Genomic DNA, 72,089 nt, shown 5'->3' with positions numbered 1-72,089 from the left:
GAGTGGAGCCTTTTTGGGAAGGCCAGAATATTGAAGAGCAAGCCAATGCTCTTATAATAACACTAGATTTGATAACCGTCAAAAGATTGACCCATATTCAGAAACCTATAATCCTGGTTGGAGAAACCATCCGAACCTTTCGTGGTCTAAGGGCCAAAGTCAAGGTCAGTTTAGTAATTCTAATGCTCCCCCAGGTTTTGGCTATACTAAGAATCCTTCAGGACTAGCTCAGTTTCAGAATCAGTCAGATAAGAAAATCCTAAGTTTAGAGGAATCTCTCGCCTTGTTAACTCAGCAAACTGCAAAATTTCAGTTATCCGTAGAACAGAGTCTACAAGCTAGTAACAGGATAGGACAAGAAAATAGTCAGGCTATTTCCGAGTTAAAAACCCAGGTTGGTCTGATAAGTGATTCTTTGAGAGAAAAAGGTAAGTTTCCTAGTCAAACACAACCCAACCCTAGAGGAGTTCATGAATTAGGTGCAAAACCATCGAATCAATTGAATGTGTTAGAACCCTTAGAGTGGTAGAGTTGTAGACAATAAGGTAACCATGCCCGATAGTGAACATACTGTAGTTCACCCCTCAGATCTCACCTCTCAGGACCAGTAGCTGAGAGACTGATAAAGTTTCTGATGATGTGAATTCGGTTCCTGAAAGGTCTGATTTTATGCCTAGAGCCCCATTTCCCAGCTATTAGTACCAACAAAAAGGAATCGAACTTTAATGACATAGTGGAGGTTTTTAAGCAAGTTACCATAAACCTTCCTTATTAGATGCAATTAGGAAATTCCTGCTTATGCCAAGTTCCTTAAGGATATGTGTACGCGAAAGCGAAAACTTAGCGTCCATAAGAAAGCCTTTTTAGCTAGTCACGTAAGTTCAATCATTCAGAACACCACAACTCCAAAGTACAAAGACCCAGGTTCTCCTACCATTGCTTGCACAATAGGTAACTTCCGGGTAGAAAAAGCTTTACTTGACTTAGGAGCCAGTGTGAACTTACTGCCATTCCATGTATACTTACAGCTAGGACTTGGTGAAATGAAACCTACTCAGATGACACTGCAGTTAGCTGATAGGTCTGTTAAAATCCCTCGAGGTGTTATCGAGGATGTTCTTATTGAGGTCGACAAGTTTATTTATCCAGTGGATTTCGTGGTCCTAGATACCCAACCTGTCCCTGACCCAGAGAACCAGATACCTGTGATTTTAGGTCGCCCATTTTTAGCTACGTCTAATGCGATCATTAACTGTCGAAATGGTGTGATGAGTTTATCTTTTGGTAATATGACTATGGAGATGAACATTTTTAATGTCAGTAAGCAACCTCATGAGATAGATGACACATGTGTTGAAGAGGTGAACATGATAGAAGCCTTAGTTCAGGAGTCATTACCAAACATTTTGTCTGAAGACCCATTAGAAAGTTGTCTATCCCATTTTGGTTTAGATTTTGACGACGATAGCACTATTGAACAGGTGAATGCTCTATTAGATTCTACCCCGTGTTAGACACTGATAGATGGAAAGCTAGGTTCGAACCGTTACCAGTTTCTGAGACTACCCTAATTCCTTCTTTAGAAAGCCCCCAAAGTTGGACCTTAAACTAAACCACTACCCGATACTCTAAAGTATGTGTTTTTAGGCCCATCTGAGACTTTACCTGTGATTGTAGCTTCCGATTTGGATAGTGATCAGGAAAGTAGGCTAGTAAATGTACTTCAAGACAATAAGGAAGCTTTAGGGTGGACTATAGCAGACATTAAGGGTATAAGTCCTACGTGTGTATGCATCAGATTCATTTAGAGGAAGACTCCAAACCTTCTAGGGAGATGCAACGTCGACTGAACCCTAACATGAAAGAGGTAGTTCGAAAAGAGGTGCTTAAGTTGTTAGATGCGGGTATTATTTACCCAATTTCAGACAGTAAGTGGGTCAGCCCTGTTCAGGTTGTCCCCAAGAAATCAGGTATCACTGTAGTCCAGAATGATAATAATGAATTAATCCCAACCCGAGTGACCACGGGATGGCGTGTTGTATTGACTATAGGAAATTGAACAAGGTCACAAGGAAGGATCACTTTCCCCTTCCTTTTATCGACCAAATGCTAGAGATTAGCTGGACATAGTCACTATTGCTTCTTAGATGGCTACTCCGGTTATAATCAGATCGTTATTGCCCCAGAAGACCAAGAGAAAACCACTTTTACCTGTCCCTTTGGTACCTTTGCGTATAGACGCATGCCTTTCGGGCTATGTAATGCCCCTGCAACTTTTCAGCGTTGTATGATGAGCATATTTTCTGATATGGTAGAACGGTTCTTAGAGGTCTTTATGGATGATTTTTCAGTGTTTGGTTCATCTTTCGATGAGTGCTTGCATCATTTGACATTAGTGTTGACTAGGTGTAAGGAAAAAAATTAGTGCTTAATTGGGAAAAATGCCATTTCATGGTTAAATCAGTAATTGTGTTAGGGCACATCGTCTCTTCAAAGGGTATAGAGGTAGACAAAGCCAAAGTTGACCTTATTAAGACTTTACAGGTCCCAAAAACCGTAAAAGATATTAGGTCATTCCTAGGGCATGCAGGTTTTTACCGTCGATTCATTAAGGATTTTAGCTTGATTTCTAGACCTCTTTGCAATTTGCTTGCAAAGATGTTAAGTTTGTCTTTGATGATGCTTGTTTAGAGGCTTTTGAGAAGCTTAAAACTTTACTCACTACTGCCCCATAGTCCAGGCACCTAACTGGAACCTACCCTTTGAGATTATGTGTGATTTTCAGATTATGCTATAGGCGTCGTTTTAGGACAACGAGAAAACAAATTACTTCATGTGATTTATTATGCTAGCAAAACTCTGAATGATGCCCAAATGAACTACACAACTACCGAGAAGGAACTTTTAGCCATCGTGTTTGCCTTGGATAAGTTTAGGTCCTATATTAGGTTCTAAGATCATAATCTATACAGATCATGCTGCTTTGAAATACCTTTTATCTAAGAAGGATACCAAACCTAGATTGATTAGATGGATCCTATTACAGAATTTTCCCCAGACATTAGAGACAAAAAGGGTGCAGAAAATGTAGTAGCAGACCACTTGTCTAGGCTAGTTGTTAGTTCCCCTAGTGATTCCCTTCCTATAAGGGATAGCTTTCCTGATGAACAATTGTTCTCTGTTTCCCAATCACCTTGGTATGCAAATATAGTGAATTATCTTGTTACTGGTCGAACCCCTCAACATTGGGGTAAGCAAGATCGTTCTAGGTTTTTAGCCGAGGTTAAGCATTTCTTTTGGGACGATCCTTATCTGTTTAAGTATTGTCCGGACCAGATTATTAGGAGATGTGTATCTGAGAGTGACCAGTCTAGTATTATCTCCTTTTGTCATGAACATGCATGTGGGGGTCATTTTAGTGCTAAGAAGACTGCTGCTAAGATTTTGCAGTGTGGATTTTACTGGCCTTCGTTGTTTAAAGATTCCCATAGTCATTGTGTTTCTTGTGAGCGTTGCCAGAAGTTAGGAACCATTTCCCGTAGAAATATGATGCCTTTGAACCCTATTTTAGTGATTGAGGTCTTTGATGTGTGGGGCATTGATTTTATGGGTCCATTTCCTATTTCGTTTGGTTATCTTTACATACTTGTCGTGTAGACTATGTGTCTAAGTGGGTTGAGGCGGTTCCGTGTAAAACGAATGACCACAGGGTCGTAGTCCAGTTTTTGAAAGAGAATATACTTACACGTTTTGGTACGCCGCGAGCTATAATTAGTGATGGAGGTTCACACTTTTGTAATAGACCGTTTGCTCTTTTAATGAAACAATACGGTATTACCCATAAAGTAGCAACCCCATATCACCCTCAGACTAGTGGTCAGGTAGAGGTTTCCAATAGGGAAATTAAACGTATTCTAGAGAAAAAGTTAATCCAATAGGAAAGACTGGTCGTCGAGGCTTACTGATGCCTTATGGGCTTACCGTACTGCGTTTAAGACACCCATTGGAATGTCACCTTATCGTTTAGTGTTTGGCAAGGCATGTCACCTGCCTGTTGAGTTAGAGCATCGAGCCTATTGGGCTATTAAGAACTTAAACTTTTCACTTGACAAGGCAGGAGCTCAAAGAAAGCTCCAGCTCAATGAGTTGGACGAGATTCGTAGAGATGCATACGATAGTGCTAAGGAGTATAAGAACAAAATGAAACTTGTGCATGATAAGAATATTTTACGAAAGTCATTTTCTCTAGGTCAAAAAGTTCTTTTGTATGACACTCGTTTGCATCTATTCCCCGGGAAGTTGCGCTATCGATGGACCGGTCCTTTTGTGGTCCGTACTGTTTTTCCTCATGGCGTTGTTGAGATTGAGACACCAGATGGTAGTAGTTCTTCAAAGGTTAATGGCCAGAGATTGAAGCCCTTTTTAGAACCTTTTCCTACAGGTGATGTTGAGGAGGTCCCTCTGGAGGACCCTGTTTACCTTGATTGACCATTGAGGCGGTTTGTAAGTTGTATATTATTTTTAGGTTTTTGGTTACACTTCACCCAGGTACTATCCTTCCGACTTCTCTCTTTACTATTTCCTCATGTTATTTATACTTTTGATAATGTTCTTTCACTAGAAACATTGAGGACAATGTTAGATTTAAGTTTGGGGGTGGGGTAGAAACTTTTTGTTGCCTTTTTGTTACAATAAATAAACTCCGGAGCCTAGAAATTTATGCCTATTAAGGATGGCACTAACCAATCTAAGTGGATGGAAGCATTTTGGTTGTAGGAGTTGAGGAACCAATCTGACTAGATGACAACATCTAAAGAGTCTATTCATAAAAGCACAGAGCTCAGGTGTTAGAAATAACATGATAGTTTCACCATATCTCGTTGAGTCCTTTTCACTTCTGTTTTTATTTTGTTTTGTTTTTAAACTATGTTTCTCTAAGTGATTAGGTGGGGATCACGATTCAAGTTGTTACCAATGCTAGGGTGAATCAGAGTGATTGAGATACAAAAAAAAAAACAAAAAAAAACAGAGACCAGACCATCAGACCAACCGGAAGAAATTCAATAAAGTCGACCAATGGTACCCTTGTATATGCCAGTGTGTTGATATTAGTCATACTAGTATCTCAGTCCATTAGGATAGGTTCATTTTAGCGGAGGCCTTCAGACAGATATGAGAAACACCGTTCACCTAGTAAACATCAAAACCATCTATGTTTTTTTATATCCATCTTCTTGATCTATCCATGTGATTAGTTTTGACTCCGGATATTGATGTCCATAGTGCGACTATCTGAGAAGAGCTTTGTCCCTTATATATGAATTTTAGTATGCTTGAGTGCAAACTTGTGTACAATAATTGGAATTTCGCATCAGGGTACTTCCTCCTGTAGTCAATAAGTATGCCAACCAAGGAGATTCTTTAGTGCCTTCCAAGGTTTTGCGTAGATAGTTAGGATCTGGAGTAAAAGTTTTGTGGGTATACCTATGGTAAGCCCTCCCGAGACTATAACTCGGCCACTAGGGACACCTAGGGGTTTAAAGGCTTATTGCATACGCTAAATGCAATCGACGATGCCTGTGACAGTGAGTTAGGATTTTATTTTCTGGATTTGATTTGCTCGAGGATTAACAAATAATAAGTTTGGGGGTATTTGATAGACGCATTTGTGTGTTTATTTTGTTCTCAATTATGTATATTGTTAGTGCTCGATTTTGTATTTATTTTGGCTTTTTATGTCTTTGTTGGTGTTTTTGAAAAAAAAAATTTTGCGGCGAAATTTGCTCGAAAAGTGTTTTTTGTGTTCATGGGAGGACATTTGCTATTCAGACCCTCACTTTGGATAAGGGGTAACCTAATTACTAAGGAGCATCCCATTTCCAGGCAGCTACTAATCGCACCCCTACTCTGGATAGCAGGCGACCATCTTCTTCATTCGAAAAAACAAGAATTGGCGGGAAACAAAACCAGTTACGGGAGATTTTAGGGTTCAATCTCTGGGCAACTTCCGAAGAGATTCAATCGGAGAAATTCGTTGGTACGTATTTGAATGGAGTAAACAGGCATGGTATGTTTGTTTAAATCAAGAAACTTGGGCTGTTAACTCGGTGTTAGTCGAAACAGGGAGGCAAATATCATGGGTTTCTATTTTACGGAAACAGGGAGAGTTTTACTCTGACTTTCTCATGGATTTCGATTGGTTTGGGATGGATAATTCAAAACTGGGTTCGTATGTGTTTGAGGCTCGATAAAAAGAAATTTACACGGACTTTAAACATGGGAGGATTAATATTACGGGAATTTTTGGTTGTACTTGTGGAAGGTACGTAGTGAGAGTGAAAGGATATGCACTCTAGAAGATTTACTGCTATCTTTAGAAGAAGTTTCAACAAAACAGAAGACATAGAGAAGCTTGGAAGGGAAAGAAATCCCGAGAATTGAGGTGGAGGGAAGATAAGAAGAGCCGAAGATTTCTTGAAGTGGAATCGACCTGTGGGCTATAAAAGGAGTTGGGATAGCTCGTAGAAGACTTACGTTCACTTTGGGGAAGTTTAGAACAGAACAGAGCACAAAAACACAAGGTTGCAGAGATACAGGCGAGAGGAAGAAGAAGAACTCAGAACAACAGTAAGAGACAGTCGCAGAATCCGTGGCCTTTTCTTTCAAATTCAATCAGTTTGTCACAATTTATGTAACAATTATTCAGAGTTCGCAACAGTTTTGTGTTAGGGTACTTTGTAACAGTGGTTCGTAACAATTATATCCGTTACAAACACGTTGTTTTATACCTTCTCTTCTTTTTAATCAATTTTTGAGCAACAAACATGTATTTTGAGCAAGTGATTAATATGAGGAGCTAAACCCCATTTCTGAGGCGATAGAGGAAGCTGTTTTTCCAACAAAAAGTGGTATATTCTTATTTATTTATTTATCGCAATTATTTTTATGATTGTTTTGCCTTGAGTGAAAATTGTTTGAATGATTCTTGTTAAGCAATTGTTATTTCTTTTGATAGACCATGCTTGGACCTAGGTTTTTGATGTTCTATGCTTCGGATTTACACTTGTTATTTTGAGAATCTACTTGTTGCAATAGTTTAGAATCAAATTGAACGAAAAAATTTCATGAATATAAATATTGGATTAAATCACTTTGAACTTCGAAAATAGTGGAATCTTAGCCTCAATGTTCTTTTAATATTGATATCAACTTTGATTGAGTTTGCTATAATTTTTAGTGAGTTTTCTATTTTAATATTAGAATTTAAGTCTAATTAATATCCTTCGCAAGTCTGAGAATCAAACCACTTTTACCACTATCTATAAAACACATCAGGTGCATATGCATACTCCTCATGTGAAATATAAGATGACTCCTCTGCAGTCTCAGCTCTTTTGGTAAGATTCCAAAAAGCTATAAAAGAAGTCAACTCACAAGAAACCATAATATAAAGTAAAGTTTTCCCAATAACTCACCTTGCAAAAGCTTTGCGAGAATATCAAGTACTTACTTTAGGCCTGTTGTTGACTTCAATTGCCGCTCTTCAGACTAAGGTACCTAAGAAAAATCAAATAAGCTACGTAAAAAGAACTAAAAGAAAATATATATAAAAAAAAAGCTATTTACAAAAAAAAATAAAAATAATAACTATGTACAAAATACCAATTACAATATTCCTCAACCGCTCCCCGGCAGCGGCGCCAAAAATTGATAGGATTCTGGAAGAACCCTATATGTGATAACCGCAATCGCACGGTGTCTAACTAGTAGACAAAGGCAAGTACGAGTCGTTCCCACGAGGAGCGGTGGAAATACTGTAATCAGTATCTCTGATGAACTAACAAGAATGAATTTTTGGGATTTTTAAAACAATAATAACAGAAGAATAAACTAAAGTAACAAAATGAAATCAATGGAAGAGTCGGTAACCAGGGTTCTATGGTATCCACCACTATTTCTAATTGAGTACTGAAAAGCATTCGAATTCCAAATATGCATTTAAATCTTCGTTCTATCGCAACACCTATTATTGTTATAATTATAGATAATAAACTCGCATCTCCTAAGTATAACCCATCAGAGTTTCCTAAGCATGGAATATCAAATTATAATGACAAGAAGATTATTGAAAACATAATTATCGGTTCACAATCACTATTTGTGTCTTCTAAGCATAACCCATCAAATGATTTAACCTAAGCATGGATTATCAAATACTGTAACAAATAAAATTGGAACACGAAATACATTTATGCATTTAGGCTTTTACTTCGTACAAAGCCGGTGGAGAAATAACAAATATTATTTATAAAGTCAATAAATCATAAAAATTGGATTTCGACAATTCTATTCAAAATAGCCTAATACCAAACAAATCCAAATTATTTCATAATGATCTTTGCTTGAAGTGGTTTCTACCATAAAACCCTAGTTACAAATTACTAGCAAAATATAGGCATAGATTTCTTAAAAATCTATAACAGTATTGAACAAAGAGAGAGTTAGAAGATTAAACCGAAATAAAGACGGAATCTTCTTCGTCCTTGATTTTTTTCAACTCTCAAGCTTTCACAGTACCGTCGTCCACCGACAGAAAATCCATCAATGGAACCCCAGCCAAAGAACTCCGAAACTGCCTCCTCAGTCTCTTTGTGTTTCCTAGCACGTCTATGTCGTGAATTAACATCGGATAAACCCTCTGAATGGCTAGGCACTTTATCTCGGACCTATTTTCTCCCTTTTGGGAAACTATCCTCGATTGCTTCATTCGAGGTACTGGGTATGTCCATGTGGGTCTCATCCTCTAGCCGCTCCAGAGGATTTTCCTCCTCGGGCGTTTCTTTCGGTATTACGGGTGATTCCCTCTTGGAATTTACATGGTTTGTTAACCTATTATTCTTTTTCTCTTGCCTCTGATTTCTCCGTTCCAACTTTCTCATTCGTTCATCTTATGCCTTTTTGAACTTTCATGATGGCCTCTAGAGATGCGTTGTTATTATCATGACTGGAGGAGTCCTCCTTCCGTTTCGTCATGTTAATTACTGGGTTCCGTAGTCAGCCATTTTGGGTTAGATAAACCTCGTCATGGTCCTCGGACGAGGTACCCTTCTTTTTAGAGTCAGAATTATCTGTGGGTCTTTCGCGATATTGATTATCGGTTTGTCTTTCTCCTGGACAGATTTTGGTTGGCTAAACCTCTCTTGGATCCATTGCATCTAGTTCTTCGGACGACGTGTCGTCATTACCTCCATTGTTGGTGTGAGCGGATCTTCGCGTCACCATAGTATTCCCTGCGAGAAATACAATAATGCTTAATGTGTCTTTCTTTCTGAAAAGTGGGACCCTAGAACTGTTGGTCTTGTGCAGTTACTACGTCAGTGGTCAAACTATTTGTACGGTTTTAAGTTCAGAAAGACTCAAAAGTTGGTTTTTTAAGTATTTGAAGATAACGACAAAAATATTCTCCAACTGCAAGGTTGTGAAATCGTAACGTGAATCGTTTTTTCAATTTTAAGAATCAAAAATCGTATATTGAATTGTGAATCGAAGATTCTTAGTCATTTTTATATCAGGATAAAATATAAAAAATATAAATATGTGTACAAAAAATCTGATGAATATATATGATAAATTCGTATAATTATGATATAAGTTGATTTAAATCGCAAAAACCACCGTGGTATAGTGGTGTAACTACCAACTAGTAGGACAGGAATCGAGAGTTCGAGTCTCCGCAACTAAACTTATTTTTAAATTTAATTATAATCGCCCAGTCAATGGTCAACTTGGTCAAAATCGTATCATTGGAAGAATCTGCACGATTATGAAAATATTCGATTCAATAGTGCGGTTTGAATCGTTATGAAACAAAATGAACTGAATCGCACGAGTTGAATCGCAGATCGTGCGGTTTTAAAAACCATGCCCAACTGGATAAAGTATTAGTGTTGGGATGATGGTTTTTCTTTTCTGTTTTTTCGAGTAAACTACCTTCTCCAGCACGTCGTACCTTTAATAGGTAGAATCAGTTTTGGCTCTAAGAATTTTTTTCCATTTTTGGAAATGTTTCTTAACGCCTATAGATTATAATCTTGTTCTCAATATGTTTGGTTGTTGGAGAGTGATAATATACTCTGAAAAGACGAGGGTACCCAAATACACCACAATCTTTTATTTATCAACCTATAAGTCCTCTACCGAATGTGATCGTCTATGGACAGAGTCGAGACAATACGAAAATTCAGTTCACACTTCGTGTGATCATCTATGGATACAAGATCGAGACAATATAACAACAAGATAACTTGTGCCATTGACTATGCATACAAGATCGAGACAATACAACAACAAAGTGTGTACTTGATAATAGGTTCGGTAATAACCAAACTCTATAGGATCACTATCAAGTATTATGGAGTTAACGTACAAGTGTAATTTATTTTTAATTATAATTTCGAAATAAAAAAGTAAAATGACGCAGCAAGATTTTGTTAACGAGGAAACCGCAAATGCAGAAAAACCCGGGACCTAGTCTAGTTTTGAATACTCTCAGAATTAAGCCGCTATACAAAATCTAATACCAACCTTGTATAGTTGAGACCAAGCAGACTACCCCTATCTACTTAAGTCCCTCAGTATCCATGCGCATTCGACTTCTAGAGTCATGCACGTGAATAGCAAGTCCTTTGGATTGTATTCCAAACAACAAAGGAAGAATCTGTTTGGTAACCACTCTAATCAATCTTGCTACAAGATATAGATGGGTCGTTGGCAAAGGCTCTTATATAATTAATCTAATAACGCCTTTGTCTGGTTAGATCAATCTAACTATAACTACCAAAATAGTCAAATCTAGATTTTCACTCAATCAATATAGCTCTCAAGGAGAAATATAGAGAATGCCGATCTCACGCAACTAATGAGTCAGATCTATCAAAGATAAATCCATTCTAGTTGGATCCCATCCGATCAAGGTTTGTGCATTAAATCCATAAGATACGAAAACTAATACGAATTCTTCTTCGTCTTCAAATCTTCTATTTTCTTCAAATACCTGCACATCACCAGTTGAATCTCTTGTGATCAATCACACATAGAACGGAATCTGTTAAAAATGGATTATCACAAGATTTCTTTATATCTAACAACAGTTCCAAATATCCCGTCGATACTTTGATCTAGTCTAAGTGAATCTTATATCAGAAGATAAGATTTTCAAGAATAAACAAACTAGGTGCAATCAAAGTTCGACAACCGTTAGTCAATCAAATCAAATCGAAAACTAATAATATTGTAATTATCTAGTTTCCCACCAACGGTACTCGTGGAGCTTTTTGATCCCACAGAAGTCTTTAAATGAGCAGTCGTAAGAGATTTCACCTAATTAGGATACTTTCCTCTCTGAATAGACAGCTCCACCAGAAACAAGAAGAAATGAAGTTTGCCTGGCTCTTAGGATAGTTTGCTAGAAATGCAAACTTAGGTATTTATAAACCAAGGATGTCTGGACACCAAGGAATTTCCAAAACCGAAAATATTCTCAAGTTATGCAATGAATTCCCAAATTCGGTTTTCCTAATTCCAATAAATGCTGGTCCAATATTTTTGAACTCTCCCAATAGAAAATCTTGAATTAGTAAATTCACATTACTAATTTTTATTTTTTAGATCTATGCATTAATTGTTGGTAATTAAAGCATATAAAACCAAAAACCTTAATTAAAAGATTCTTAATTTATTTCGGCACAGGATCACCTTGAATACCAGGGAATATATTTGAACAATAAATGATAAGAGTTAATGCCCGTGTTCAAAGTATGCTGACATCTTTTCACTGCAAATCCTTATTTCATATTTACATGAATTTGCTGCTTGGAATCGGTTCTACCACACTTCCAAACAAGTTTAGAATTGGTTCTCCAGTATTCCAAGACTACTATGTGATTGGTCATACTAAATCACAATGGTTAGTTGTGATCGGTCCTACCAAGTCACATACATGGGTTCGTATCGTTTATACCAATCACTAGGATCGGTTCTACCTAAACATGGTATCTACTTGTGATCGGATCGGTTACACCAATTACAAGGATCGGTCATACAACACTTATGATCGGTCACACCAATTAACATAATCGGTCACACCAATTACAAGGATCGATCATACCATCTCATAGTGATTACTTAGGATCGGTTACACCAATTACTAAGACCGGTCATACCAAATCATAAGTCTAGGTATTGTGATTGGTTATACCAAGATACATAACCTGAGTTAAGATCGGTACTTCTACCAACTCACACATATTGGTCATCAAAGAATATACAATGAATAGCCGGATCAATAAACCTATTGATTTCCCTTTCGATTCACGAAACAAGTTCATGACCTACTTCCTTTAAACAAATGTAAAACATTGTTTCCTAGGATGAAATCTTCACCATACACCTATGCACATAATCATAAAACTATATACAAGATTATGTCGATGTCATATCTACGAAATTCAAAAGATAAGTGTTATACTTCGTAGTCTAATTCCTTAATATTATTATCATACTATTATGATCATGTCACATCACTAGAGCATTATATACAATCTGTACAGTATGCAGCTCCGCAGTTATGTTTTCAATATAGAACGACTTGAAAGATATGTTAGGAATGAAACAGTTCAAGTCAATATTACTAACCTCAACTGGAAGGATGATGTCGTCATTATAGTTTGTTACTTCTTCACATTCTTCAGGTCTTCAGAGTAACACTTGTATGTCTCAACATTCCTAGACTTTCTAGTCTAACCTAAACGAAGTTAACTCTAGTGTTTAATCAAGCAACTCTATATGAGTTTTGATACTAAAATATGACAACCAAACTTGACATACCAACTATTGGTGAGTTCAACCGAACTACACTCTAACATACTCGTCAACCTTTCTTCCCTATTTAGATCTGAATTTCTAAAAGGGTTTTTGGGGTTGTTTTGAGTTTTAAGGGGTGAAGATATCTCGAAAGGAATTTAACCTTGATGTTTTTCTCAAGTATCATAGTATATTGTTGTTTCTACGAAGTATACTAGCTCAATCTCTTCCCAACTCGATCATGGAAGATGTTTTTTGAACTTTTACAAGAAGTCGGTGACATCTCTGACGTTTTAACCATCAACTCTCGTGAGTATCTTTAGGAAGGTGATATAAACAACTTAAAAATGAAATTAAAATCATAAAAGAATCAACTTTTCTCATGATCTAAAACTTTTAAGGATCTTCGAGGGCTTTTCATCTATGAAATCGTGGAGATCTTGTTGTATCCGAGATCAACTCGTTGATCTCATAGAAAACGATACAAAGGAGAAACTTTTCTTAGGATTTTGTAAATCTTTCGAGGGAGGTAGAATAAATCTTCATACCTCCCTGTTTCTAGAGCCAAAATATAGTTGTGTATTTTGTGTATACTACACGCATATAGATAAAATGACTAATAAATCATATCATAAGATGCAAAATAATAACAAGATGTAAATAATTAAGAAGTAAACAAGAACACAACTATATAACGTAGTTCGACCATTAAAACTTACATCCACGGTGAGAAAGTATCATCTTTATTAATTTTTCTAAAAGTCTTAACCTTTTCTCAGAATTATAAGTATTTCTTTTTAGTTTTTCTCTTACTAAGCTCGAAACTCCAACTCTCAGTGGAAATATCTTAAAGAATTTGTCCATCTCCTACTACATGGGCTGGTATTTATCGGCAAATAGGCTTCCTAAGGAATGATATAATATTTCTCGTATGTTGTTGGTATAGTACACGTTCTCATCGCTCGGAGTTCCCTATGTTACTCCACTTCGAGACGTATCGTGCTGCCCCTTTCTCGGAAGCATCTTTGATCTCCATCCACCCGAGTCTCTAACATGATGTACCTCCTTCTACAACTGTATTGCATTTTTTCTGCTTCCTCATTAAATGCAGTGCTCCTCTCTTGAACTTGATCATCAGAAGACTTGACTGACTTTACACATGTCCTTCATGAGGCGAAGCGGTAGATATCTTGGTTCTGGTGTAATCACCTTTTAGGCCCTTCTTTGATATATCCCGTTTTCCTTTTTATCTTGCAACCGCCTCATGCGATTCTTACACGTGGCTATCGGTTATTTTACCCTCACATGCGGTATTCACAAAGGAAAATAAAGAAAGGGTTCAACATTGTTAAAAAAAAAAAAAAAAAAAAAAAAAAAAAAAAAAAAAAAAAAACGACTTCATATATTAGGGATTCAGATCGACTAATCAACTTTGAGAAATCGGGTACATTATAAATCCCAAATATCCACACGTTTGTCATCGATGGTGTCACTTCAATCCTAAGGGTTATGAGGATGTCAATCAATGACATGTACTTAAGATCACCTGTTTCACTCATGTTTTGAAAAATAAACTCTCTTCAATATGTTCTTGATATATTTGAGTCTAAGCTGCAGAGTTGTAAGGCCAAGCACTATGGTGCAGAGCATCCCTTCCCTATCCCTCAAATAAAGGGAATGGATATGGGTCAGAAGGCAGCCTCACTATGGTGCCCTTTTATCCCTTCCCTACATGATACCGAAACTCATATTCCGTATGAATAGTATTATACGGCTACTGAGTTTCCGTATAAGTCAACTCGCTGACTTGACCAATACGGCTAATGAGTATCCGTATTATAGGTTTAAGTTCACAAAACTCACTCGACTTTCCCACTTATTCTTCTCTATTTTTTTCTTCTCTAAAACCCTATCAACCCCCTTGCGATTTCTAGAGTCTTGGGTGCGATTCAGGAGCTAAAATTCAATGGGTTTGATCCTTACTACATGGTGAACTATTTTCCTTTTTCAAATTCGAATTTCATCAAAAAAATATTTCAAGGTGAGTGTTTCTAATTTTAGGGTTTAAATTTAATTTAATTTTGATTTTGATTAAATTATAGATATTAGGTTGATTATGATGTCTCCTTAGGTATGTTGTGTGAAATTTTTAGACATTGTTGATTGAACTTATCATATTTTGTTGATTGAATCAAAGTGTTTGTTTTTTATGATTGATTTTTGATTTAGATATTGTATTATTATTGATCATTTAGGGTTGACGGATAATTAGCATAGAAATGGTATTGGGATGGATAATTTTGGATTTACTGATGATTTTGTTGTAATGTGATAGATAATGTAGCTAAGACTTTTTGTTGCTTTAGACAATACGTTGTAGAATTTTTCTTAGAAACATTGAAACATTTTTTGTGATGATTTTGTGTATATGTGTGTTGTAGATGTACTCGGAAAAATTTCAACGTGTTATAGATGATACAATTACGGTTTCTTCAAAGGATAATAGTGAGCATAAAGTGAAACTCCCAGCCATGACAGATGATATGAGTAAACCAATGAAACATCGAAGTAGTATAAGTAGTCTTTACGAAATGTATACCGAAATTTGCAAGTTTCCACATGCTAGACAAATTGTAGTTGACTGTGTGTTTGGTTCAATTTTTAAAATACATTATCCAAAACTACAAGACAACTTCCTAAATAGTGTATATTTTAAAGGTGGTGGCATACCACCAATACATTTCACTTCCCTAGTTTTGAAATAGGGTTTACCCCATTAGACTTCACACAACTTACCGGAATTCCTATTGGCCAAGGAAATCCCACATCATTGGAAAATATGAGTCCTGACCAATTGCATCAGATTGCACCCGAAACCATAGATTGTTTGCTCCCATATATTGGCGCAAAACCTACAACAAGAAGAAGGAGAGGACAAGAATTAAGAGTCATAATAGGAATACAAGAAGTTAGACAAGAACACTTAGTCGGCTAGAGAAAAAAAGTTGTGAGTAGATGCAAGGGGATCAATATTAGTTTGATTAAAATGTTTCTTGACCACAGAGTCGGCCAAGACAACGATGTTGTATTTGAGGAACAAATTGCAAGATGGTTTTTGATGCGGTGTTTTGGGAATGTCCTTTTCCCAAACAAGAACGATATTATTGAGATTAAATGGCTACATATAATGAGGGATTTGGGTGTGCTCAGTTCTTATGATTGGGTTTCGGCATTGTACGTTAGTATGTTATAGAACTTGAGTACTGGAGTAACAAGCACCTCGGCTGAGTTGCGGTTCTTTTCATATCCATGATGGTAAAAATTCATACCCACTTGTAAATTTACTTTCTTTACATGTTTATTATTGGTGACCTTGTAATGCAATTAGTCGTTAATAATACCTAATAATGTTGCAGCCTTGGTTTTGGTCATATTTCGATGTCTATTTTCCTATGTAAAGCCGGAGAATGAGTTAGTTCAAGATCCATGGCCGGCGGGTAGGTTACATGATGAAGACCAAAGAGACTTGAAAAGAGACGCACAGAGTGATACATGTTCCCATTCACTAGTTGTTGTGCGTAGCCAGATACACAACTTCTCGTTCAATTATATAGTATGGTCGCCTTGGGAGGATAGTGAATGGAAAACTAACCCCGAGGTGGTAGAAGCAAAACGAATCTCTGAATCACGTAGGGTATTTTATGATCATTTTGGTCACAACGCCTTGTACCTGGGGGAACGATGTATCAAGTAAGTTCTTGGAATCACAATAATATCGTGCAATCCTCCTGATTCAACAATATACATCACCACCCACTACTTGTACGCCGACACTGCATTTAATCCTTTGCATTATATGGAAGTACCTGATTATGATTGTAAGATGTGGTGGAGCAAGAGGTCAGTTGGGAAGTACTCAGGTATAATTGTACATGAAGGAAACAGAGATGTGTATGGCACGAAAGATCCCGAAGCTTATGTACATCGACCACCATTGCCTAGGAAATGCACATACACTGAAGAGTTGGAGCCCGTCGATCGTCATCTCTTCCCATATACGCCAAAAATTCCGAAAGCTCGAATATGCGGCCCGGATTTGAAGTCACTTGATATACCTATTGGAAGGGAGTATTTGGATCAGTATCCTAAACCCGATTATAATGTCAATCAGGGTACAGTTGCGAGTATCATATGTCCTTTAATTAATTTATTTATTGTGATTTTTTTTAAACTCATGTCATGCCGGTGTTTAGTGTCTACAGGAGATGTGGTGAGAGGAATATCAGGTTGCGCAACGACAAAACAGGGCTCTACAACAATTCTATTTCGACCATACCAAGGAACTGCAACACAAAATCAAATACGGTTCATATTTCCATGAGAGATTTGTCATAGAGTATCTACCACCACAAACATGTGAGTCATCTACCCCAGGCCAGTCTCGTGATTCGGGACCGTCGTCGGGTTCTTTTGTTCCAAACAGTGAAGAAGATTTTGTCTACCATCCTTATAATCTATCTGAAGAACTCAATCAAAGTACAACAACGTACCAACATCAGGGTAATGAACAAGATCAATGGTTGCAAATGCCGGATCCGTATAATCGAAATAATTGAACGGGAAATTTTTCAAATCTCATAGCCACCATAGTTAATGAAAACGGCTAGTTTTTTTTTTTTACTTTTTAACGGCTATTTTTATATTTTATATGTACCTGTCATTTTCACTTTATAACGGCTACTTTTTTGGTTTTATATGTACTGTTTTTTTTACTGTATAACATCTAGTTTTTTTTTTTTTTGAATTTTATATGCTCTCATAATATCTCTGTATATAGCAAATCATTTTCCAAATGAAGTTATCCAAACATTCTATTCTATTTAGTTTTAAAAAAATACGATTCAGCAAAGATGAAGATGTTGCTCTTGTGCAAGCATGAATTGAAGAAACAATAATATTCTGGACATAGTTCAAGCCAATAGCAACCAGTTCTAGAAGAATGTATTTGAATTTTTTGATATCATATTCGGAAATCCAAATGAGAGCAACAAAGGAGGTCTTAAAACTAGGTTCAGCGTTATCAACAAGGAGGTCGTCACTTTTGTCACGATTCAGGCCGAAGTTAACATACGTAATCCTCGAATGTCCTATGAACAAAAGGTAAGAATTTTATAACAAATTTGTATTATTTTCTAAATTTCAACTATTTTAAGTTGTGTTTCTTTTTTAAAATTTCAGAAAAGTGATGCTCATTTAGACTATCTTAACCAGACAGGAAACAATTTTCCTCATGATGAATGTTATCAGCTCTTGAAAGCAAGTTATGAGCCCTACAATCCCGATGAAATATAGGTTTATCAATGGAGTCTTTTATCACCGAGATGTTCCTGCATCAGATGTTGATCAATTCTTCGGATCTACAATCCTGAAGAATGATTAAATTTGAATATTTTATCTAATATTTATGTAATCTTCTTTCTTTATGTGTTCCTGCATCGGATGTGGATTAAGTCTTCGGATCTACAATCCTGAATAATGATTATATTTGAATGTTTTATCTTATATTTATGTAATCTTCTGTCTTTATGTGTTCCTGCATTGAATTAATGTTTATCAAGTCTTCGGATCTACAATCCTGAATAATGATTATATTTGAATGTTCTATCTTATATTTATGTAATCTTCTGTCTTTATGTGTTCCTGCATCGGATGTTAATCAAGTCTTCGGATCTACAATCGATGTTAATCAAGTATTCGGATCTACAATCCTGAAGAATGATTGTATTTGAATGTTTTATCTGATATTAATTTAACCTTTTATGTTAATGTGTTCTTTAAATCTAGATATGATATGATCTTCTATCTTTCAATTAATTAAAGTTTAACATAACTAAAATTGAAATTCCACAAAAAGGGTATAACAACTATTGAATAAAAATCCAAATCACTTGTCGTCGTAATCACGGATGTACTTAGCACGTGAAACAAACCTTTAAACACCTAGGTGACCCTAGTGGACGAGTTATAGTCTCGTGAGGGTTTACACAGAGATTTACCCACAAAATCTACACTAATATTTATTAAACTTTCAATCTTCATTGGATGAACCAGAGGAATTGTCTGGCGATTGATACTCCGGGATTTTGGATACCATGAAATTGTGGCTTTCATCAGATGTGAATGCTTCCCCTTTTTCCTCTAAATAACGCGCTTTAACGACTTCTTGCTACAATAACATAACACAATATACTTATTGCTATAATTTAAAATCAATTAATTTAGGTTTCTCCTAAAACAAATCTAAAATACTTATAAATTATTGAAGGGACAGGATAATATGGCTGGCATTGAACATCTGTTGTTGAATAGCTATAAAACTGCATACGCCTTTCTGGATAATTTGGTACCTGTCATGAATTTTTCGAAGACTTCTTCTATTTGGATTCCCATAATCTTGTCTATGTTGGTTATATATCTTCGCCCAAAAGATTTCGGGCTCTGCCATTACAGGGGAGAGATATACTACTCGACTTTTGATGTACCATGCTTTCATGATGGCCAAATCTTCAATTGGATCAAATGATCTCATGCTTGTATTCATATGAAGAGGTATGAGAGGTATAGAAAGAGGTGATTATGAGTTTTGCAAAGTGTATAAAAATAGGTGTTTGTTGTTTGGAGAAATATAACACAAATTTATAATATCCGTCAAAAATAGCCGTTATAAAGAGTCGTTGGGATATAGTCGTCTGAAAGTAGTCGTTGGGATATAGTCGTTTGAAAGTAGTCGTTGGGATATAGCCGTTATAAACTACATTACAATTATTGAATAAGAACCTAGGTTACTTTTCGTAGTAATCAGGGTTGCACTTAGCATGTGCAACAAGCCTTTAAACCCCTAGGTGACGCTAGTAGACGAGTTATAGTCTCGTGAAAGTTTACAGAAGATGTACCCACAAAATCTTAAACAACACCCGCATATACTAATTGTCAGGTAGTCTTCTGGAGGATCACCGACATTCATTTCCGCATTGTATTCAGGAATGCTAGCCTTAAAGATTAAGTAGCACTCATAACATGTAAATTTTGTACGAGTATCTAGTCGGAACACAAATTTGGCCATTTCCTCCTACGTAAAACAAACATAAAGAAATAGGTTAGTGCTTATTTGGAAACTTTCAAATATCATAACATGACCTACAGTAATCGTAATTGTCATGTGTTGTGGGGCGTAACCATGAATCCTTCTTTGGATGTTGTTAGAGCATAGCTCGGTTGAACCCACCAAGCATTGGTATGTCAAGTTTGGTTGTCATATTTTAGTGAATCAAAACTCATGTTAAGAGTCGACTGATTATGTACTAGAGTCAACTTCGTATAGGTTAGCTTGAAAGTATTAGGATATGAGACATTACAAGTATTGCGAAGACTTGAAGAAGTGAAGAAGCGAGGAGCTACAACGACAACAACCATCCTTCCACTTGAGGTTAGTGATATTTGACTAGAACTGTTTCATTCCCTAACGTATCTTTTAAGTCGTGCATATTGAAAACAAAACTGCGAAGCATATTTGAACTCTAGATAGACATAGTATTAAGGAATACAATACGAGGTTTATTGCTTAACCATTAAACTTTGTAGATAATACATCGTTATAATCATTTGAATGCTATTGTGATTATGTATGGGTATAAGGTGAGGATTTCAACCTAGTGAACAATGTTTACATGTGTTCGAAGGAAGTAAGTTCATAAACTTGTTTGTGAACCGAAAATGAAATTGCCAGGTATTATTGGTTTTGTTATTCATTGCTTATCCTACGAACAACCAATATGTGTGATTGAGTATAACCCCTCACAACTTGTTTGTGTTCTTGGTAGAACTATTCACAAAGGCCTGACTTATGTATTAGTATGACTTTTATTAGTGAAACCGATCTTAAGTAATCTCCTGAGATGGTATGATCGGGTTTGTGATTTTATGTCTGACCAAATCTGGGAAAAGAGGAACGGATCCTAGTAAGAGGTGCAGTGCATCAGAAAGGGAAACCGATCTTATGGACATGTGCAACACATATAAGTTAGATGCCATATATATGTGGGGAACCGATCCTAGTACCTAGTCAACCGAATTTTGGAAAGTTAGTGTGACTATGCTCAGTACTCACATGGAGGTAGAACCGAAACTTGTTTTGGTAGAACCTTTAAACCCATGATTGTGATTGAATGTTATTTGATCAATCACATAGTTCTTGAAAGTCAGATGAACCAATTCTAAACTTGTTTGGAAGTGTGGCAAATCGGTTTCAAGGTTGTAAGTATGAAAGAGAACTTACAAAGTTAGGATGTCGACATACTTTGAACACGTTATGTGAATGTTTATTATTTAATTGTTCAAAGTTATTCCTTAATAGTTAAGGGAAGAGAATCCCAGGATCGAAACATAAATAAGTAAAAATCTTTTAATTAAGGTTATTAATTTCATTTTGTAAGAAAATAAGAATTAATAATGTTTATTTACTAGTTAAAGATTTTCTGAGAGATTTCGGTCATTATTTTTGGACAGAGCATTTCCAGGAATTATGGAAACCGAATTTGTGCTTTAATGAATATCTTGGGAATATTTTCGATTTTGGAAATTCCTTGGTGTCCAAACTTCCTATTCCATAAATACTTGAAGTTTGCATTTCTAGCAAACTAACCCTTCATAACAACAACTACCTCTTGTTGTGCTGCTACTGGTGAAGTGGCCTATTCAGGGAGGAGAGTAACCTAATTAGGCGAAATCTCTTACGACCGCTCAGTTTAAAGTCTTCTTTGGGATTGAGAAGCTCTATTAGTACCGTTGGTGGGAAACTAGATAATTGCGGTTTATCTTTTGTTTTCATTGATTTGATTGACTAACGATGGTTGAACTTTGATTGCACCTAGTTTGTTTATGCTTGGGAATCTTCTCTTCTGATATAAGGATCACTCAAACTAGTTCAGAGTTTCGACAGGGATCTTTAGACTGTTTGTAGTTCTAAAGACGATCTTGTGATAATCCATTGTTATTAGACTCCGTTCTGTGCGTGATTGATCACAAGAGATTCAAGTGATTGTGTGCAGGTGTTTATTGAATATCTAAGAAGATTCGAAGACGAAGAAGATATTGAAGATTTCTGATTTGTGGATTCATATTCTTTGGTGTGCGCAATACTTGTTTCGATAAAAAGAGGATCCAATTAATAATCGGTTTTATCCTTGTGATAGAATTGGATTGATTAATTGAGTAGATCGTCATCAACACAATTCTTTGGATTAAGAGTGTTGATCGCAAAATCTTAACGATTACTTTGGTAATTGAACATAAGATAGATCTAAAGACCCGATGAAGGATTTTATGTTAAGATAAACAGAAGAGCCTTTGTCCGACTCATATCACTTGGTTGAAGAGAGTTGATACCAAACAGATTTGTTGTTCCTTTACTGTTTGGAATACGAACCAAAGGAATTTTTCCAAGTATGTGACTTATTTATAAGTTGGAGGCGTGGGAATACAGACGGAACTAGGTGAACTATAGGTTTAGTTGCTTGGTCTCAACTATACAAAGTTTGGTGTAATTTTGTGTAGCTGCTTAATCCTGAGAGTATTCAATTCTGGACTAGGACCCGGGATTTTTATGCATTTGCGGTTTTTCTCGTTAACAAAATCTTTCTATGTCATTTACTTTTATTTTCCGCATTACAATTGTTTTATTATAATTAAAGTAAATCACACAAACGTTAATTCCTATTTACTTGATAAGTGAATCCTATTGTGGTTGGTTAAGTCCGAACCTTTTTATCAAGTAATATACTTCGTTGTTGTATTGTCTTGATATCGTATGCATAGACGATCACACGAAGTATGAACTGATTAGTTGCATTCTCTCGACTCAGTCCATAGACAATCACTTTCGGAGAAAGGAATTATAAGTAGGAAAAGTTTTAGCTTGAGGTATATTTGGGTACCCTCGCCTTTTCAAATTTCAATGTACTTGCGAACCGCTATTTGAATTTGAGAAATCCGTTGTTAAACTTGTCGTATGGTTCGGTTATTAACATTTCCAGACGCTTGTACAAAGCCGTCGAACACCAGCGTCCATTTTTCATTGGCAGAGAGTTCTTGAACATCTTCAATAGGCAGAGTAGCATCATTTACAGACGCTGTGGTGATTGTAACATCTTCTTCTACGGTATACCCAACCATTACTATGTTATCTTCAGAAACAAAAATAATAGGAGATACACAGATATTAAGTGTCCTACTTTTACTTGTTTGTGTTTAGGGAAGCATATGACAATTTATAATACGTATTAAAAGTAGCCGTTAGAAAGTAGCCAATAAAGGAGTCGTTACAAAGTAGATATTGGTGGAAGAATTTTGTTTTTCTAATTATCGTAAGTAGAAATATAAAAATTAATATTACTGAGAAAAAGGAAACTACATTACCGGAACTTAAACACGACATTACTTTTAAAAAAAAATATGAAACTAAGCTATTAAAAATAAAATTCTAAACTCAATAACTTAAAACTAAAACAAACTTTTAATTAAAAATGGAACTGATTATGTTGTTGCCTCTCCAACTGCTTGGCCAATATGGCATTCTGTTTTAATTCAAAGTACTTTTTTTCATTTGGAGCCAGCGATTGAAGATCCATTTGCATTATTTCCCTTTCTTCTCTCTCTCAATTATGTTCAATTTGTTTTTGTGTTGTATCTAGCAACCTTTCCATAATTTTGTTTTTTTGTTACTGACGAGGTGCGACTGTCATTCGGGATTCTTTTAGATAAGCAACAAGTTTACTTCTCGCGTCGCTCATTTGGGAGTCTTGCGATGATGGTGTAGCGGGTGTGGTTGGTTCAGAGCGCATTTTATTAACTGCAGCTTTTTTTGAAGCTCTGGACTTGCGTTTATCTTCTGTAAATCCACCCGACGACGTTCCAGGTACTGTATTTGGGTTCGTACTAGGGGTATATCCTGCTGGAAAAGGGATACCTCAAGGGACATTATAAGCGTTTGGAAATTGATTTGCAAATGGAGTTTCGACAAATTGGCTTGTATATGGATTCTGAGAAGATGGGATTTGAGTATTAAACATATTTGAGAAATTTCCATGATATTGAGATGATATAGGATTAGAATCTTGATCCATATCTTCAGCTATACCTACTTGTACATTTGGAACATCTTTAAGCATCTCATACTCCACATCTCGAGAAAAGGGTTTTTTGTGTATCTCAATATAATTGCTTCTCGCCATTATCATCTACATCAATGTAAACAAACGATAAATAAGAAACACATAAATAAGATTATTTACAAACAACATATATGAAAACTATAATGAACATATTAAGATAACATACCCGGTTATTAGAGTCCAAGACTGGATTAGTTGCAACGGCTCTTGCAACACATTCAGAAAAGTTATCCACTTCATTCTTGATTATGCTAAACCTATTACGAATGCTTTTACAGTACGCTCGTGTGGATTCCCACCACAAGCTTCCACTAATTTTTGAAAAACGTTTTTATAAAACTAATTTTTATCTTCGAAACTACTTTCATTTAGAGCACAGTACGTGGTAACAATGTGAACTTCTTCTAAAGTATTAAATCTCGCTATATGTTGCCTTTTTTCCCTTCGAGTCTCTGACATTGATGAGCAAAAAAAAATAATTAAACTCTTAAAGAAGATAATTTGAGAGATTTTAATAAAGAAAACAATTTGTAAGAAGAGGATTTTGAGTGATTTGAATAGAGAATTAGAGTTGTATTTATAGAGGATTTTGTAAAAAAGACCGTTGCGATCCGACGGTGGAGAAGATAGAGCCGTTGTGAATGATGGATGGTTAGGATGGGGTGTAAGAGAGGTGTAAAAGAAAAAAGGTCAAACAATTTTTTTTTACAGGAACGGAAACTGAGTTACCGTGTAAAATATCACGGAAACTGAATACCCGTATCAACTGCCAAACGGGTACTGAGTTTCCGTAAAGCAGTTTTTTACACGGAAACCCTACAAGGAGGATCAGATCTGATCCACTTTTCCAAGTAGAGAAGGTATATCCCTACTCAAGTGGGGATATGGGAGACCATAGTGGTTGAGTTTTGTGTTTTTCCCCTACATTTGAGGGATAAGGAAGGGAAATGGGGAACCATAGTGCTTGGCCTAAGTGTAAGATTCTTTGAATTATTAAAAAGGCAATGCTTGTGCGTGATGCTTCAAAAAAAAAAAAGAAAAAAAAATGCTCGTGCATGCTTTTACCTCACTTATCCCTATGTACCAAATGATTTTGTCTTAAGATACAATTGTCTCTAAAAAGATTGGTACGCTACAAAAAGATTTCTTTCGAGGGAAAGATAAAGAAGATAAAGTACGGGAAGGTTTGTTTCTTAAACCTCACAGTTTTCGAAATTAGAAAACTGTAGGGGTAAAATATCACACACGCAGTTATCATGCGAAGCGGTAGCATTATAAGGGGGCGAACTCACTCGCACATAGCATATTCCGGATGACGAAACTGATGACGTCATAAAGTCACGAGTAAAGCGTGGAAGTTGTGCGAAGTTAAAGAGCACGTGCGAGAAGACCCAATATAAGCATGCGAGAACATAGCACGTCAGATCCGAAAATAACGGATTTATTAGTTGTCTTCCACTATGTAAAACTCCTATATATATGACCAACTACCAATGTGTTGAGAGAGAGATCTTTTGGAGAATTGAGATAGAACTTTAGGAGGGAGAAAGTTATTTGCTCCCCAAGTTAGAGTTTTATCTTCTTTCTTTGTATTGATTTCTAAACTTAATAAAATTCTTATAAGTGTTCTTCATCATGATTTCATAGTTTAGTCTATAGATTATTCTAGGGGTGTAGTTGTAGGATTTCCTGCAACTACATTTTGGCGCTAGAATACAGTTTGGAGAAGGGATTACACCTGCTTGTGAAAGTCTTAATCTGATTTTTTCGAAAATTTCTTATTATTCTTGTTTTTCGTTAAAGATTTTGATCGTTTTCGCTGAGTTTCAATCTTTAGGTTCACTCACCGAAAACGCAGTTTTCATTTAGGAAGGAAATTTTGGTTTGCATAAGTTTGTGAAGGAAAGTGTTTTTTCAGGAAAAAAGATGGTGAGGCAAACATCAGCAGGAGAAAATGCAACACCAATCAGGAGGAGTAGAAGGATGGTAGAAGAAGAGGCGAAATCGCAGAGACATCAAGAATGGGAGAGATGAACAACATATCTCAACCGGTCAGATCTCAGATCCAGCAGGAACCAAGGGAGAATGATCAAAGAAACTATGATGAAGTAAGTGTTCGCAATACGGATACAGATACTACAGAAGAAAATGAAGGGAGAACGCAGGAGGAAGGAGCGGTAGGAGAAAATGATGAGAACATGACCATTGCAGAACTCAGACAAATGTTGGCAGATGAAAGAAGGAGAGAAGAGGAAATGCGTGCGAACTTGACACGCCAAAACGATGAACTAAGAGAGGATAACCACATATTGCAAGAACAAAGTTCGAAAACTAGATCCAGAACAACACGTACGAGCTCAAGATCAAGAGCAAGTAGAAGTCCCTCCAGGCGAAGCAGATCTGATCACAGAGGGGATGAACAGAGACAATTTTTAGATAATAATTTGGCTAATAATCTTCAGGTAGGCGAAAACATACAGGAGGAGCGCGAACGCAATCAAATAGAAGATCGGTATGTACATGTGGGTGAGAATGAACCCAGGCGAGCACATCGCAGAGAAGATAGACCGGAGCGAAATGGAGAATATAATTGCATCAAAGACGACTCAAAACAGTAAAATGACCCAGAACAAGAAAGAATGATACTCCATGGAAGAGAAATGCTGAGACGACAAAACGAGAGAGATAGAGCCGCACAATAACACGCAAGAGATGAAATAGAAAGGCGAAGAAGGAGAAGAGAAGAGGCCGAACAACAAGAATTAGAGGAGGCTATGCGTCAAAACAGGCATGAAAACAGACCGAGGCAAGCACGCTTGAAAAGACCGATGCAGCAACATGAGAACCCATTCTCTAACGGTTAAATTTTAAGAGAATAGCAGACCTAAGAGAATTAATGGAAAGAGGAAAATATGGAAGAAGAAGGCAGCTAGAAGAGGTGATAGAATAAGCAGGAAAGACACCCTTCGCACGACGGATACAATTAGTAACAATACCAACAAAGTTCATACTACCCACATCCTAGCATCTTTGATGGATCTACATGTGCAGTCCAGCATATAAAGGCGTACAACTTAGCTTTGCTATAATATGAGGATAACGATGCGGTCTTATGCAAATCCGACGAGCCTCACAAGAGAAGCTTTGAAGTGGTTCGATGGATTGCCAGTAGGTTCAATAAGATCATTCCAGCACTTGCAGAGTTTGTTCTTGGGACAATACATCAGCAACAATATGCTAAGGCCTGGAATCGAGAAAGTATTCAGCCTACGAAGGAGAACGAATGAAAGTCTGCGAGCTATGACCACTAGATGGAGAAAAATGTGTAGAGAAATGGCAGGACGGGTGGATGAAAGAAATCTCATCTTAGCATTCATCAATGCACTATTTCCAACTGACTTGTTGTATTCACAGATATTCAGGATGAAAGACAGAATAACGATGGCAGAGCTGCACGAGTACTAGGAAGAATATATTTATCTTGAAGAAAAAAAGGGAGATATGGAGTCTTACCCAGTTGCATATATGAGCGAAAAGGAAGGAAATGCGATTCTATTACCAAGAATGGCAAACGCTGTTGCGAGCACTTTGCAGGGAAGTAAAGAGAAAATAATCGCATAAGACCAACAAAAGAAGGTAGCGATGAGTAGCAGAGATCAAGAAATGTACGAGAGAGAATACAGAGAAAGGAAATACAACAATCATGGAGGAAACAACAAAGTTGCAAGATTCGACAATCAAGAAGAAGGATACGGAGGAAACAAGAGATACTACAGTCAAGGACCAGGTGGGAGCAGTAGAACCTATGAAGAAATCAGGATGCCGCCTCTTAACACAACAGTGGAAAAAGTTTGGGAAGCTATTATAATAATGGAAGAGATAACACCACCACCTAATCTAGGGCAAGAACCACCATCTGGGAGAAGAAGTAAATAATTTTTTGCTTATCATCGTTTCCATGGCCACACAACGAATAACTGCAAGAATATACAAAGAATCATATTAAGAATGATTGGGCAAGGAAATCTTAACCACTTCCTAGCTACACCACCACCACTACAACCAACAATAGGAGGATAGTCGTCAAGAGCGGACAAAGGAAAAAACACCTTTCTGATAGAAGTGGGAGCAAATGCCAAGAACCTACATTGTAACTTAATAATACACTCATTCAAAAGTATAGAAGACTTCCATGATAATGTGTTGAGCCGCGTGTATGCAAGGGATGCTGACGGAAAAGAAATACTCAACCTAGAAAAGATACCAAAACTCAAGGGATGGCAGAAACAACCAATCACATTTGGCGCAGAGGAAGTACCCGGAGGAGGCGAACTTCATGAGAGTTCATTGGTGACTAAGTTGGAGATAATACCAAAAGAAAAATTGGATAAGGGAGAATATAAAGAGGATGTCACATGGGCGATAAATAGAATACTAATTGACTCCGGGAGCTCGATAGACATTTTGTTTTATCATGCATACAAGACAATGGGAGGAAAAGATGAAGACTTGATTCCTTCAACCTATAAAATCTACGGGTTCAATGGATCAACCAACAAACCAAAAGGAGAAGTTACTATGAGAATCCCTCTTAAAACAATAACCACAGATATCACCTTTTGCGTGGTGGACGTAGAATCTCCCTACAATGCACTAATAGGTAGACCCCAGTATTCTAGGCGTAGCTTCTACATATCATTAATGCATCAAGTTTCCATTACCTCAGGGAGTGGGAATTATCAGGGGTAATACAACAGAAGTGAAGACATGCAATGATATTGATGTAGAAAAAAGCGAAGGGCGTGGGAATAAAAGAAGAATTTGGAAGAATGAAATAAAGGATATCAAGCGAGGGGAAATACTGATGGTAGATTTCATAGCCAAAGAAGAAGAAGTTGATAATAATTGTAAAGCTGAGTCATTGTGAGGTATCTTAATCAGGAAGAAGAATGAAGAAACGAGCAATACATTTCAGATTACTATGGAGGCGATAACACTAACAAGCACAAATGAACATGGCAAGCGAACAAAGCAGAGATAATTTCAACCAAGAAACTTGGTTATGAGAGAATTACCACCCTATCAAAAGCAAGGAAATAAAAAGAGGAAGGCAGCATGGGATGGACCATATGTAGTGAGAAGAAATGCGGGAGATGGTATGTATGAGTTGATGAAGAAGAGTGGTGAAAATATGGAGAAAATGCATAATCGACTTTATAACAAAAAATATCTTAAGAAGTACAACAAATAAAGAGCGAAAGTCATGAAAGTAGATTATTATCAATATATTATTATTATGCGAAGTCATCAAAGGAGAAAAGGAAAAAGTAGCAAGTAGATTATTATCAAGATATTATTATTATGTATGCGAATAAAGAAAAGAAGAAATCAGCATTGTATGAGCGAAAGACATGAAAAGAAATGATTCCACTTCTTCATATTGAATCCTTTAAAATACAAGAATAAAAGAGGCAACAATAAGACCTCAAAATAAGACCTCACTAGGGGGCAACAATATTTAAAACCTCTAACTAGGGAGGCTAGGCATCCAATTGTGGCGTGCACCCTAGTTCGCACTTGTGTAAGAGGCAATATAAATAAGCCCTAACGCGCGTCATAATTGGGGAAAACCTAGTTGCACGGCTCGGACGAAATCCATACCAACCCTGGAACCTGAGTCATGGATATTGGGGGAGAAACAAAAGCCTATCCGATAGAGATTTCCTTAGTCGAAAGACTAAATTACTAAGTTCTCTATCATGGAGTGTAGAAACTCGATCAGGGCGCCGAGGTACACGGTTGAGTCAAGAGTGTCGGAGGCGTCTGGAGCGCACCTCGCCACTCTTGATAAGTCCTGGCTATGATACACTCGGTCCTCAAGAAACCCCACTTAGGGTGCGTGGTAGGCATTTAAAGGTGTGAAAATAAGACAATAAATGGATGCCTACAGTGATACCTGCAAGTGCACAGGGTCAGTTGTAGCTTGTGTGCAAGAACAGGGTCATTCCACAGGGACTTGGGGTGTATTGAAGCATTCCTAAGCTATCAATGGGTGCAAAGCAATATGGCAGATGGGAAAGATGGGAAAACAGTTAACAAAGCAAAGAAAATGACATGTAATAAAAACAACAAGGAACCAAGGCTGTAAGCCAAGGGCAGGGGGGAGTTTGTGCACTGATTTCAGTGCACAACAGCTACAAATTGCAAGAAATTAAACAAGCAAAACAGGTAAGGAGATAAACTGAACAGGAAGCAAAACAGAACTGAATTTATAAGTGACTGTAAAAGGGATTGTGGCTAAGCTAAGGTCTTAGAATCCACCTTGTGTCCTAATCAAGCAATGCAATTCTAGGTTGAAATTAGGATCTTAAGCATACATTAGAATGGGAGGAAAATCAGCTTGCTCATTGATATGCCCCTAGTATTGACTGTATTTTGACAGCACAGTCAATCACAGGCATATCAGAGCACTGACTTCTTCCCATTGCTCAAGCAAGACAAGCATTAAGACGACTATCCTAGCAATTCATCATTTAACAGTGCACTAGGCTTCATCTGAGCCTTAGCTGAAGAACTAGAACATGTTGACAGTAATTAAAAACATGATGAACATAAAGAGTAATTGAAATTGAAACAAAAACAAAAACAGAACATGTGAGGAATTGAGGAACTGGCTATTCCAGTCCTCTTGGTGGTGCACTGGCTAGTCCAGGCATAAGTTTTGCAACACACAACACCCAGCTCTATTTATAGCTTACAGACAATCCCCAAATTCCCCAAAAATTAGGGTTTTCCAAAATCACACAAATTCCCAAATTAAACAGTAATTGGGTTTAATTACCTACCCTATTTCACCCACTCTATCTTCTCTATACTCTTCTCAACAATAATCAGGGTTTTTATGATTTTCCCCAAATTGACTGTGAACTAGGGTTTAGGATTTTTACCTCACCAACTGTGATGAGACAATTCCATCTTCGACCCATACTTCTTCTGCTTCCCTTGCGTAATTCCCATGCTTCAATTTCATCTCTAGGTCACCTACTTCATCAACCTCTCACGCTTAGGGTTTCAGGGAAGAAACGTGAGAGATTGAGGGAATATGGGGCTAGATAGTTAGGGGGTGATGATGGGTTGGTAGTTTAGGGATGATGTGAGACAGGTAGAGGTGGTGGCGCGGCAGTTGCAGGGAGTGGTGGTTGTGGAAGTGGAGTTGGTGGTGATGATGGCGGACATGGTGGTGGTACGGGTTCTGCAGACGGGGGAAGGAAGAAGAGATGGAGAAGAAAGAAGAAGTCGATAGAGTTAGGGTTATGGGGCGTTTGACTAGGGGTATAGGGAATTTGGTGTTTGGGTGTTGATCGGGTACAACAAGTTTGATGATTTGCGATGCTCAGCCGTTGGATGTGGAATTGATAGATCAATCTGACGGCGAGATACAAGGGAGCTTGTAGCGACCGTTGGATGCGGAAGTACAACGAAACTGACGGCTCAAGATGGAGTTAGGTGATAGTGTTTTTCAGGAGCTTCAGATTTGATGCACTATGATGAAGCGACCGTAGGATGCTGAGATGATCCAATCTGACGGCTGAATATGAAGGCGGGTATGGATATTGGAAATGGGTTTGGGTGAGGGTTTTGGGCCTTGGGTATGCCAAGCCCATATCTTCTTTAAGAACAATTCTTCCTCTTCAAGCCCACTTCTAGCCTTTTGGTCTTGTGCACAACATTCTTCGCGGCTTCCTTGCGTGATTCCTATCGGCTTCCACCACTTTTCTGCTCTTTTCTGCTCCTCTATTCATCCAAACTTTATTTATTACCTAAAAATGCAAAATTAATTAATAAAAATATTTATTCTTGAAAACAAGAAAATACAGAATATGGGATAAAATGTAGAATTAATGCACAAAAGATGAGTTAAATGCCAAGAAAAATATATAGAAATATGCACTTTTTAGCACTCATCAAATACCCCCAAACCTGAATTTTACTTGTCCTCAAGTAAAACAAAACTAAGGAAATCCTACCTATACCACTGTCGCTGGTTCTCGAATGCATTTAGCGTATGCACTAAGCCTTTTAAAACCACTAAGTGTCCCTAGTGGACGAGTGAAGTCTCGTGAAGGTTTGCTTAGAACGTACCTACAAAGTTCTAGGTCAAAATATAAGCTCAGATTCCATCAAATGTGACATGTGCAAGTCAGTTTAAGCTCACAGCAAAATGGAGATGTCAATCTAGCTATCAAGGCACAATCCTAGCACTGATAACAAAAAAGACATGTGATAAGAGTGTAAAGTGTATCTACACATGTGTAAAGAAAGATCTGAAGTTATGACTACTAATCACCAAGAGATAGTTTTTAGGCTAAGAACCGAATTCTAAGCCAAGCTAGCTGTCCGGCTTTACGAGAATTGTGAATGTTCACCCAATGAGTTGGTGATATTTCAGTTTACCCGCGTTATACATCGATGGTGCACCCTCCTTGCTTATTACAAGACTATTTACAACAAAAAGATGACTCTTTACATGACTCTTATTTACATTGATTACTCTCTTTTATTTTTGGAACAAGAGAGAATATTGTCTTTAACATGACAAAACATGGAATAAATAAATACTTGATTGAATTTTTTTTTTTTTTTTAAGAAATAACTTTGATCTTTACAACATAGTGACACTTTTGATACATGAACAAAAAGAAAAAATAATTACATGACTCTTAGCAAGAGGTGGCCCTTATCGAATGCATCCGGTCAAATTCTATGGTTGCTTTTCTTAACGTATCCTCCAACTTCTATCCCAGCCAACCAAAGAACAAGCTAGTCAAGTCTCATTCAGTATTCTAAAGTGATTGGCAATCTAACTTCCTATCAAACACCTTGAAGATCGAGGCTATACATGTATTGGTAGATCGTGCGCGTGCAAGTTTCTTATCACTATGTGAATTGTGCTAGAATCAGGGTGCCTAAATATCTAGACTAAGACTCCTAATAATTACATATTCACAAGAGTCAACATTTCAAGGTAAATGAGCTCCATTTTTATGTTTTTATCATTTTTTTTTTTTTTTTTTTTTTTTTTTTATTTTTTCAAAAAGGAAGAGTTCTATTTTTCGATTATGCATGTTCAAAGTATCTACTTTTCACCCCCAAACCTAAACTAAACATTGTCCTCAATGTTTCAAAATATGAACAAAATTATAATACAACATATGAAGAGGATCATGTTGAGTAGAGAAAAAGGAAAGAGAATACCCGATTTCGGCGAAAGCAATATTAGAACTCCGTTATTCAAGGCAAGAATCCAACATATGTCAGCCGAGATCATATTGGATTAGCAAAATATATACAAAAGGAACAAAAGGGTTTTAAGAAATTTTATCTACTGGATTATATACAAAAAATTCACCATACACTAACAATCTAAAGAGTTGAGGATCAACCCAAAAGACAAAGTGTAGAGGTTTCAACAGCTTCACACAATAATAACAGGGAATAAACGCAAGTGAAGCTGTGAAACAAAATGAGCTACCCCCAAACCTGGATTTTTCAACAGATAAAATTTTGGATACAAAATCTCGCAGTTTTGGGGTTCATCATGCACAAGGTCTAGCTCGAAATGAACTTTGCTAGGGACGGGCAAACATGCATATCCTAACTGTGGCTCCTCGAAAATATTGTATTTAGATGCAAAATAGTCCAAGAGGACTTGAGAGGCACACAGTTCCAGGCCTAGATTAGGTATTCTCATGAAAATTGGTTTGACAATATTGTTACAAACCAAATCTAGGTAGGATGCAAGGTATCAGATTCAGATGTGACTTAGGCAAGAAAGTGACATCTAAGCGTCTCACATGCATGAGATCAAGAGTATCAATATTATCAGTCACATCAGCATTATCTAAGTCACACTCAAGATGTGTAGCATGCTCATCATCACAAAAAATTGCACAAGTCCTAATTCAGAATCATGGTTATCCGATATATTCAAATTATCATCAACAGAAGCAATATATTGTGGCTTAAGTATGGAATCAGACACATCAACTATGTTTTCATGCATAGGATCATTAGTGTCAACAGAAGATTTACCTAAGTCATGCTCTTCACAGGATAATTGCACAATATCTAAATCAGTATCAACATCACATGCATATGGAATAACTAGAAGAAATATCATTCATGAAGGTCGGGGCAGAAAAGCCTAATGTATTTGAAACCAAAGGTTCCACAACATTTTCAACATAGACATGTTCTTCTAACATAACATCATCATCATCATCATCATAGTAATATGCATACTTGTCCCTATTAGCAGTTGTGGTGTCATTAGTCAACTCATGTTCCTCTAGATTAGGTTCATATTCAATATCATACACATGAGAAGGACTAGACATGCTATTTCCAAAGTTCAATTCATTACCACCTATATCATGTGACAGTGTCTCAGTTTCCCTAATGGATTCCCAGTGACGGGTTTTCTCTGCAATCTCAGCTAAAAATTTCCATGCATCATCCACAGTTTTATCAAGAAATTCACCATTACACATACACTCAACCATGGCTCGAGATTTAAAGTCTAGTCCCTCATAGAGGATAGCGACAAGTCTCCACTTCTCAAATCCATGGTGTGGACATTCGCTCAACAAATCATTAAAACGTTCAAAATAGTCAAAAACAGTTTCCTCATCCAATTGGACAAAACAATTGATACTTTGACGAATAGCGATGGTCCTATGATGTGGAAAGAATTTTTTGAAAAATAGATCTGTGAGTTGGTCCCAAGTGTTGATTGATTGTGGTCTCAAACCGTAAAACCATGTTTTGGCCCTTTCCTTTAGAGAAAATGTAAACAAACGCAATTTCAAAGAGTCTTCGGACATATGATCAGGTTGCATAGTCCGACAAATTTGTTCAAACTCTCTTACATGAGTATAGGGGTTCTCAGAATCGAACCCTCGAAATAAAGGAAGTATTTGTATCATGCTTGCATTTATTTTAAAAGGGTTATTGGTTTGAGGTAAGACAATACATGATAATGGAATTTTTATTGTGGGATACATGTATTCATGGAGAGCACTAGGTTGGCCCATATTGAAAAGACACAAAGCCCACTATTTGGTTTTAAAGGGTTTTCAAAAATTTGGTTTTTTATGGGAAAATTTTGGTTTTTATGGGTTTTGAAAACTTTGGTTTTTATGGGATTAAAAATTTGGTTTTCGAAATTAGGAGCAATTTTTTTTTTTTTTTTTTTTTTGAAGCCCAAATTTTAGTTTAAAAGAAACTACAAGCCTAACAAACAACTAAATTACAAGCCCAAATAAAGAAAGAAATAAAAATAAAACTAATTATTACAAACCCACAAAAAAAAGAAAATAAAAATAAAACTAAAATTATTACAATCCCAAATAAAGAAAGAAATAAAATTAAAATTAAAAAAATTATTACAAGCCCACAGATTAAAAATGGAAGCTCACAGGTTGGGTTCTCTTAATGGGTTTAGGCTTACCTTTGAAGCACATCTCAGCTGCTCAGTTTGGTTGCAAAAGCCCAGTTGGGCTTTGGATCATCCTAAGCTTTGGCTTCAATACTTAAGGCCCAGTTGGGCTTTGGTCTTTCTTCTCCTTCTGCAGCTTACAGCCCAGTTGGGCTTGGTTCAAATCAGTTCACTTCACAAGCCCAGTTGGGCTTTATCTTACACCAGCTGCAGCAGCTTCAGCAGAGATTGCAGCAGACTTGGCCTGGCACCAGCAGGAGCACCACAGCAGCACAAGTTCTAGCAACAATAGTGCAGCCCCAGCTCCACAGCAGCAGCACCACAAGTTCAGAGGCACCACAAGGCACAGAGCAGGACTTCAGTTGTACCTGCAGCTCACAGAAGAAAGTGAGGCACAGCAACAAAATAGTAAGAACATCAAGATGTAATTGCAAGTGAGTATGCAAAGACAAGAGATGAATATGCAAGTTATGATGCAATAATGCAAAAAATGTTACACTGAAACAGGGAAGATGCAAATGCAATGGTTATGCAAGTTACACTAAGATGCAGTTAACCTAAGATGCAATGCAAAACAGTAAGATGCACAGCAAGTTATGCAAAAACAGCAAACTAAGATACAAGAAAAAAACTTCAACACAACAGCAGCCAAGTCCCCGGCAACGGCGCCAAAAACTTGGTAGGCTTATAAAAGAAGCCTACGACTATGTCTAACTGCAAGTGCACAGTGTCGATATGCAACACAGGGCAAGCACAGGTCGATCCTCAGGGACAAGGTGGGTGTAAGTTGAAACTACAATTTAACTACTACTGATTCAAATTGAGAGTAACCAAAAGGGGGGGTTTGTGTCGATACGACAAAGATGTTGGCAGATATTACAACAGTAAAATAAAGATGCAATAACAAAGATGTTAACACTGAGAATGGAGATACTAGGATTGTCAAATCCACCACTAACTCACACTATATATATTCAGCTAATTATACTACTCTTGTCCTTGTGACAGATAAGGGAGAAGTGTCAAGTCTACCACTTACCTTAGGTGTTTCACCAATGGATGATTCAATCACAACTAAAGTATCAATCCGGAGCACTAACTGTCTAATTAAGCACAACTAGTCAAGGGATTAACAATAGTCTCTTAAGCATGAGTTGCAGCACAATCAACACAGTTTTTATTCTAACTACAATGGATGCCTGACATACACTGTGAGAGCAAAGTATTGAGCACTAAGATCAAATCTATCATACAACAGTTTAAGCATTCAAGAGCAATATAAACAACGTGAATAATATAGCAGAAAGCTAGGGCTTCATCTAAACCCTAGTGAACTATTTAGAACATCATAACATCATAAACATGAACTGATATTGAAAACAAAAATTGGAATTGAACTGGACCCTTGAGCTTGGCTAACCCAAGTCTCAATTGGTGCTCTTGTTCCCCGGCAACGGCGCCAAAAACTTGGTAGGCATTTAAAGGTGTGAAAATAAGACAATAAATGGATGCCTACAGTGATACCTGCAAGTGCACAGGGTCAGTTGTAGCTTGTGTGCAAGAACAGGGTCATTCCACAGGGACTTGGGGTGTATTGAAGCATTCCTAAGCTATCAATGGGTGCAAAACAATATGGCAGATGGGAAAGATGGGAAAAAAGTTAACAAAGCAAAGCAAATGACATGTAATAAAAACAGCAAGGAACCAAGGCTGTAAGCCAAGGGCAGGGGGGAGTTTGTGCACTGATTTCAGTGCACAACAGCTACAAATTGCAAGAAATTAAACAAGCAAAACAGGTAAGGAGATAAACTGAACAGGAAGCAAAACAGAACTGAATTTATAAGTGACTGTAAAAGGGATTGTGGCTAAGCTAAGGTCTTAGAATCCACCTTGTGTCCTAATCAAGCAATGCAATTCTAGGTTGAAATTAGGATCTTAAGCATACATTAGAATGGGAGGAAAATCAGCTTGCTCATTGATATGCCCCTAGTATTGACTGTATTTTGACAGCACAGTCAATCACAGGCATATCAGAGCACTGACTTCTTCCCATTGCTCAAGCAAGACAAGCATTAAGACGACTATCCTAGCAATTCATCATTTAACAGTGCACTAGGCTTCATCTGAGCCTTAGCTGAAGAACTAGAACATGTTGACAGTAATTAAAAACATGATGAACATAAAGAGTAATTGAAATTGAAACAAAAACAAAAACAGAACATGTGAGGAATTGAGAAACTGGCTAGTCCAGTTCTCTACAAGAGTGAAGCTGGCTAACCCAGCATAAGTTTTGCAACACACAACACCCAGCTCTATTTATAGCTTACAGACAATCCCCAAATTCCCCAAAAATTAGGGTTTTCCAAAATCACACAAATTCCCAAATTAAACAGTAATTGGGTTTAATTACCTACCCTATTTCACCCACTCTATCTTCTCTATACTCTTCTCAACAATAATCAGGGTTTTTATGATTTTCCCCAAATTGACTGTGAACTAGGGTTTAGGATTTTTACCTCACCAACTGTGATGAGACAATTCCATCTTCGACCCATACTTCTTCTGCTTCCCTTGCGTAATTCCCATGCTTCAATTTCATCTCTAGGTCACCTACTTCATCAACCTCTCACGCTTAGGGTTTCAGGGAAGAAACGTGAGAGATTGAGGGAATAGGGGGCTAGATAGTTAGGGGGTGATGATGGGTTGGTAGTTTAGGGATGATGTGAGACAGGTAGAGGTGTTGGCGCGGCAGTTGCAGGGAGTGGTGGTTGTGGAAGTGGAGTTGGTGGTGATGATGGCGGACATGGTGGTGGTACGGGTTCTGCAGACGGGGGAAGGAAGAAGAGATGGAGAAGAAAGAAGAAGTCGATAGAGTTAGGGTTATGGGGCGTTTGACTAGGGGTATAGGGAATTTGGTGTTTGGGTGTTGATCGGGTACAACAAGTTTGATGATTTGCGATGCTCAGCCGTTGGATGTGGAATTGATAGATCAATCTGACGGCGAGATACAAGGGAGCTTGTAGCGACCGTTGGATGCGGAAGTACAACGAAACTGACGGCTCAAGATGGAGTTAGGTGCTATAGTGTTTTTCAGGAGCTTCAGATTTTGATGCACTATGATGAAGCGACCGTAGGATGCTGAGATGATCCAATCTGACGGCTGAATATGAAGGCGGGTATGGATATTGGAAATGGGTTTGGGTGAGGGTTTTGGGCCTTGGGTATGCCAAGCCCATATCTTCTTTAAGAACAATTCTTCCTCTTCAAGCCCACTTCTAGCCTTTTGGTCTTGTGCACAACATTCTTCGCGGCTTCCTTGCGTGATTCATATCGGCTTCCACCACTTTTCTGCTCTTTTCTGCTCCGCTATTCATCTAAACTTTATTTATTACCTAAAAATGCAAAATTAATTAATAAAAATATTTATTCTTGAAAACAAAGAAAATACAGAATATGGGATAAAATGTAGAATTAATGCACAAAAGATGAGTTAAATGCCAAGAAAAATATATAGAAATATGCACTTTTTAGCACTCATCAGTGCGGTCTCGCAAGAGGCCGCGAAAACAACTGGTTGTTGCATCACCGGATGAGAGGATCCCACCCTAACCCGGTAGGGGTACGCTTCCTTGAAGGGGCAATCAGGGGGAATATAAGGACGGCACCCTCCATTAGGGAGCTGAATTGTGTCAAAAGACGTCAATATCATGGGACTATAACTCAGATAAGAGTATAGACCTGTCGTATTGGCGCATGAAAACATCCTGCAGAGGCAATAATACTAAAGATGATAAGGCGAGATCAATGGGTCATTGCGCGAAAGCGTAAAGACCTCCTGCGATTTCGTCGCACGACCAAATTGAATAACCCTGAGGCAAAGATAAGTCCTATTAACAGGGGAGGCTGATTAATACCTCTACTTAGAGAGGCTCAATAAGACCTCATGAACAAACACAAAAGACCGCACTAACATTATTTTTGCAGGGTGAAATAAAACAGATACAAAGGTATAATTAAAAACACAAAATATACCCATGAATGATTTTTTGCAGCAAAGAGGAGAATTACTAAGGTATTGTATAGAATTAAGGATTTAACAGAGGCAATCGTACTCACACGAATAACAGAGGCAAGAATGAGAATATAAACAAAACAATAATATGTTATTCGCGTTAGCATGATAGCATTATGTCAAAACATGATAGAGGTAGGTAACTCGCATGCATATGATAGACTCATGCACATATACTATTATATTCGCACCTGTAAGTTATTTCTGGACTAACACAAATTATTAGAAATGAGAGTGTTTTGCTTTTAGTAAATAGCCAGGAGAAGAATGAAGAAGCATAAATAAAGAAGGAAGATGACATATATTAAAAGCTGAAGAATAATCATTATATACAAGGAAGAAGATATGATACAACGAGTAGGAAAAGAGAAAGAAAAGGAGAAAGGCGACTACTTTTCGCCAGCATTATCTTCACTACCTTCAGAATCACCATCTTCCTCATCGGTATCTTCATATTCAACATCACTATCAGAGATGTCGGAAGTTTCTTCATTATCTGAAGGAACCTTAAACTCGTAATATGATGGCATAGGAATATGATGTTTAGTGCAGAGCTCGCTCACTTCCCCTTTAACAGCCTCATCACGTATGCGAATGGCATCTTTGGTCAGATTGGAAACGGTGACTTGGAGCCTTTTCTTGAGTCTGCGGCACTTGGTATCACGAGATACAAAATTCGCCTCCAATCTTTCAATTTCAGCAGAGGACTTCGCCTGTAGACTTTCAATATCCCTCAGATACTTCTTCTCCTTTTCAAGGAATTCCTTCTCGGCAGCTGCGGAGAGATAATGACAAGGGTAAAGATCGCACATAAATAACTTAAGAGATGAAAGCAGGGGAAAAGTTATTAACAAAGATAATTAGAAACCTTCTTTTTCAGAAATGATGGTTTTAACCAGGGATGCATGGTCAGATTCTAAACTAACATTTGTAGCCAACCCCAGCCTAGCATTATTAAGGACTTTAGCAGCCCATTCAAACTCAGCATCATTCTCTATTAGAAGACGAGAGTGAAGTTAATTCTCACGAGCGAGAAGAATATTCTTCTCACTTATGGCACGATCTCTTTCTATCTGAATTTTGAGTTGAGCTTCATGAAATTCCTTCAAAGCCCTCGCACCATTAGCAATCACCTGATCATTCTCAGAAATAAGACTATTCTTTTTTGCTTCTAAAATTCTAATTCTCTCTTTATCCTCACGAGAACGGCGTTGAAAGGTCCTATTAGAAATTAGCAGTGGTCTATGATCACAAATGAGGGCTTCATATTTCAACCCCAGTTCCTTCCAACTACCTCGAATGGGGAAATTATCCAAGGAGGCGTTAAAGATCTCTAAAAGGGCATCATTATCATCAGGAAGACTAGACGCCTCTTCGGCCAAATTATAAAGCTCTGCAAGTATAAGTAGTTTAAAAAACATGAAGATATAGCGGAAATTATAAGGTGTAAGGGAGCGAAAATAAATGCACCTATTAACTGATTATTCCTCTGGCGAAGTTCACATGCCTCTCGCGTCTTAGGCGAAATCTCCCCCTTAACCTTCTGACACTCAGCTTCTAAGGAGCGAACTTTTCTATGCGAGTCAGTGGCAACCGCATGAGAGGCTCGCGCAATCTATAACAATAAAGGGATAGGAGAATTTAAAACAATTGAAATGTGAAGAAGAAATACTAACTCAAAACAAGCTTACAAGAGAAAGAGGAAACATACCAAAGAACCCATGGCGAACAGAAACTCTGGAGATATGGCTGAGGCAGATCCTCGCAGAGATTCATGACTTAAAGAGGAAGCATCGCATATTGTGGAAATCATTTCACAAGTGTGAGTTAAATCATCATCACCGGCGGCAGAGAGGGAGTCTTTGAAATAAGAGATAGTTGATCCATGGGAGAAGATGAGGCAGGATCATGAGGGAATGGTAGCTCATCTCCCTGAGAGCAATAAACTAAAAGGGTAGGAGAAGATGTAGTAGAACTAATCTTTCTTTTCTTATTGGGGTTCACATCCTTGTTGTTGTTCTTCGCAGAGGACTTGGAAATAACGGTTTTTCCCTTAGCCTTCGCATGGGAAGAAACCCTATCCTCGCCCTCAGAAGAATCTTCATCATCAGCACCACCAATATCTAATTCGTCCACCTTCGCACACAGATAAAGATAAGAAAGATGCAACAATATTGTTAAAATTTGAATAACAGTATTTCTTACTTCATCGATGATCGAACGTAGCGCTTCCAGTATGCCTTGTTTCTTATGAGCCTTGTAGTCCTTTTTCAGCTTGGAAATCTCAAGTGGTGAAATAAAGAGAAGGAAAACAAATAAAGGAAAATTGGTAAACAAGCGAAGCTTAAAATAGTATACCACAACCTCTCTCTCAGTCCAGATGAACTCCCAAAGGGAACAGGCCGAAAAACCCTCAAGGAGAGGATTTACCAACTTATCAGCACCAAAACCAGTAATATAAGGACCCTCAAGGAGGACAGGATAAACATCCCAGCGATTGTCATTAGATTTTCGTGCGGTGCGGTTAGTCCTATCGTGAAAATCAACGTGTCGCATAATCCTTTCATCCTCCGCGATGCCATCCTTCCTCAACAGACGAACAGCCCAGCGGGATGATTCATTCTTCATAATAACAACTCCGTAGTTAGCGAAAAAGCTCTCAACAGTATAGTCAGAACGGATAATTTTCAAATCAACATATGCTTTATTCTTGCATTCTCTAGGGTAAAGGGATCCTAATCCAGCCGCACGGCGAGCGAACTCCACCATGATCCTAATAACATCCCCACTCAACTGAAAAATCACACGCTTAAAATCTTCATGAGATAAAAATTTATAAAACAAAGGAATTCGCGGGTCAAAAAGAGAAATAAGGAGACCGACGAGAAGTTGTCCCAGGGAGATGATGATTTTTTGATCATTCCATTGATCATCTCAAACCATCTAGGTTTAAGCGTCAAAGTAGGTCGTGATAAAGGAGGAGCGGATAATTTAAAACCTTTATCTCTGAATTCGACTTCAAGCCTCTCAAAGTCTTGAACCATTTTCCACCTGGCGTTGTGCCCCCTTGTTGTTCTTATAGAATGGGAATATAAATATCAAGATGATCAAGATGATCAAGGAAGCGAGGTAATACAATGAATGGGAGATTGAAATGGTAGTGGGAACGAAGGCGAAAAATAAAATGTGAGGTAAGAAGGATCAAGAAGCAGGATCGAATAGAAGAACAACAACAGTAAGAAAAGAAAAGTTACAGAGGTTGAAGAAGAAAGAAGAGAGTAAAAAGAAAGAGATGAAAACGAGAAGGGGTATATAAAGGATTTTGTTTCCTTCTTACGAAATTCGCCTTTATGAATGCATTAATGGGTGAGAAGATATAAAGCGACAGTTGCAGGAATCAGTCGCGACATGTCCAAAGATAAGACGATGAGAGTGACACGTGGAGCAGTTAAGTCCAAGATCTCGGAGTATTGTCAGTCAAGGAATACGAAAAGTAAAGAGGGTGCGGCAAATGATATGTAAAGGTGCGAAAGTGACTAAGAAAAATTTCTCTCGTCGCTCTTTCTTTTACAAAGATCGCTAAGAGAAGAGGCAAAATGTAGGGGTAAAATATCGCACACACAGTTATCACGCGAAGCGATAGCATTATAAGGGGGCGAACTCACTCGCACATAGCATATTCTGGATGACGAAACTGATGACGTCATAAAGTCACGAGTAAAGCGTCGAAGATGTGGGAAGTTAAAGAGCACGTGCGAGAAGACCCAATATAAGCGCGCGAGAACATCGCACGTCAGATCCGAAAGTAGGGGCTTTATTAGCTGTCCTCCACTATGTAAAACTCCTATATATATGACCAACTACCACTGTGTTGAGGGAGAGATCTTTTGGAGAGTTGAGATAGAATTTTAGGAGAGAGAAAGTTATTTGCTCCCCAAGTTAGAGTTTTATCTTCTTTCTTTGTATTGATTTCTAAACTTAATAAAATTCGTATAAGTGTTCTTCATCATGATTTCATAGTTTAGTATATAGATTATTCAAGGGGTGTAGTCGTAGGATTTCCTGCCACTACAAAAATTTTAGAGGCTTAGTGCAATAAAAATAAATAAAAAGTAAGATAGAAAGCAGAAGCAAACCGTTTAAACATGAAAAATAGAGCAAAACATGAAGCAAGATAATATCAAATAAATCAATGTGTTATGAATCGTATGATAACAAAGTTTCGAGAAGAGATAGAGTTTTTTATTCATGGGAAAGAAGGAAAATAGTTGGGGAAGCTTAAATTAAGTGGTGAAAATATAAGTAGTGGTATAGTTTGGGTTTTTGCTAATAGCCATGGGAGCTCATCTATGATCTACCAGCCTACTTTCAAACTTGACACCCGAAAATTTACTTAACCTTTAATAGATTATTCTCTTTTTTTTTTTTTTTTTTTTTTTTTTTTGAAAGAGAAGAAGTTTTTATTTAATAGATAATCATACACTAATGCTATTCAGGAAATATCAAACCATATAAAACAAATTAATCCTAACCAAAAAAATTTTGAATTGGTATCCCCGCTAACATTTGATATCCCATTTGTGCTCTACCGGGCAATGAGTCTAGCTCAATGTAGTTAATATCAGATATCGGTTTATCTCGAACGGGACCGATACACTGTACGACTATATATCGGGATATTACCGTTGAAATATCGGTATGATATCGGTTCCAAAATTGAAGACTATAATTTTATAACAAACATTTTCCGTTAAGTTAGTAATAGATACAATTAATTTTATCAAAAACACAAAAGAGTAACTTCAATAATTTTAAAGTTCACTACCTAAAATGATTATTGTACAAGTTCAAACTAGAAACAGGAGAGTAACTTTAATAACTTTAAAGTTTACGACCTAAAATGATAATTAAACAAGGATATTACAATTTTAATCAAAATCATACGAGTCATTATACGATATTATCGGGAAAATATCCTTAATCTTTATATAAAGCGACTAATTTACCAATACCGGATTATCGTACAATTTTCGGATCGGCTCATATCGCCGATATACTGCTTCTCGTATCGCTCCAGAGCGATATTCGATATTTCACCGAAATATCCGCCGATATTGACTACATTGGTCTAGCTTTGTTAATAAGAGAAAGAGAGTTGGGTCAGTTGGGTCTTAATTGTTCATGCTTGGTAGGTTCCCAACAAAAGAAAAAAAAAGGCATTGCCTGAAGGGAAGTAAAAAAAAATAATACAAGTATAACATCATGAGGCAATGAGGTTGTCGAAGAGTAAAATAAACTCATTCATTTCATTACTTCTTATATAAAAAAAAATGAATACATGTTCATGGATTTTTACATTCATTTTCATAATTCCATGTAGCATGGAAGACAGTGAAAGACTAAATGTCTTCGAGAAACATGGAGACGAAGAGACGGATCTTCAATCTCCTTGAGTATTTTGTTCTGCCCTTCTGGACCATGTTTAACATTCATATTCATATATCTAACAATACGCATTTGTTGTGATTGTTATCCTCTCAAATGAACCTTTTTCATGTAGCTCTGCCTCTGCCTCTTATTTTGTGAAGTCGAAGAAGACTAATACCAAAACCGATTTCTCTTAAAATTCCTCTCATCATCGCCATTATCAACATCACTACTATAATCACAACGGTCTGGTGTAACTCCGCTCCTCTTACCTTGGCTGCTCGAGTCTGGTGTAACTCTGCTCTGCTTTCCTTGGCTGCTCGATTTTGTTCTTGATGTGTGTTGATCGATATTTTCATTACTGTGAGATTTCTTAGTCATAGGCCTCTTCTGAGCTTCCTATAATTAACGGAAACAAACGGCAGTTAAACACTAAGTTACAGACAAGGAAATAAACACCCGTCAAACTGCTAAATGTGCTGCAAGTACATGAGCTAAATTAAGGAAAAAACAACTTAAAGAAATGGGCCGCAAGAAAAGAACGAGCGCAATTTGAGTCTTGTTCATCCACAAAGATTGCATAAACTCATTTCATTTAGCTCGAGGAAAAGATACTCCTCGCTCCCACCGTCAATATATGAATCAAGACTCCCACCGTCAGTATATGAATCAAGACCCCAACCGTATCCCAAGTACTGCGAATCGGTTTTTAGACCTATTTGCGTCTGACACTATATTGTGTGTCTCGTATTTGTAGGTATTGCATTGACGGGACAAAAATTACGAGCTTTTTGACGTATAACAGAATAATTTGGAGAAGTTGGCAACAGAAATTACATCATTTAATTTTCTGAAAGATAAAGAAAACTTCGCTGCGATACAAAAACTTTCTCTAAGCAGCCAACATCTGTAGTACATAGAGACAATAAAGATAAGCATAAATATACAAGAACATACGTTAGCTTTGATTGATGAACGGTCTGCACTTCTGCTAACTTCTTTACTGAACTCTTGATCTTTAATATGTTCCCTGCAGAAAGAAAAGTAAAGACCAAAATTAACATGACAAAAAGAATCTCTTTGCTGTCCTACTACCAAAATTAACTTTCAGCCGTCTATAAAAAGAAGAAGAAGATACCTCTCACATGGAGCATATGGCCCTTGCTCTCCTCCAAAGGGGTTCTGAGTATACATTCCTCCATAAGGAGCAGCTGTATGACTATAACCATAATAATTGTAAGGAGCCATATATCCATGCATTCCGTACTGCATACCCCAGTATGAGTTGTTATATGCAGAAGTGCTGAAAGGCCCCATATAATTTTCAGCTGCAATAGCTTCAGAAGTTCCCCAAAACAAATCTCCATCTGCAAGCGGCTTACCGCCAAGACTCGAGAAGCTTTTCTTCTCCTTCTTCTTCTTGTTTCCTAAATCACAAGGAGGCTTCCTCTGTTGCACTTCCTTTTGCACCAATGAAGCACTACTCTGTTCCTTTTGAATCGATGACTGAGCTTCATCTTTAGATTTGCCTTTTTCAAGCGACTGCTGAAGCACCCCAACATGATTTCCTTCATTAGCTACCTCCTTGGCATCAGAAATTTCTTCTTTAACAGATGATAGTATCTTCTCTGTCTTTGAACCGCCACAATCAGCAGGTGATGAGATTTTTGGTAGCGAAGAAGAACGAGCAGACCCTGCATCTGAACATCAAAAATACATGTTTAGAGTGCACAAAAACTATAAAACTAAAAGAAGCATGTTTGAGTATAAAACCTAAACTGACTAGAAAAAAGTAAAGATGAAAGTGTATACCTTCAGTAGTAAGTGTGCTTTTCGTGTTTCCTGCACTACTATCACTTGATTTGAGATAGCTGTTGATGGTGTCCCTAAGTGTTTTGTTAGGAATGAGGTCATCCACAGGTATATTTTTCACCCCACAAATACACATAGATTTTGAAATAATGTTGCCTCTGATACCTGATTTAATTCAAGTACATTAGTGAGTCGAGCAGTCAATTACTTGCATACCGAGAAAGAAGAGTAAGAATACTCTAGTGAAAAGAGATAAAGATTTCTTACATTCATTGCAGAAACTCTGAAAACAACACTTTCTTGTAAGTACCGCGTCTTTCATCACTTCTTTACACAATGGGCAGTAGAGTTCTGGAGGAAAATTCATAACTCGCCCTGAAGCAGAGGGTATGCTTTCAACTTCCTTCTCAGAAGCAGCCCTGATTCAAATAAAATTTAAGTTAATTTGTATTTATACAACAAAGAAGAAGAACTAAACCAACCTGTATATATCAGAGAAACCAACTTACCCATTGGGCTTCATAACAGCAACTGCACCTGGCAATGCATATGAGCCGTCAGCATTCACCATTAACATGGACTTTGGGATACCAGTGGGAGGCCTCAGGCGTTTTATGTAGTATTCAGGATCACCATTGGTAGGACAGTGCTGAATAAAATGCCCTGAATATAGATACAACAACCAGTCAAAATTTTCATGTGGACTTATCGAAACAGAAAAGACAAACAAACAGGCATATTATTCAGATTTTTGGACATACCAGGAACCCGGCATCTGTAACATATGTAGCCTTCTGGTGGTACCCTGAAATTTCCTTGGCCTATCAAACAAAACATAAAGCGAAGTAGGTGAGATTTGTATTATTGGCTGTTTATAAGAAAATGCACAATTAAGAAACAACCAGAGAAACAGTCATCTAGATTTAATTTTCCCCCTTCCTACAGAACCCCTCCTCAACAAAGAGGAAGGGTGCTACACTTCCCCAGGTTCCCACATATGAATTCGCTAACTAGATTTTACATCTATAAGACTCAAAGCCTAACCAATTCACTAAATTCTACGAGAAACTAAAAGAAGTATTGTGATGATTCTTGTTTAAGTAGCTAATTACAAATAATTATGACTCTGAAGTTCTGTCACATTCATGCTTTCCTCAGAAGTCGATAAACTCATAAAATACTAATATGGTTTCTTTCAATTCATGTTAAACACAAATCTATCTTGACTTCTGGCTAACAGATCAACCATATTCAATAATACAATGTTGGGTTAAAGAAAAGAAGTACCAGTAGGTCCAAAACTGCTACTCATGGTCGATATTCCACCCTTAGAAACATTGCTGACACCTTGAGACTGCGAGGTTAAAACAGTTTCATTGTTTAATTTGGAGTTACTTCGTTCTTCTTGAGCCTCAAGTGCTTTTTTAGCCTCCATTTTCTCCTCCTCCTCTTCCTCCCTGTAGAGAAACACATGAACATGTTACAACCAACACTTACCAGACAAAAAATCCAACAAAGGGCGCAATAAAATCAAAAAGTATTCTGGTTTAAAGATGCTTACTCTTTTTTTGATTTGATGACAATACTGGGGGGAGGCACTCCAGGAATTCGCCGAACCAAAACTGAGCTATTTCTCAGAATCAATTCATCATCGCTATAGTCTGAAATTGCAGTTAAAGATTCAAAATGCAATTGACAAAAAAATCACTCTCGAAATCTCAATTCTCAAAGGGGACAGATTCTTATGAAGATTCAAAACCCTAATTTTGCATTCGTTATTAATTTTGAAGGATTTATCCAAACCCTAGACACAGATATCTTAAGAAATCAAATATTAAAGTTAAATTAATCATTGAATTCAAACGGATTAAAAATATAGAAACGAACCTTCGTTTGTTAGAGGATTTGTGATAATAATATCATAATCTTTGCCATGACCATATTTTTTGGAATGACGAATAAGTGATTTCAATTCAGAAACAGATGTATAAGCACTAGTCACAGGAACAGAGAAGAAATCCTTTACACTTTTGAATTTCACATAAACAGCCATTACAATTTACAAATACAAAAATCTGATATGAAAATTACAATAGATTTTTTTCTTTAATCTAATTAACAACTGCCTCAATTCTCGATTCTTTTCTTCTTTCTTCTTCAACCAGATTTAACTCCCTATTCTTTGTCTCCGACCTTCGATCTTCGTCTTTTACAGGATGTTTGTACTGATTCTTGATCGATTAACAGAAGAAGATGGACGATCTTTATCGGATTTCACCGCCTTGAATAATGATAATTCTCTCGTGCAGCTTAATAATATATAGAGATAGAGATGCAGAGAGAACGAAATCCGAACCCTAAAAGAATCCTGTTGCGTGTGAATTATGTATTAAATAGGAAACTACCAGGAAACTTCTTAAGCTGAGAAAGCGTGTGGACCGACTCACCAAAACACGTTATTACTGAGTTCAACAACGAGTTACTGAGTTGGCATGAGTCGAGATTTCGCGGTTGGTACTAACTGCTATAAATAGAAAAGTATTTGATCCTTCCATTTCGCGCCACTCACCCTGTTTCTCTCTTTCCTCTTGAATTTTAAATTGCTAATAATAATCAAACCCAATTTTGATTCTTTCTTTCTTCTACACAATTGAGAACTTCTTTCTTCCACCTGCTGACTGCTTCATCTTTCTTTCTCTCTCTCTAAATTAGAGAGAAAGCTTCATGAATTCCAATAATGGACATTATCTAACTTCTTCTCATCAACAATTAAGACCTGAATTTATATCTGTATTCATTGAAGGGATTAATTTGATTCTTTCTAGATGGATTGGACTTCAACTTGCCATAAAAAACGAATGGGGTGGAAGAGATTCTCGTCAGAAATCAGAACAATTTGTGAATGATATCTTCTCTTGGTTTTCTTTATCTAAAGGTACGTCCGGGTTTAGTAAATTTAATTTGTGGATATGATCTTTTGATTGGTATTAACAGTTTAAATTAGTTGTTTTTTTTTGTTCTTTTTTGGGTGTGTGTGTGTTTTACAGTACCGTTATATGTTGATGATTTGGAACACATGTTGGATGAGAAAATGTTGCTTTGTTTTAATACGGAGATCGATGATGGTAGCATTGAAGAAGTACTTCTTCTTTTTTTCCCACCCACTCTTTTAAAATTGTAGTGATTTTATTTTCTTGCCTTGGCGTTCCGTAATCAAGAAATACATAGGGTTAATGGTTTGTTTATGTCTGGAATCTTGAATTTTCATATAATTGTTTCTCCAATTAAGCAGGTAGCAGAAGAGTTGATAATAGTTTATGAAGATTGTTTGCAAGGCAGTCATGAGTCAGTAGAAAAACTTAGGAAATCTAATTCTGGGGCAGAATTTGTGTCCCAACACAAACAGGTATCCATCTATACGTTGTCTTATTATATTACTCGACTCGGATTTGATTTCTTGATCATTATAACTCCTTGCCGACCTCTTTATCGGGTTATAAAGTCATGGTGGACTGGACTAGAATAAACAATGTTGACTTTTTCCGATTTGTGTGTCTTGCTTCCGATAGATAACTGCTGGACATCGAGGCATAGCTAGACCTTAATGATGACGTGGTTATGTATTATATACAAGTAATAAAATGCCGGAGAGGGAAGTAGTTGATGAAGAAACTGCCGCATGAAGTTTACTTACATTGAGAGAAAGTCGTCAGATGTAAAGATCTTTTTTTTTTTTTTGTAAATTACATCAATTTTCAGGAACTATGTGAATGTGATCCAATGCATGGCTGATCTAACATGAGATCTTCAAAGAAAATATTTACTTCCTCCACCAATTGCTTTAAAATTTATATTTATTAGGCTTCGGATTAAATTAGTGTTTGGGTCGTAAGTTTTGGTATAGTAAAAGGTTTGGATCCTAAGTTTGTCCATCTTAATATTTGGGTCGTTGACTCGTTAATCAACTAAATCAAGTAACTAAACCGTTAGGAAAGTTAAGTTAGGCCGTTAGAAAAATCATATATGTTCACCATTCATCAAGAATACACAGAAAAACGAAACCTTATCAATCCCAAATAACCCAACAAGTATTTAGTTCAATGAACATTATGGATCTGATAAGCATGTTGCTAATTAATCGATGAAGAACTGATGTTGTATACTTACGAATCAAAAATTCACCACCATTCTTGTCCAAAAAATAAAAAAATAAAACTCATGATCAATATAAAGAGGTTACCAATTAAGAATCAAGGAGAAATATATTTTAGCATGCTTATATATAGGTTTGAATCAATAAATTTCAATGAATCAAGAGTGGAAAAGAACAAGTTCTTAGAGAAGAAAATCCTATGGTTAGAGATAGATCATATCCTGAGGATGATTACAAAATCAGTTAAGATTATTTGTTTTTGGTGGTTTTTAGGTCAGGGCTAAAATTGTAAAACCTAGCATTTAATGTTCCGTCACTCCGTCAAGAAACGGAGCCATACAAAAGTGATGAGTGTCCAACCTCTTCACTGGCGCATTTATTGAGCAATTCAATATGTTCACATGAAAATTACTCATAATGGTGCATGTAGCAAAGATCCCAGATACTCTGTAAAATTTCAACACATTGCTTATATTATTCACTAATATAAGGCCCCTTGAGTACTTTTCCCGTGTTCAGTTCCCCAGCAGAACTCTTAATATTGATATGGCATGACGGATTAGTGTTCACTCGCAACAGAGTAGCGCAAATTTCCAAGTATCAAGATTAAGATCCTTGCATGGAATACTCAGTCAAAAAGCAAAGAATAAACAAAGCCGCGGAGTAGTAGCAACAATGAGGGAAGTGTGGTCATTCCATAGGCTAGCCGACGCCATTTGGCCACGCCCCATGCTACCCAACCGGCCCTTATTCCTTTGCCGACCAATCAGGTCGCTTTAAAACTGTCACACTCCCAATGAGTTGTGGCTGGGCCCATATTTGCCTGCCCTATTCTCTATCGACCAATCAGGTCACATTAAACCTACCACGCGCGCCAAAAGGGTAGCCACGCCCGTGCTTGGCCGGCCCCCTACTTTCATTGACCAATCAGGTTACTCTAAACCTGCCACAGCTTTAAAAGAGGTGGAAATTGTGTCAAAAGCTCGCCATACCAAGTTAGCTTCCCAAAACCGCGCCAACATACTAACATCATGCCAAACATGCCAAAACGAGCATGACAATCACACACGCCAAACAGGCATGCCAAGTGCACATGCCAAACGCGCCACTTACCGCGACAGCATGCTAAACCTGCCAAACCACTCTCCGTGCGTGACCAGTTTCACAACGGACTTCAATTTGGCTATCCTAACCAGAAGCACGACCATGCTCTAGCGGCGGTGGCTGAAACCCTAATTCTAGTCGTGGCATAAACGATGCCACTCCGGGCCCACAACATGGCACGAGCCGTGGAAACCCTAATAAAGGCATCACAACATGCCACTCGTGGAAATATTGACTCCTGTGGTCATTTTCACATAACGACCTGACTATGGTTCTTTTGGAATGGCTCTGACACCGTCTACATGAAACGCCGTTGTGCCACGACCACATGTCGCATGCCATATGCGCTAATTAGGGTTTCAGCATGCCAAACCCTAATTTAGGCAAAGTTGCTACGCCAACCGAGCCAAACAATGTTCCACAAAACATTGGGATCGATGTGGCCACTGAAACTGATATTTTCACACCACATTCGAGTCTAACACCAATGTGCCAAAAATTTGGTGGCCAGGGCTATGTCAGGCGCCACTTACACCACAGTGTCACTGGCGTGCACAAACTATGCCAGCCATTTCACCGTGCCACTGGCATGCATGAACTATGCCAGCCATGCCGCAGTGCCACTGGCATGCGCTAAAGGCGCCACTATGCCATTATCAGGCGCCAAAAGAAGGTAGCCATAATCAAAGGCTACCTTTCCTCATGAGATGCAATCTCGGCCGTACAAGTTCGCCACCGAACTGACAGGCCTGTGGCAAGTTTTAGGCGACCAGCCAAAACGATCCTAATATCATCACATGTTATTTTCCTGCGGCAAGTCCCCTGAATTTGACTTGCCACACGTAGCAAAGTGTTCCATGTTTTCCACGAAAACACTCGAGACATCAAACATGTCACAAACTGGGGGATACTCATCAGGGTATTGGTCTGGCGATTTACAGCGTGCGGCGTGCAATGCGCCCGTTACAAGAAAGTGTCATGAAGCGGGACAACTAGTGATGGTGAGAAGTAACTGTGTAAACGAATACACTTCCTTCATCATGGAAGCATAATGTCTGACGGTCACGTTACTCCATTCTTCCACCACTCAATCGTTTCCACTTCCTACGAGACCAGGGTACATTTCAATATGACTTGTATAAATAGGTTTCACATATTTCCACCAAAAAACAGAAGTTCTGGTCGGAGAACAACATAGTATCCAGAAATCACCTGGTAGATTTCCATTCGGCTAGCCAGTTCTACTTTCTTATACAAGTCATAAGCAACCACACCTTCAGGATCAACGATTCTGGTCTCAACACTTTCTTCGCTTCCCTCCCTAAGACCAACCCTTCTCCTTCACCTTGTGACCTAAGCAAGCCTGGAACGGCCGTTTCTTGGTTTAGGCCAGGATCGTACAGATTGATCTCTCGAATCAAAAGTACTCCCATGCAGTACATTGTTTAGGGTTTAGACTCGTTTCTCATCCACATGCACGAATTTACCAAAACCAACATAAATCGTTTTCACCCATAAACACTACCATAATCAAACAATTTCAAGATTGTTAAGATTTGAAGTAATTTTAATTCATGCCCGCTTCAATCGAGAATCAACCTCTGTATGCTTCCGGACTATGGGTAGAGATTAGAGAGCTACTGCATTTATTATTGGCCAGCGACAGACCAATAACTTTGGTTAGAAGGCCATGGAAATGGATCAGTTGACAGTCGCGTCATCAATATCACACATATTTGGAGTTGTAGGTTTAGTTTGACAACAACACTTTTTAATACCTTACAAGCAATTTAAGTGCACTCTGATGAAAACGCGGGAGTATAAAAACCATACCCAATATTTCGTTCGGCAATATGTATGGACTAAACTCCAATATATTTCTGAGAGCACACTTAAAAGTGAGACTCAATCAAGAAAGATATCAAAGAGCTTTATCTCTTTCTCAATACAATAAGTAAATCAACTAGGTAGAAATACGTGAGACTGATTGATATGAGAATAACTCGTATGGTACCAAAGACCAACGACCGAGTGTCAATCAAGATCTATCCAATAATTAAGGTCGGATTTATCAACTGATTGAACTACGCACAACTGTGATATTTCAATTATATAAACAAATATAATGCGGAAAATAAATAATACAGACACCAGAAATTTTGTTAACGAGGAAACCGCAAATGCAGAAAAACTCGGAGACCGAGTCCAGATTTGATCACCACCATGTATTAAGCCGCTACAGACTCTAGCATACTACAAGTTAACTTCGGACTAGAATGTAGTTGATCCATAACAAAGTCTCACACCGATTAAGGTACAGTCGCGTTCCTTACGCCTCTGGAATCCCAACAGGACTCTGCGCATTTGATTCCCTTAGCTGATCTCACCCACAACTAAGAGTTGGTACGACCCAAAGACGAAGACTTATAAACAAATTTGTCTCCCACAGATATGTTTATTCTGGTTTTGTTTCCGTCTTAAGATAAATCAAGGTGAACAGGAAACTCAACTAATAATCCGGTCTAATACTCCCTAAGAGCAGCCTAGAAATACTAGTCACCTCACAATAACCTAACTGATGAATAGAAGAAGTTATTGCGGAATCACAAGATTCTGAGACGAAGAACTGTTGTGATTACTTTTTATATCTTACCTATCGGAGATGATTCTCGAGTAAATCTGAGAGAAGATAAAACTCAATACGGTAAAACAAGTAAAATCAAAATACGCAACTACAGAGAAAATAGTTGGATCTGGCTTCACGAATCCCAAATGAAGTCTTCGAATCGTTAATCTAATAATGGTTTTGGAAAAACCTAGGTTAACGGAGAATCGACTCTTGTTTACAACTAGGACACACGAGCGTGTGAGGATTAGGTTTCCCAGCTGCTAGAATTCTCTCTTATATAGTCTTTTAAATCAGGGTTGCTTATAATTAAAGCTAACAAAGCTTCGTAACAAATCAATTGATATTCACCGTTAGATGAACTCCTGATTTAAGATTCAATCTAAGTCTGCTTAGAAACTAAGCAATCAATCTCCAACATTAGATGGTATTAGCTTGATACACAAAAATGAAATATACCTATATTTAGATATGGATGAACTGTACCCAAACGTGTATACCTTGTTGGCTCAATAATAGTTAACCGAAGTTAGCCATATTAATACTTATAACTTAGCCATATTCATCTAACACTTTTAGATCAAATATTTTTGATGATCAATCAATCATGATAGATAATCAAATGAATCTAAATGTTTTTCAAGAGAGTTGTTCAAATATTCATCATCTCATAGAAATATATATGAACCATTTGAAACAAAATCGGTTTGGTGCGTAATTGTACAAAGTACTTATACAAGAACCAAATCATGAACATAATTCCAATGTTTGTAAAACTAGTTCACATACCTTATTCTATTAAAGTTCCAGGGACTTTATTTCGTAAACTGAGTTCATGAGTATGAAAATCACACTTTATCGATTTTAGAACGTGACCACTGTGTTCGCGAACTGAGTACGCGAATAACAGTTCCGAACTTTGGCTTTGTCCAGCCGTTCGCAAACAAGGTACGCAAATAACAGCTCTGAACCTTTTCACAGGTAAACCAGTTCGGAAACAAGGTTCGCAAACAATAGTTCCAGACCTGAACTAGACTTACACAGTCAACATACAATGTATACATCCTGCATTATATCCAGACATAATAGTCGTTCTAAAACTCTCATTTAATCATTCAAACATCCTTGGAAGTCAACAATGGTAATCTTACACATACCACTAGCTTCAAGTAATTTTCAAGTGATTAATCGACCAATACGAAAATTTCCAAGTTGACATCAAATGATTGTCTCACACAAATCATATAAGATGTTCAAGTTAATTTTTACATGATCATATTTGACTTAATATTTAGTTTCCAAAAAATAAATTATTTCCAACTAAACTCGTCAAGTATATGATGAACTTAGCTAAAGCTAAAAGCTTCCAACACATATTTCGAGAAATAAATAAACGAGATAAACTCGGCTCGAAATATCAAATGTGTAAAATGTAAAAAAAAAAATTATATCTATACGACTTAGTCTATTTAGAAATAGAATAGACTTCTGAGTGATAGATAAGTTTTAGTCTCCACATACCTTTTGATGATGAAGTTCCTCCAAGCTCTTCAGTAGATCTCCTTCTTCAATTGGTGAATGTCGTGAAGTCTAAAGCTCAACTCCACACTTATATCCCAATCCGAGACATAGCTATAAGTAGACTACAAATCAAGTATATAGTTTTGATCAACTAAACTTGAAAAACAATAGCAACGCTTGCGAGTTTGACCGGGCAGTGCTCTAACATCTGATCTTAATATCTTTACTGAAAGCCCTATAGATTTGGACTTATAATAACGAAAGGATAACAACAAAATCAATTGCTACAGAAAATAAGATAAACAACTCTCGAGTATAAACAGATGATGATATGACATGTGAGACATTCTGAGACGTGTAATTCAAATAATTCAATGGTTTTAAGGGAGTGGCTGATGTGTAAATAAAATAACTATCAAATTCAATGGATTTAAGGGTTTGGTTAATTGACCTAGTTGACTAATGGGTTAACAACCACAACACTAAATTTCTTAAACTTAGGACCCAAATCCTTTATTGTACCAAAACTTACATCTCATATACTAATTTACTTTAGGATTTAGCTAGTTTTACCGTTTAGCTCAAACTAGATTTCTTTGTGACTAAACTATAAGATAAAAAACCAACAATAAACTTGAAATAACAGAAGAAAAAGATGAATTAAAGAATAAGAGCTTTTATTGATTCTTTAAACTTCAATTCTTTATACTCAAAATGGCAAAGAACACCCTTTTACAAAGAAAATTAGCCGGTGAAAAAAACTTATCGAAACAATACTGCTAAAGATTAGTGATGTGATTTCAAATTGAGTTGTAGTAAAAAGTTCGTTGAGACTTGTGAAAGCAAAGATTTTAGATTTAATGAAATTTAAAAACAAACAAAACTTAATTCAAGATTATTAGGAATAACCAAGACACTGATTCCACTATCACACATGAATAAATTATGGAAAATAATCCAAAACTCTAATTATTTTTTAAGTCCCTTATTTCTTAATTCACAATTAATCAAACATATTCTCAAATATTAATTGTATTCCCCAAGCATAGACTATCAATTGATTAAACAAAGTATAATCTATCAAATTGAATCACAAGTAATTAAGAAAATTGTGTAAACAATTAAAAACTCTGCAAGAGCAGTGATGGATTGAATTATAATTAAAAATTAGAGAAAATGAAATAGTTACCCATTATTCATGCGTGAATAGCTTCCTTATTGCCTTGGTTGTGGGAGAATTAGCTCATCATCATGTTGGAAACACACTCAAAATTCATTTTTATTGCTCAAAGGGTGTTTACAAAGATGAAATGGAGAAAAACTATTAAAAACCGGGTTTGCAACAGTTATAAGTGTTACAAACTGAAAAGAACGATAGAACGGAGTACCGTCGCTTATTCTCGACCCTCGCCTGTGTGTCGTTTCCACTGTTGAGAAACGACATTTTTTGCGCGCCTAATGTTCTTGGTGTTCTTCACAGCAGCAGAAATGGTGATTCTTCTGCAACTCGACTTTCACAGCTCTTTAATCTCCCCCAAACTCTCGTCCTCTTCTCTGTTACCCCAGGGTGATATTTATACTCAACAGGCGAAGAAAAATCTCCATAATAACTCACAGTAATCTTTCTTTATTCGGCAGTGAATGAAAATATTCTCGAGAAATTTTCTTTCCATTCTTGTCTTGTCACGCTGTTTTCTCTGGATAATATGTTCCAACACGTTCCTTATTCTTCTATGACAGCAACGAACACGTTATACCAACGAACAAACTTCCCAAAATTACCTGGAAATTAAAACAAAATATCAGAGAAAATATTTCTTCCTCTGTGTGATGATTTCTTCCATTATTTACGTGCATGAATCAATTACCTTCCCTGTTTAAGTGAAACAGGTTATTTGCAAACCAATCCCGTGAAAAAATCACATAAAATCACGTCCAATTCTGCTCCACAAAATATCGCAGGTGCAAAGGCAAATTTCCCGCCAAATTTTGTTTAAACGTGGAAGAAGAAGGGGGTGCCCCTATCCAGAGTAGGGGTGCCCTTAGCAGGTGGGTGCTGAGAATGAAATTGGGTTGTATATAGCCCAGGGTGCTCCTTAGCAAAAGTGGGGGTCCGTATAACAATTGTCCTCCTGGGGGTGCTCCGAGCAAATTCTCGAGCCGAATTTTCCAACAATATTTATTTCCACAAAATACCTACAAACACACAAAAAAACCATAATAAGTACAAAATCGAGTACTCACAAAACGGAACATTGAGGACAAATCAGACACAAAAATGTGTCTATCAAATACCCCCAAACCTATTATTTGCTAGTCCTCGAGCAAAACTAATAAAAATAAAAGCCTAACTCACTAGGTGGCCCTAGTGACTGAGATATAGTCTCGGGAGGGTTTACCAGAGGTGTACCCACAAAACCATGACTTCTAATTGGTCACAAGTATCCAAAGAGCTATGAGGACATACACATTCTCAACCTATCTCCAAGTAACTAGAATGCCAGAGAAATTAAAGGTGCAAGCTCTAAAGCTGAACAAAGAATGGGGGAGACACATCTGCAACACTGCTAGATAAAGAGATATCCGCTACACAGCTAGATAAACATTGTAAGATGCGTCCGCTTTACAGCTGGATAAGATTAGGAGAGAGATAAAAATGAGAGGGACATCTGCTACACAGCTGGACTAATTACGTGTGATGAGTTGAACCAGTGCTAGAAAGATCTTGTGCCAGATGGAAAGCGGACTAACAAAGCAACCAATATGCATCTCTCCTCGACTCTCTCATAGTGCTCAGTAGAAACAACGTCTTCTTCGGTCTTCAACTGTTGATGATAAACTCTCGAACTTCGTAGAACCTTGAAAATTAATTCTTCTCTTCGATTTCTTGCTTGAAACTTCCTTATAGATTTCTACTTCCCTGTGGCCTTATTAAACAAAATTTAAATGTACTCTTTTTTTTTTTTTTGGAAAACAAAAATAACAAGACAACAATTTACATGGCCATTAGAGAAGGACTTTAAAACTTGGATCTTCACAACTTGTAATGTCTTGGTATCATGAACTTCAACAATGTATATCGTTTGATTTTCTTTTCTCTTGTAACTCAATCTTCAACTTTGATTTTTTTGAATTATTCTTTTCTATTCTTGCTTCTAAACCTTAAACGTCTTCAACTTTCTTCATAGATTTTTATGTCTCTCTGTTTGTTGATGATGATAAGTTTCTACTGAGAGAGAGTCGTAATCCAGTAACTAAGACTACATTGTGAGGTTTCTTTGTCTTTCTGGCATTTCCTTATGACCTACTTGCCTTTCCATCATGGATGGTTAGGTCCATCATGGTTACCCAATAAAAGGAACAAGTTCTCTCCTGAATGTCAAAGATATCAATGTCTTTTTCTCTAATGTCTCAGAAGAATGTTATCCCTAGCAATTCCAATTTCCATATTTTCGGTGAGAAACCGAATGTAAACTTAGCTAACCGGATACTATGTAATGCTAGAAGTTTCAAAAATGCAACTAAAAAGTTCTTATCCACCCCCAAACTTAAATCTAACATTGTCCTCAATGTTTCTAATGAAAGAGCAGTACCAAAAGTAAAATAACACGAGGAGAAGTTGGAAAGATAGTACTTGGGTGAAGAGAGAAATCAAAAACTAATATACAACATACAATCGCCTCGATGGTCAATCAAGGGTAAACATGGTCCTCCAGAGGGACCTCCTCAACATCACCTGTAGGAAAGGGATCTAAAAAGGGTTTCAATCTCTGACCGTTAACCTTCGAAGAACTACTACCATCCGGTGTCTCAATCTCAACAGCTCCATGAGGAAAGACAGTGCGAACAATAAAAGGACTTGTCCACCGAGAACGTAACTTTCCAGGGAAAAGATGCAATCGGGTATCATAAAGAACTTTTTGACCCGGAGAAAATAACTTTTTTAAAATATTTCTATCATGCACAAGTTTCATTTTGTTCTTATACTCCTTCGCACTATCGTAAGCATCTATACGAATCTCTTCCAACTCATTGAGCTGAAGTTTTCTATGGGCTCCTGCCTTGTCAAGTAAAAAATTTAGCTTCTTAACAGCCCAATAAGCTCTATGTTCTAACTCAATAGGTAAATGACATTCCTTGCCATACACAAGCCGATAATGCGACATTCCAATGGGGGTCTTAAACGCAGTACGGTAAGCCCATAAGACATCAGTAAGCCTAGACGACCAGTCTTTCCGATTAGGATTAACTGTTTTCTCTAATATACGCTTTATCTCCCTATTGGAAACCTCTACCTGACCATTAGTCCGTGGATGATATGGGGTAGCTACCTTATGTGTAATACCATATTTCTTCATCAAAAGACTAAAAGGTCCATTACAAAAGTGCGACCCTCCATCACTAATTATAGCTCGCGGTGTACCAAAACGTGTAAGTATATTATTTTTCAAGAACTCAATCACAACCCTATGGTCGTTGGTTTTACACGGAACCGCCTCAATCCACTTAGAGACATAGTCTACAGCGACAAGGATGTATAAGTTACCAAAATAATTAGGAAATGGACCCATAAAGTCAATACCCCACACATCAAAGACCTCAACAACTAAAATATGGTTCAAGGGCATCATGTTCCTACGGAAAATGGTTCCTAATTTCTGGCAACGTTCACAAGTAACACAGTAACTGTGGGAGCCTTTAGACAACGAAGGCCAATAGAATCCACACTGCAATATCTTAGCATTAGTCTTCTTAGCACTAAAGTGACCCCCACAAGCATGATCATGACAAAAGGAAATAATACTGGACTGGTCAGTCTCAGGTATACATCTCCTAATAATCTGGTCTGGACAATACTTAAACAAATAAGGATCATCCCAAAATAAGTGTTTCACCTCGGCTAAAAACCTAGAACGATCTTGTTTACCCCAATGTTGGGGCATTCGACCAGTAACAAGATAGTTCACTATATTTGCATACCAAGGTAATTGGGTAACAAAGAGCAGTTGTTTATCAGGAAAACTATCCCTAACAGGAGGAGAATCATTAAGGGTATCCACAACAAGCCTAGACAAGTGGTCTGCTACTACATTTTCTGCACCTTTTTCATCTCTAATGTCTAAGGAAAATTCCTGCAACAATAGGATCCATCTAATCAATCTAGATTTAGTATCCTTTTTGGAAAGAAGATACTTCAAAGCAGCATGATCAGTAAAGATTATGACCTTAGAACCTAAGAGATAGGATCTAAACTTGTCTAAGGCAAACACAATAGCTAATAGTTCCTTCTCCGTAGTGGTATAGTTCAACTGGGCATCATTCAGAGTTTTTCTAGCATAGTAAATCACATGAAGTAACTTATTTTCTCGCTGACCTAACACAACACCAATAGCATAATCTGAAGCATCACACATGATTTCAAAGGGTAGGTTCCAGTTGGGTGCCTAGACTATGCGGGCGGTAGTGAGTAAATTCTTAAGCTTCTCAAAAACCTCTAAACAAGCATCATCAAAGACAAACTTAACGTCTTTTGCACGCAAATTGCAAAGAGGTCTAGAAATCAAGCTAAAATCCTTAATGAATCGATGATAAAAACCTGCATGTCCTAAGAATGACCTAATATCTCTTACGGTTTTTGGGACCTGTAAAGTTTTAATGAGGTCAACTTTGGCTCTATCTACCTCTATACCCTTCAAAGATACGATATGCCCTAGAACAATTCCTGAACGAACCATGAAGTGAAATTTCTCCTTATTAAGCACTAAATTCTTTTCCTTACACCTAGTCAAAACTAATGACAAATGATGCAAGCACTCATTGAAAGACGAACCAAAAACTGAAAAATCATCCATAAAGACCTCTAAGAACCGTTCTACCATGTCAGAAAATATGCTCAACATACAACGCTGAAAGGTCGCAGGGGCATTAAAAATCCCAAAAGGCATGCGTCTATACGCAAAGGTACCAAAGGGACAGGTAAAAGTGGTTTTCTCTTGGTCTTCTGGGGATATGACAATCTGATTATAACCGCAGTATCCATCTAAAAAGAAATAATTGTTACGTCTAGCTAATCTCTCTAGCATTTGGTCGATGAAGGGAAGGGGAAAGTGGTCCTTCCTACTGAACTTGTTCAATTTCCTATAGTCAATACAGACACGCCAACCCGTGGTCACCCGGGTTGGGATTAACTCATTGTTATCATTCTGGACTACAGTACTACCGGATTTTTTGGGAACAACCTGAACGGGGATGACCCACTTACTGTCTGAAATGGGGTAGATAATGCCTGCATCTAACAGATTAAGAACCTCGGTTCGAACTACTTCTTTCATATTAGGGTTCAGTCGACGTTGCATATCCCTAGAAGGTTTGGTGACACTCTCTAAATAGATATGATGCATACAATCGGTAGGACTTATACCCTTAATGTCTGTTATGGTCCACCCTAAAGCTTCCTTGTTATTCTGAAGGACAGTCACTAGCCTACTTTCCTGATCACTATTCAAGTCGGATGCTATAATCGCAGGTAAAGTTTCAGATGGGCCTAAAAACACACACTTCGGGGAATCTGTTAATGGTTTAAGGTCCAACTTAGGAGGATTTTCTAACGAAGGAACTAGGGTAGACTCATAAACGGGTAGAGGTTCGAACTTAGGTTTCCAACCATTACTAGTGTCTAACAAAGGGGTTGAATCTAACAAAGCATTCACCTCATCAATCACATCTTCATCATCAAAATCAATCCCAAAGTGGGATGGGCATTTCTCTAATGGATCTTCTAACAAAGTGTTTGGTAATGACTCCTCGACTAATGTTCCTATCATGTTCACCTCTTCTATGCTCGAGTCATCTAGCTCAGAGGGTAGCTTACTAATATTAAAAATGTTCAGCTCAATAATCATATTACCAAAATCCACAGTTAATGATCGCATTATATGTAGCTAAAAACGGGCGACCTAAAATCACTGGTATTTGGTTCTCTGGGTCAGGGACAGGTTGGGTATCTAGGATAACAAAATCCACTGGATAAATAAACTTGTCGACCTCAATAAGAACGTCCTCGATCACACCACGAGGAATTTTAACGGACCTATCAGCTAACTGAAGTGTCATCTGGGTAGGTTTCATCTCACCAAGTCCTAGCTTAAGGTACACATGGTATGGCAGTAAGTTCACACTGGCTCCTAAGTCAAGCAAAGCTTTCTCGACACGGTATTTACCTATTGTGCAAGAAATAGTAGGGGACCCTGGGTCTTTATACTTAGGAGTAGTGGTATTCTGAATAATAGAACTCACATGACTAGCTAGGAAGGCTTTATTCTGGACACTAAGTTTTCGCTTTCACGTACACATATCCTTAAGAAACTTGGCATAAACGGGAATCTTCTTAATCACATCTAACAATGGGAGGTTGATAGTAACCTGCTTAAAAACCTCCAATATATCATTAAAGTTGGACTCCCTATTAGTTGGAACTAGCATCTGGGGGAACGGGGCTCTGGGAACAAAGTGGGGCTCAGCAGGACCCTCATTGGTCTCTTTGAAGACTCTATCAGTCTCCTCATTTTCTGGCTCAGCAGGGTAAACTACAGCATGTTCACTATCAGGCATGGCAACCTTATTGTCAACTTTCTTTCCACTCCTAAGGGTTGTTATAGAATTCACATGATTGTACGATTTCTCTCCTTTAGGGTTAGGATCAGTTTGACTAGGGAATCTTCCATCTTCTCTTTCACTAAGAAACTTAGCTATTTGGCCGACTTGAAGTTCTAAGTTAGCAAGAGACTGGGAATTATTCTTAATATTTTTCCTGGTTTCTTCTTGAAAACCATAGTGGTTCTTTGATAACATCTCATGGTTCTTTGCTAACATAGTAAGAGTTTCTTCTAAGGTGGAGATCTTTCTCTCATTATGAAACTGGGGTTGACCTGAAGGGTTTTTAGCATAACCAAAACCTGGGGGAGGCTGAGAATTACTATATTGTCCTTGATTCTGACCCTTAGACCAAGAAAAATTAGGATGGTTTCTCCAACCAGGGTTGTAAGTCTCTGAGTATGGGTCAAAATTCTGACGGTTCTCAAACCTAGCATTGTTATAGACAACATGGGCTTGCTCTTCACTAACCTGACCTTCCCAAAACGAGTTATTGGGTTCTACTCCACAACTAGACACTTGAGAGGCTCTAAACCTATCATCAGGTTCAACAAGAGACTTATGTTTAGGATGATTCAATTCCAAAGCTTCTAACCTTATAGACAAAGCAACAAACTTAGCATCGGACCCAAAGCTTGTATCTACCACATTGGTGTTACTTCTATTAACCAAGAGTCTTTTGGGGGGTTCAACACAAGACTCCCACTGTTGGGATTTTTCAGCGATAACTCCTAAGAAGGTGAAAGCATCAACATTTTACTAGTGAACTCACCAGCGCACATAGACTCAACCATGGCTTTGGTTGAATAGTCTAAACCATCATAATAATCTCTACGAGTTTCATCTTATCAAATCCATGGTGAGGACACTGGGATAGGAGATCATTGAATCTCTCTAAGAACCTATAAAGAGACTCTCCCTCTTGTTGCACACTAGCACTAATTTTCTGCCTAACAGACGCAGTTTTATGCTTAGGGTAATTTCATATAGAAAGCAGCAATAAGTTCCTGCCATGTTTCAATGGATTCAGATGGTAGGTTGTTCAGCCAGGTCTTGGCTTTATCTCTCAAGGAAAAGGGAAACATCTTAAGTTTCAAGACTTCATCAGTAAGGCTTTTATTCTAATTGTCCCACAAATTTCCTCAAAGTCCCTAATATGAAAATAAGGGTTCTCATCATCTTTCCCTAAAATATAGGGATCATCTGAAGAATACTAGGTTTTATCTCGAAATTAGCCGTAGTGCTGGCAATTTAATGCACGAAGCTCGGGTGGACCTAGTTGGAACATGTAATCTTTCAAAGTTGCCATCTGGCACAGCTGAAGTACTAGGGGTTTTTCCTCACGAAGAGACAGATTCTCAAAACTGAAGTTTCCAAAAACAGGGCTCTCAAAAGAAGAGTCTTCGAGCTCCCCGCCTTCACAAGAAGAACTACTAGGTTTATCACTAATCAAACGACCTGAGTGTTTCTTTTCCAAGCCCGCTCTTTAATAACCTTGGGCATACACTAGAAAAACAAAAGAAAAAGAAAGAAATCCTAAAAGGAAGGGAAGTTCTATGCAAACACAAATAAGGATGACTCCACCAAAGCAAACCTAAAGATTTCTAGCAAACAAAAAGCATGATGTCTCCACTTAGATTGTTTCTATACCAGCTTCTAATCCTTCGAAAGGGAATTCGTTAAAATTTAAGCAAACCCCTCTGGAATCAATCCGAGTTTAAGTAAGTTGAATCGAGACGAGGGAAGCTCAATGGAGCTTTGATACCCAAGGCCTCACCGACGTTACAAGGCGGCGTATTCAACTCACAGAAACCATCATGAACTTTAAAGCATGCTTAAAAGAGTAACCAATATTTTTCGAATGACTTTCCTATTAAGCTCGTTACCCTATAGGTCTTGTTCTAGTCAAATTTTAGGCTTAGGTTCGCGTTTGGTTTCGTTTTCCTAAAGTGGCAAGAAGGGAAAGGTGATGAAATCCGAACCCTTGTCTTGTATGGCCAGTCCTTTCCATTTACTAGGAAATTAAAGCAGCCGTTTTCAAATCCTCAGCATATATGCAAATGAAGAAATACAGTAACTCGTTGACAGGAGATTCGCGAGTGTTTCGACAAACTTACCTCCCGTACCAGACGGGGGATGAACCGCTGAAGTGGACTCGGGCCACGACTCTTATGTAATGTACGAACCCGAGGGGCCGAGGCGATATCGTAATTGTCGTCCTTCTCTTCAAACAGTTTATATTTAAACTACCCTTCCGTAGGGCTTAAAAAAAATAGAGTCCCAAAGTCCACGGTCCAAAAATAAATTGCAAAAGAAAAAGATAATCTAAAATAAATTCTAAAAAAAATATATATATATTGTCTCTCTCTCTCTGTTTTTTTTAATTAATTTTTATTCTCCTTTTCTTTCGCTCCTTTCGCTTTGCTTTTACTCCAAATCTTTAAGTATTCACCAAAAGCTTTGGCAAATTTTTCTTTCACTCCAAATTCCAAAATCTGTAAGGAAAATAAAAAAACCCAGAAACGTAAAGAAGAACAAATAAAATAAAAATTAAAAACAAATAAAAACCTAAAAAAAAAACCGAAAAACTCTAGCCCAGGGAGCTCCTTAGCAAAAGTGGGGGTCCGTATAGCAATTGTCCTCCTGGGGGTGCTCCGAGCAAATTTTCGAGCCGAATTTTCCAACAATATTTATTTCCAAAAAATACCAACAAACACACAAAAAATCCATAATAAGTACAAAATCGAGTACTCACAAAACGGAACATTGAGGACAAATCAGACACAAAAATGTGTCTATCAATTAGGCTACCGACTTATTCAAAATGAAAGTGAACATGAAACGATAAACACTTATTTATTGGTCTGAGCTTATATTCTGACAGCATCCCTTAAGCTCGAACATTCAATACTACAGACACACATCAACCTTTTTAACCTGCCAAACGCTTCAGCCTTCTATGATCTAGTGAAGATATCTGCAACTTGATTTTGTACTTGCAGAATTCCATGTTTATCTCATTGTTCTTTACAAGCTCATGTATTTAATGAAATCTGATTTCAATGTGCTTGTATCTTCCATGAAAACCTGGGTTTTAGCTAATGTTATTGTCGTATTGTTGTCACGGTAGATTCTGCTGGGAAATACTTATTTTAGATTTAGATTTTAAAGTAGGCATCACAACAGAACAACTTGGAAAATAGTAGATGCAGCTTCAACTATTCCGCTTTGGCAGCTGAAAGTGCGATCACTTTGTTGTTTCTTTGATGACCAAAATATAACGCATGAATCCATACGAAAAAAAATCATATTTACTTTTACGGTCTTATTTATCACATGCCCTGTCACTATCGTGCAACCAAGAAGGGCATAATTATCAGTCGACTTATAGAGAGTTCCATGAGTTGGGATACATTTGACATATCTTTGGATTCTCTTGAAAGCTTGCAAATGAACTTGACTTGGTTTATTATAAACGACGGATAAGTCATGCTAAAGCATATCTCGGTTGACCCCCAACAGATGTTGGTATGTCAAGTATGGTTATCAATTGTAGATGCTAAAACTCACCTCTTGAATTGCTTACTAAAGTCAGCTTTGTATGCTAGACTTAGGTTGTTGAACCATAGACGGTATACCTTAGTTATTTTGAGAATTGAAAACGAAGACTGAATATCAAATGAAGATATAATCTTTCAAATAAGAGGTTGGTAACTAAATGAACAACTATTACATTTCTATATTCTTCACGGTCTTTTAGAAAAAAAATTATTATGAAGATTCTGCTTATCGCTTTAGTACGAGAAACTTGATCATTACGATGATCAAAAAGACATAATGATATACATAATTTGTTTTTATAACTCGTTGTATATATATCTCGAAACATAACTTAGTGTATTTTCGTTGATTATGGCATAACATCCAAGTTGTACTTGTTATTACTTAGTGTTGAACTTTCGGGATACTAGATTTTCTAGTAGGTTTTTTTCCCAGGAAAAACATGTTTTGAATTCATATTCGAATGTGGAAGTGTATATCCGAATGTTCGAATACAACTATGTATATTCGAATGCATATTCAAACGTATATCCAAAATACATATTTGAATGCAGCAATGCATATTCAAATACATATTCAAGTTTGGAACAGAAACTTGTATCTTCAAATTTTTGTTCTATTAATTGGCAGATTTCGAAGGTTATGCAAGTTGATTTGAAAGCTACAATGCCATGAATAAGAGCTTACAACTCTAATATTTTAATAATTGTTCAGACTCATTCATTTGTCACCCAAGACTAAATATTATACATGATTTACATTGTCTATCTTGATTAATATCGAAAGCGTCAGAACATGGTCCCGCTATTACCCATGAAGATGTTCACATCATATCAACATCTTAATTATATCAAGGATGTAATTTATGGAAGTTAGTGAAAACATATGAGTGTTATGATTGTCATTATATTAATTTAGTAAAATAATAATAATTGAGAATGATTTTCGTTGTTATGCTTAGTTCGGACTTTATGTGCCTTCCTTTCCTTTCCCAGTGAACTGCATAAGCATAATATTTCTATTTAGCAAAAGGAAAGATTTGCACATAGCTATTTACGAAAGTATATCTAGTGGGGTATCTCGGGTATTAATATGATATATGTTCAAGATTATATTCTTTAATAACAATATATTTGTATCAAATGCAAATGGGTTATTTGTCTTAACATAATCCAAGAATACCAAGAATAAAACCATATTTTCGGAAATGGTTGATTCATGTTACCATCAGAAGGTTTGGTATAAACACTATAAATATAGAGGATCCCAGTCTCTCTCAAAAATCATCTCATTACACGTTTGGTGATCCAAGTTTGTGTGGTATGTTAAAGTCCTTTTTAAGTAATCATACTGAATTAGGCTGAAACAAGGATTAACATTTTTGAATTCTTTAGGGGATTGATAAGGTCTAACTGTATTGTTGGCGGAAAACTGGATTTGCATTGCACTTTAAGATTGTATTTGATTGTACTTATGACCAAGGTTGTGTTTGATGACACTAAAGAAACTAAACAATTCCATGGAATCAGTATTTTGGTGGAGGCAAGGAACGACTTTCCATGATATTCCATGAAATTAAGTTAAAAACATACTTTAAACTATGTTTTTTTATTTGTAAATGGATGTACAATTTCATGGAAATAAATATATAATCAAACGATGGAAAACGTTATTTTAACGGAAATATGGTTATTGCATGGAATTAACTCCTATCAAACACATCCTGACAGATAATGTTACTCTTGTCCTAAGATCTTGTTTATTATATGGTTCTTCTCTTATAATGAGGGTATTAATGAGTTTGGTAAAAAAAAAAATTAAAGCACTTTCAAAACATATTTATAACAATATGGCAAACAAAAAAAAGGCTCTGTAACCCTATCCAAAAGACATTCAGTTCTTCATCTTCCAAACAATTTGTTCATCTTCTTTTTATATATTATTGGATAGGATTATTACATGAAACTAGTTGGAAGCTTAACAAGCTAAGCTCCAACGACATACTACTACATTAATTGAACATGTTGTCGTGCTAACCTACTAGCGAGCCTCATGGGTAACCTAACCAAGGGAGCCGAAGCGAGAGGGGGGGGGGGGGGTGAGATTGTGTCACAAGGGGGGCAAGCTAACACTACCTTCCATGTTAATTCCTGCAATATTACGCTATTGGGGACTCGAACCTGGGACCTCCTGTAACGCATGAAACTTTGGGAAACGGGGATGACCAGCTGAGCTAGGTTCCCGGATCTTGAATTCTATAGGATTCAGGTAGATTAGTACATCCAATCATATATGCAAATAAATAAGTTGCATTTCAGCAATGCATATTAGGTTTTTATGTATGTATTTTCTAATAAACATGGTAAATTACTGCCGTTGTTATTTCCTATACACTCTTATGAGAGTGGTTTGAAATGTCCTTGAAGGAATTTGCTGGTGGTGCTACACATTTGACGAACACATTATCGAGGGCGATCCACTTCGGAGAAGTATTATTCAGGTTAAGGTTAACAAATTCTGAAATTGATTGCATGAACTTGGCATATCATTTCCCTTATGTGGAAGCATTAAATTTCTTTGATGATTGTTGATGGTGGATTTTTGACGAAGGTCATATTCGTAAAATCACATCGGAAATTATGTATCTCTGGTCACTTCATAATGCATAAGAGGTTGTGTCTTCACTTTCTGCAAGAGAAACGAATTGCAGTACCATGACCTCCATACATGACGGTAGTGTCAGACCCTCTTGCTTAAGAGCTCTCGATATTCCATGTATCTCATATTGAGCAATTCAATATTCTTTTTACATGTGCAATGCATTTTAAAGATGTATGGCATCTGAACTTTCCCAGAATAATATATGATGTTGAACACATCATATATAAATGCTACTAGACATATTGCATGCTAGTATCGAGCCACAAATCAATTAAATCCAGTCGTAAGATTCACCGGTTGAATTATATAATTAATTAAATATAGTCGCAGTAATTCCTAAATAAAATCTAATATTTACTTACTCCGATCCTTGGATTTTCCTGGCTGAATTCCATGGAATAGTAATAAATATTCACCCTCCGGGAATTTGGGGCAACTCCGAGTAAGCCCCGAGCAAAAGGTGCAGGTGCCTTTAATAATAATGCTCAAAGGAGCATCTAAAAACATGGAAGAACTAGGATTGGAAATTTGATAAATGAAGGAAAAAGAAGGGAGATAAAAATTAATAAAATAATAAAAATAGGGAAACCGTGGGGTGGGGCCCACACGACCGGAAGGTTAGCCGTGCACCGGTTTTGGCCGGTCCCCACTCTTTTTCCTTGTTTTTATATTATTTTAATATTATTTTTAGGGCTTTCTAATTCAAGGACTTTCTCTTTCTATCAAAACTCCTGAAATTTCCATACATCTCCACGAACCATGTTGAAAAAGCGGGGGTATAACAACCACACCCAATAATCCGTTCGGCAATCTGTGTGGACGAAACTCCAACATAATTCCGAGAGCACCAACTTAAAAGCGAGCTCAATCAAGAGATATATCAAAGAGCTTTATCTTTATTTCTCAATGCAATCAGCAAATCAAACAGATAGAAATCCGTGAGCCTGATTGATATGAGAAATAACTTGGACGGTACCAAAGCCTAATTCCCAAGTGTCAATCAAGTTATATCCAACAAACAAGGTCGGATTTATCAACTGATTGAACTACGCACAACCTGTGATATTTCAGTTATATAAACAAATATAATGCAGAAAATAAATAACACAGACACCAGAAATTTTGTTAACGAGGAAACCGCAAATGCAGAAAAATCCTGATACCTAGTCCAGATTGAACACCACACTGTATTTAGATGCTACAAACACTAGCCTACTACAAGTTAACTTTGGATTGGAATCTAGTTGAGCCCTAACCAAGTCTCACACCGATTAAGGTACAGTTGCATTCCTCACGCCTCTTGAATCTCATCAGGACTCTGCGCACTTGATTCCCTTAGATGATCTCACCCACAACTACGAGTTGCTACGACCCAAAGTCGAAGACTTATAATCAAATCTGTCTCCCACAGATATGTCTATTCTTTATTCTGTTTTTGTTCCGTCTTTTGATAAATCAAGGTGAACATGAACCAATTGATAATTCGGTCTTATACTCCAGAAGAGCAGCCTAGAAATATCAATCACCTCACAATAACCCAACGGATTAACAGAAAAAGTTATTGCAGAATCACAAGAGTCTGATACGAAGAACTATTGTGATTACTTTTTATATTTTACTTATCGGAGATAAATCTCGAGTAAATCTTAGAGAAGATAGTACTCAACACCATAGAACAAGTAAGATCAGAATACGCAACTACAGAAAAAATAGTTGTGTTAGAGCACTGCTCGGTCGAACTCGCAAGCGTTGCTATCTCAAGCTTGTTTGTCAAGTTTAGTTGCCAAAACTATAAGTCTTGATTTCTAGTCTACTAATAGCTAAGTTTCGGACTAGGATAGAAAGTGTGGTTGAGCTCTAGACTCCACGGCATTCATCATGCAAAGACGAAGAACTACTCAAGGAACTGGTAG

At 37.3% G+C, this 72,089-nt stretch overlaps 2 protein-coding genes across 3 annotated transcripts; one reads left to right on the top strand and one right to left on the bottom strand.

The window, feature by feature from the left end:
* Positions 1–44,991: 44,991 nt before the first annotated feature.
* On the bottom strand, positions 44,992–49,305 carry LOC113347139 (E3 ubiquitin ligase PQT3-like). The gene is made up of 10 exons (XM_026590729.1): positions 48,785–49,305; positions 48,459–48,558; positions 48,185–48,354; positions 47,659–47,718; positions 47,407–47,560; positions 47,165–47,316; positions 46,898–47,062; positions 46,224–46,785; positions 46,043–46,115; positions 44,992–45,484 (listed from the first exon to the last, which is right to left on the bottom strand). Exons 1-10 carry the CDS (start codon positions 48,948–48,950, stop codon positions 45,257–45,259), a joined length of 1,830 nt encoding a protein of 609 aa, XP_026446514.1. The 5' UTR covers positions 48,951–49,305; the 3' UTR covers positions 44,992–45,256.
* A 162-nt stretch (positions 49,306–49,467) lies between these two features.
* Positions 49,468–50,733, top strand: LOC113347140 (pre-rRNA-processing protein TSR2 homolog). Of its 2 annotated transcripts, none has more exons than XM_026590730.1 (4): positions 49,468–49,832; positions 49,945–50,036; positions 50,187–50,303; positions 50,467–50,733. In XM_026590730.1, the coding sequence occupies exons 1-4, from the start codon at positions 49,622–49,624 to the stop codon at positions 50,500–50,502; spliced, it is 456 nt and encodes a 151-aa protein (XP_026446515.1). In that variant the 5' UTR covers positions 49,468–49,621; the 3' UTR covers positions 50,503–50,733. The 2 variants fall into 2 exon arrangements, with proteins under 2 accessions (XP_026446515.1, XP_026446516.1); XM_026590731.1 differs by having other exon boundaries at positions 49,483–49,832; positions 50,190–50,303.
* Positions 50,734–72,089: the final 21,356 nt, after the last annotated feature.

This window comes from Papaver somniferum, chromosome 2 (assembly GCF_003573695.1).
Source record: "Papaver somniferum cultivar HN1 chromosome 2, ASM357369v1, whole genome shotgun sequence".
Taxonomy (NCBI): domain Eukaryota; kingdom Viridiplantae; phylum Streptophyta; class Magnoliopsida; order Ranunculales; family Papaveraceae; genus Papaver; species Papaver somniferum.
Note: the sequence above shows the minus strand (reverse complement) of the source record. Positions and strands in the feature narration are given on the sequence as shown.

What these genes read in the sequence shown, in the direction of transcription:
- LOC113347139 (XM_026590729.1), bottom strand. Translation starts at nt 48,950, where the DNA reads ATGGCTGTTTATGTGAAATTCAAAAGTGTAAAGGATTTCTTCTCTGTT. An exon ending in GCTGTTATGAAGCCCAATGG is followed by an intron (nt 47,317 to 47,406) that starts GTAAGTTGGTTT and finishes TATTTGAATCAG; the next exon opens with GGCTGCTTCTGAGAAGGAAG. An exon ending in TCAGAGTTTCTGCAATGAAT is followed by an intron (nt 47,063 to 47,164) that starts GTAAGAAATCTT and finishes GAATTAAATCAG; the next exon opens with GTATCAGAGGCAACATTATT.
- LOC113347140 (XM_026590730.1), top strand. Translation starts at nt 49,622, where the DNA reads ATGAATTCCAATAATGGACATTATCTAACTTCTTCTCATCAACAATTA. An exon ending in TTGGTTTTCTTTATCTAAAG is followed by an intron (nt 49,833 to 49,944) that starts GTACGTCCGGGT and finishes TGTGTTTTACAG; the next exon opens with TACCGTTATATGTTGATGAT. An exon ending in TTGTGTCCCAACACAAACAG is followed by an intron (nt 50,304 to 50,466) that starts GTATCCATCTAT and finishes TGCTTCCGATAG; the next exon opens with ATAACTGCTGGACATCGAGG.